The sequence below is a fragment of the Scylla paramamosain genome, chromosome 34 (assembly GCF_035594125.1).
Source record: "Scylla paramamosain isolate STU-SP2022 chromosome 34, ASM3559412v1, whole genome shotgun sequence".
Classification (NCBI taxonomy): Eukaryota; Metazoa; Arthropoda; class Malacostraca; order Decapoda; family Portunidae; genus Scylla; species Scylla paramamosain.
This window is the reverse complement of record NC_087184.1, coordinates 1385261-1452500: the sequence shown is the minus strand read 5'-3', so window position 1 is coordinate 1452500 and position 67240 is coordinate 1385261. Positions and strand designations below refer to the sequence as shown.

At 43.8% G+C, this 67240-nt stretch overlaps 5 protein-coding genes and 1 long non-coding RNA gene across 11 annotated transcripts in view; 3 read left to right on the top strand and 3 right to left on the bottom strand.

The window, feature by feature from the left end:
• The window catches only part of LOC135090014 (uncharacterized), a 16824-nt gene extending 11281 nt beyond the window's left edge, over positions 1-5543 (bottom strand). The window contains exons 1-4 of one of the 4 annotated variants that reach the window (XM_063986227.1): positions 5260-5543; positions 4957-5121; positions 4186-4322; positions 1350-1569 (exon numbers count right to left, since the gene is read on the bottom strand). In XM_063986227.1, coding sequence (XP_063842297.1) covers positions 1350-1569; positions 4186-4267 — 302 coding nt within the window. In that variant the 5' untranslated portion in view covers positions 4268-4322; positions 4957-5121; positions 5260-5543. Of the gene's footprint in view, positions 1-1349; positions 1570-4185; positions 4323-4956 lie in introns of those variants that run through there. The other 3 variants (XM_063986226.1, XM_063986229.1, XM_063986228.1) reach the window with 3 other exon arrangements.
• Positions 5544-7436: 1893 nt separating this feature from the next.
• LOC135090012 (LDLR chaperone boca-like) lies at positions 7437-13256 on the top strand. The gene is made up of 4 exons (XM_063986225.1): positions 7437-7656; positions 9401-9636; positions 10885-11029; positions 12749-13256. The coding sequence occupies exons 1-4, from the start codon at positions 7489-7491 to the stop codon at positions 12830-12832; spliced, it is 633 nt and encodes a 210-aa protein (XP_063842295.1). The 5' UTR covers positions 7437-7488; the 3' UTR covers positions 12833-13256.
• Positions 9348-21556, bottom strand: LOC135090011 (myogenesis-regulating glycosidase-like). 3 transcript variants are annotated; one of them, XM_063986222.1, is made up of 14 exons: positions 21264-21556; positions 20209-20361; positions 19769-19970; positions 19371-19530; positions 19072-19236; positions 18778-18951; positions 18562-18657; positions 18038-18133; positions 17671-17900; positions 17366-17523; positions 17067-17221; positions 14534-14690; positions 13549-13766; positions 9348-9729 (listed from the first exon to the last, which is right to left on the bottom strand). In XM_063986222.1, the coding sequence occupies exons 1-13, from the start codon at positions 21295-21297 to the stop codon at positions 13573-13575; spliced, it is 1974 nt and encodes a 657-aa protein (XP_063842292.1). In that variant the 5' UTR covers positions 21298-21556; the 3' UTR covers positions 9348-9729; positions 13549-13572. The 3 variants fall into 3 exon arrangements, with proteins under 3 accessions (XP_063842292.1, XP_063842291.1, XP_063842293.1); XM_063986221.1 differs by lacking the exon at positions 9348-9729 and having other exon boundaries at positions 13282-13766; XM_063986223.1 differs by lacking the exons at positions 9348-9729; positions 21264-21556 and adding an exon at positions 20449-20766 and having other exon boundaries at positions 13282-13766.
• Positions 21557-25148: 3592 nt separating this feature from the next.
• Positions 25149-42228, bottom strand: LOC135090010 (striatin-interacting protein 1 homolog). Its single transcript, XM_063986220.1, is given in 19 exon segments — positions 25149-26038; positions 26856-26990; positions 27483-27599; positions 28024-28339; positions 28849-29076; positions 30327-30458; positions 31238-31302; positions 31305-31352; positions 32946-32987; positions 32989-33101; positions 34140-34311; positions 35490-35635; positions 35957-36150; positions 36761-36916; positions 37338-37459; positions 37940-38101; positions 38772-38891; positions 39716-39859; positions 42130-42228. Coding segments are annotated over 18 exon segments (2505 nt in total). The 5' UTR covers positions 39794-39859; positions 42130-42228; the 3' UTR covers positions 25149-25879.
• Positions 42229-43353: 1125 nt separating this feature from the next.
• On the top strand, positions 43354-48770 carry LOC135090013 (uncharacterized). The gene is made up of 5 exons (XR_010261730.1): positions 43354-43507; positions 44308-44421; positions 44862-46136; positions 47390-47610; positions 48282-48770. It is a non-coding gene; the product is annotated as an uncharacterized LOC135090013 (long non-coding RNA).
• A 6280-nt stretch (positions 48771-55050) lies between these two features.
• On the top strand, positions 55051-66400 carry LOC135090009 (uncharacterized). Its single transcript, XM_063986219.1, has 12 exons — positions 55051-55207; positions 55548-55762; positions 56044-56251; positions 56333-56556; positions 60040-60223; positions 60969-61050; positions 61626-61725; positions 62283-62463; positions 62926-63044; positions 63662-63831; positions 64732-64871; positions 65616-66400. The coding sequence occupies exons 1-12, from the start codon at positions 55114-55116 to the stop codon at positions 65753-65755; spliced, it is 1857 nt and encodes a 618-aa protein (XP_063842289.1). The 5' UTR covers positions 55051-55113; the 3' UTR covers positions 65756-66400.
• Positions 66401-67240: the final 840 nt, after the last annotated feature.

The following is a 67240-nucleotide window of genomic DNA, read 5'->3' as shown; positions in this document are numbered from 1 at the left end:
CTCTTCAGGACAATTTTCACAGGCCACAGAAATGACAGGTCGGATTTACAAGGGTGTTTTCCTCAATGGTGATGTACAGCCCTTGTCAAACGATATATCTGTAGAATTATGAAAACACCCTCGAAAAAGACCATTAACTTTGATTTAAGTCTGTTAAACCATCACGGGAATCAAGAAAACACCCTTAAAAAATCTTAATAATTTTCACTTGATGCTGTTAAACTGCTAGAATCATGAAAACACGTCAAAACCACATTAACTTCCACTTGAGCCTGTTAAACTATCACAGGAATCAAGAAAACACCCTTGAAAATTTTAATAACTTCCCCTTGAATTTGTTAATCACTAGAATCAAGAAAACTCTACTGAAAAACCCCACTAACTTCCATTTGAACTTGTTAAACTATCATTAGAGTCATGAAAACTCTTAAAAACCTCACTAACTTCCACTTCAGCCTGTTAAACTATTAAGAACAAGAAAACGCCCTTGAAAACCTAATTCAATTTAACTTGACCCTTTCTTTTTTATGTAGGAGGGACACCAGCCAAAGGGAACAAAACTATAATATATATATACTCGTATATATATATATATATATATATATATATATATATATATATATATATATATATATATATATATATATATATATATATATATATATATATATATATATATATAAAGGCCCACTGAGATTCCGGTCCCAGAAGTCAAAAGCGGTGGTCAAAAATGAAAGGATAAGTGTCTTGAAACCTCCCTATTAAAATATCACTGGAAGCACGAAAACACCCATGAAAACCTCATTACCTTCCACATGAACGTTTGAAATTATCACTAGGAACAAGAACACACCCTTGAAAACCCCATTACCTTCCACATGAACCTCTTAAACTGACACTAGGAACAAAAACACACCCTTGAAAATCCCATTACCTTGCACATGAACTTCTTAAACTATCCCTATAGGAACAAAAAAAAACAGCACTGAAAATCCTAACACCTTCTACTGCATCCTGTTAAAAGTACAGATAAGAGGTCACAACATTTGAGAATATGAGCCCTACTGATGTGCACCCAAGGATGCTACCTCTATGAGTCTCTGAACCATATTATGAAACGCTTTTATGCCGCATTCCGACTACTTAAGAGGTCTAGTCGAAGGGACACAGGTTTTTATTTTGTTTTTTTTACTGCTATACTAGGTGATCGTTTAGATTCATAATATTATTAACGGGAAAAACACTCTTGAGAACCCGGTTAATCATCTCTGTGGTCTTTGAAAACAGTCATGATGAGAGAACAAAGCGTTTCTGAATACAAGCCTATAATTATGTTCCCTGACACTAACCTGAGGTGCGCGAAGGCATGGTAGGGAGCGGAGAGTGACGGGCGGAGGAACACACCAGCCAGTGACCGAGCGAGGCGGAGCAGCAGCTTAGGGAAGGAGAAGTAGCCAGTGAGAGCAGGGACGACCACGCTGCTGTAGAAGACGACCGCCAGCACCACGGGCGCGAGTCCCCACTCACGCACCAGCAGCGGCGCCAGGAGGACCAGGGACAGGAGGCAGCCTGCGCAGATAGGACTATATTATTCTGAAACACTTTTTGCTCGCACCGCCACTACTTTTAAAAACACTCATAGTTGAAGTTACACGGGTTTTCAAAATGTCTATTATGGTTCTAGTGAGAGATTAACAAGATTTGTACACATTATAACAGGGGAATCACTCTTGAGAACCTGCCTAGTCATCTTTGTGGCCTTTGAAAATAATTATGATTTGAGAGCAAAACGTTTCTGAATACGGGCCATAGATAGATATATAGATAGATACATAGATAAATAGACAGATAGTAGATCTATAGATGGATAGATAATTTGTTGATCACAAGTATGGTCCAACAAATTGCTCTTACACTAAGACACAACTAAAACATTTAAAACACATACATACACACACACACACACACACACACACACACACACACACACACACACACACACACACCATGAAGAGGACATAGCAAAAATTTAATCAATACAAAAGGAAACAAAGATGTGTAGGAATATTCTCTAAATAGAACAGGATATTAGTGGAATCCATTATCAGAGGAAGTGGTGTGTGTGTGTGTGTGTGTGTGTGTGTGTGTGTGTGTGTGTGTGTGTGTGTGTGTGTGTGTGTGTGTGTGTGAGAGAGAGAGAGAGAGAGAGAGAGAGAGAGAGAGAGAGAGAGAGAGAGAGAGAGAGAGAGAGAGAGAGAGAGAGAGAGAGAGAGAGAGAGAGAGAGAGAGAGTGAGTTATTTGATAAATTTATTGCGCAGAGAGAGAGAGAGAGAGAGAGAGAGAGAGAGAGAGAGAGAGAGAGAGAGAGAGAGAGAGAGAGAGAGAGAGAGAGAGAGAGAGAGAGTTATTTCATAAATTTATTTCGCAGAGAGAGAGAGAGAGAGAGAGAGAGAGAGAGAGAGAGAGAGAGAGAGAGAGAGAGAGAGAGAGAGAGAGAGAGATTACGAGCTTGACTCAATCTTGTAAAAATACAAATAGGTTAAAACACACACACACACACACACACACACACACACACACACGGTTCACGAATTCAAATTGCAAGACTTAAGGGATAAACGATGATAAGTAAACAAACAAACAAACAAACAAATGGATAAATATGTAAACAAAAATAGATAAATAAATAAACAAACAAAGAGCTTCCCAAATAAAGTATACTGACTTGTAAGTCACTAATTCAGGTGTGTGCAAGGAATCTCAATGAACCTCTGTTGAATAAAGGTAAATTATGAAAACCAGCTCGACTCAGTCCTGCAAGGCGCCTTATATTCTTTCTAGCGTCTTATCCCAACTAGCGACTTTGAACAAGGTCTACTGGTGGTTAATGTAGTTTTCAAGGGTGTTTTCATGATCGAAGTAGTCTAACAGGCTCCACTGAAGGCTGTTAGGTTTTTCAAGGGTGTTTTCGTGATTCTTGTGATAGTTTAGTAGGTTCTAGGTATCATTGGGGTTTTCAAGGATGTTTTATGAATCTGGTGATGATTTAACAGACTCTTGTTGATAATAGTAGGGCTTTCATGTGTGTTTTCATGATTCTACTAGTAATTTGACAGACGTCTGTGGATGATACTGGGATTTTCGAGAGTGCTTTCATGATTATAATGATAATTTAACAGGTTATGGTAGAAATCAGTGTTTTCTCTCTCTCTCTCTCTCTCTCTCTCTCTCTCTCTCTCTCTCTCTCTCTCTCTCTCTCTCTCTCTCTCTCTCTCTCAATGATTTTTCAGGTTTCCAATGATACTTTGGCTAGAAATCTGCATAAAAATCGGAAAAACATCCATGAGAATCCGACTAATCACCTCTGTGGCCTTTGAAGTCATGAACAGGGAACGGTGCTTAAGAATACGGATCCTTTAATGCTACAAATAGGTAAGTACACTCACAATCCACAAATTTTTTGCCCTCACAGGACGAGACGGAGGTACAGAAGTGGGGCCTTTCTTCACGGAGGCCCACGCTGGCTACGAGTATCACGAGGCAACACACATATGCTCGAACACACTCCTTATGAACCAATTGTCGGTTTCGCTGTGGAGTAAATCATGTCCTGTAATACTCAAATATAGTTTCAGGTTACAGTTTTCAGGTATGAGTGTAAACGACGCCGATTTGACTCATGTGCGATGTGTGACCTTGTGATATCCAGCAGCACTACGACATGATTCACGCCACAGCGATACCGACACAGGGTTTATTAGGAGTGTTCGAACATGTGTCTTAGCCAGCGTGGGCCTGCGTTTTGCTCTTTCACCACGGCTATTTTCAAAGGCCACAAATATGATAAGCTAAGTTCTCACGAGTATTTCTTTTGTTTATAAAGAGAGAGAAAAAAAAAAACCCCTATTAAAACACCCGTAAATAAACCGTGTAACTTCAACTAGAGCCTTTAGAAGATAGTGAAGGTGCAGAGCAGAGATGTTTCAGGATATGGTATATAGAGCGTCTATGTACTTGTCTGGTTGAACTGAATAGAAACATAGCTGTGTAACTTTATATCCTGTTATATATTTCCGTTATTCCTTTCCTTATATTTCCCCCCTCCTGTTTATCTTGTATCCCCACTTTTGTACTTTTCTCTCAATAAGCTGTCAAACTGCTAAACACGTGTCGTCTATACTCACCAGCAGTGCCGTGGCGCACCTCCTGACGGAACACGACGGCCCGCCAGCGACCAGGGTTACGGTAGGGGGACGGGAGAGGCATTCCCGGTTGACTCCCCACCAGACTCTCCTCCCGCCTCAGCCTCCGACCAAGGAACCTGTGAGTGTAGGGTATAATAGAATTCTTATCGCCAATCCTTCCTAGCTCTTGCCGGGCATTACAAGTGTTTCGTGTAAATTTGCTTGGTTATTTAAGTGACGGATAAATGAAGCACGTTTTAGAAAATACGTCATCAAAAGGAGAGAAAAATACGTCCTGCCTCCAACACTCCCTCCCTCCTGCCGAGGATTATAAGTGTTTGGTTAATGTTAATTTGACCTATTTGTTTGAGTGTTCGATAAATAAATTGTGTTTCTAAATTAATAGGAGAAAAATGTGGGGTTTCTAATTAAAGTGGTTACTTAAGTGCTTGGTTAATAAAGTAAGTTTCTCGATTAAGAGGGATAAATATGTGCCTTGCCTCTAACCCTCCTTCCCTCCCTTCTGCCAGAGCAATGCAAGTGCTTAGTGTTAGTCTACCTGCTGGTTTCAGTGTTGGGTAAATCAAGTGTTTCGAAGTTAAGAGTTAGCATCTAAAATTAAATTGAATATCTAAAGAAAATGGATAAATATAAATGGATACTTGAATAAACTAAAATAAATTAATTGGTATTTTTGACAAACTACACAACACAGGAGCAGCCGGAATTAATAACTACCTTGTCTGAATATACTGCTAATTGAATAAGTACCTTAATACACTGTTAGCTTCTTCCTCGCTCACTTCGTTCCTTCATCAGCAGCCTCCCTAAGATTTTCACTGCACAGTTTGCTCTACATCACTCCAGGATTTGGTTCACATAGGCAGGCCAGGCGCAGGTCAACACACTATCATCACCACCACTACCACTGTTTAACTGCGTGTTCCGCCACACCCAACCATGCAACAATTACTGCTTAACTATCGCACCACAACCACGACCACACTACACTGTCTGATCCACCACGCCACACCACCATAACCATCACTTTACTGCTTACACCACCACACTCACCATTACCACACATCCACCATACTCCCTTCACAACCACCACAACCGCCACACTATTGGCTGCTTCACCACACCACCACCGTGCCACCACCACATAATACTGTCTGCCCCTCCAACACCATCACCACCACCACTTGGCACTGGCTGGCTAACAAACACAGGTGCCAACTCCCAGCTGGTGTTACTAAACCTACGTAGAAGTTACGACCAAAGTAGAAGTAGAGACATGATGCATTTTTCACTGTTCCATCACACCAGATCATATAATAAATGAGTAAAAAATTCAGACCAAACATTAGGAAGAGAGAAGTGGATATTATAATGTTTTCAGTGTTTCATTACACTAGTTCATAATATTTAGTCGAGAAATAAGTGAGGGAAGTAGACACGATGACTTTTTTTTCGCTGTTTCATTATACCTGATCATATTTATTGATAGAAAAAAAAAAATCGAGGCTGAACATAATGAACAGGAAAGTGGATGCATTTTTTTTTTTTTTTACTTTCACATCAGGTCATTTTTACTCATTCCTGTATTGTTTAGTAAGGACGAGTAACAGAATGAGTGATGATACACGTTATTTCAAAGAGCAACAGATCTTTTCTATTAAGCCTAACTGATTTAACTACTCTGATGTACTCTAATTATGGTACTTGAGACGACTATTTTGAACTATATCATATCGAGAATGAGGAAATGTCACGTAAAAGTTCATTCATATCACTGACAGTTTAACATGTGGTGGTGGTGTTAGCTTCAGACAGAGTTTATAAGCAAGCCCTCGAGGGATGATGGGCTAAATGCAAAATACATAACAGTAAATGATGATTAAATTGATTATCTCTCATCGCCCTTTGCCTTTACATTGCCAAGGTCAATAAGTCAGTCGGTTAGTCTCTCATTCGCTGGACATTATCACCGCATTCCTTAAGCAAATACACTTCAAATCCTTATCAAGTATATCTGAATGATTACTAAGAATATTTTAACGGATGCATTGCTTTAGTTGGGCAAGTGCATGGAGTTATTTAGGTATGTGAATACTGTCAGGGGAGGTGGGGAGGGGTACTTGTGGTGGAGCAGCTGGACATTATCACCGCATTCCTTAAGCAAATGCACTTAAAATCCTTATCAAGTATATCTGAATGATTACTAAGAATATTTTAACGGATGCATTGCTTTAGTTGGACAAGTGCATGGAGTTATTTAGGTATGTGTATACTGTCAGGGGAGGTGGGGAGGGGTACTTGTGGTGGAGCAGCTGAGAGGTAAGGTCGGCATAGCATGAGGGATGAAGGACTAAATGCAGAAAACAATGCAAAAATAGTGATTACCTTCCCGCCCTTTGCCTTTACATTGCCAAGGTCATCCACTCAATCTGCGCGTTAGTCAGGCATTATTATCTCTCAGTACACTGCATTCCTTGAACTAATAAACCTAAAACCCTTATCATGCCTGAAGGGTTGACTGGCATATGACATTAGCTAGACGGGTGTATGACGTTATTTGGCCTGGTGAATACTGTCATGGGGAGATGTGGTGATGGAACAGCTGAGAGGGAAGGTTCTGAGATAAACATACATGATGGAACGAGGAATGAAGGGCTAAATGTAAAGTACAATACAAAAATAGTGATTATTTTCCTGCCCTTTGCCTTTATACTGCCAAGGTCACTCATTCGCAGGATATTATTTTCTCAGTGCATCGCAATCCTCAAGCAAATAAACTTTAAACCCTCATCAAGATATCTTAATAGTTAATAAAGATATTCTTATGGGTGCATGAGGTTAATAAAGCAAGTACATGCGGTTATTTAACCATGTGAATATGTAGAGGGAGAATTGTTGTGGTGTAACAGCTGAGAGGGAAGGTTCTGAGGTAAACACACATAATGACACGAGGGATAAATGCCTAAATGCAAAGTATAATGCAAAATAGTGATTATCTCACAGTCTCGCACCGCCTTTACACCACCAAGGTCACTCACTCAGTACACGCGTCAATCACTCATTCGCTGCGCATTATTATCTTTCATTTCATCGCATTTTTGGATAAAAAAAAAACTAAAACCCTCACCAATATATCTGAATGGCTGACTGGGATATTTTTACTAGTATATGGCGTTATTTGGGCTTGTGGATGGGGTTATTCAGCCTGTGAGGGGGAACTGTTGTGGCAGAACAGCTGAGAGGGAGTGATCAGTCTCACCCAGTCTGAGGTAAACAAACGTGATGGCGCGGCCGGCGGTGTTGCGGGCGCTTCCTCTTCTCTTCCTCCTCTTTCTGGTCAGCTTCTCCTCTCCCAAGAAGTTCGAGGAAGAGGACAAGCCAGCATGGGCTAAGAAGGACATAAGGGACTACAGTGATGCTGACTTGGAGAGGCTATTGGAGCAGTGGGATGTAAGTGTGTGCGTGTGTCTGTGATGCAGTGACACGTGTATGGAATTGTTTTTCTGTCTGTTGGTGGTGTCTTCATCGTCAAGGTAATAGTGATTCTCCGTCCTTACACTGTGCTGGGTTCCTGGGGCCTCGATTTCAGTCTTCGGTGTCATAAGGGTGTTTTCAGTCTAGGGTTCACTGGGGATAGGTGCCATTCATACACTGCCAACAGTATCTGTTACTTCTACATCAGGTACACAACTCCATCCTTCCTGCTGCCGATTGACTTCCCAACGGACTGGCGTACCTGCACACTTGAGCTACCCTAGTATTTCACAGGCAATTTCCTTAACTTGCTGGACTGGCTAGAATAACAAGGTACTCAGCTAGGATGCCATTAGGGGTAGGGTAAGGATTTGGGTTCAGCTTATTGGAATGAGGTTCAGTGGGCCTGGGCAGTGTTAGGGTGAGTATTGGGTTCAGTTAATCAGGGATTTAATTAGTATGGTTAAAGTTAGTTTCATACAATTACTTTTGCTTTTGTTAATCTCTTCATTATGTATATAGTCTCCTATCTGTGTCTGAGGAAATGGGTAGGTGAACCAGGTGAAAAAGTGGGGTTTCGGTTGGGAGGAAAGCAAGTGTATGGTAACTAACACTTCATTGAATCCCCCTCGACTTGGACTAGCTGGCATGTGACAGTGAGGGACACTGCAAAACTAAACCAAAGGGACAGGCCTTCTTGATCCCCTTTTGTGGGGTTAAATACCTTCAATCAGTTCTTGGCCATTCACCTCTAGCTAACAGCCTTGCTATAGTCTCACCAACTGACTTTTAAAGTCACTTCAAAACTTAATATTACTTTAGTTGGCTGGGGTGCCTCCTTCAGAATGATGCCAATTAGGCACAAGAGACCATTTCTTGCTTCATCGTTGCTGCTGAGAGTGATGACAGTACAGCATCATATGCAGACCTTTGAAAATAGTAGGTGAAGATGTTGTGGCCACAGGCGACTGGCTGGCTGAAGCAGTGGCATCACAAGGTTGGCTGGACCATGTATGTATGCATGCATGTATGTATGTAACTCCAGCATGACCCACAAATCCCTCTCAGCAATAGAACATCATTTGAAATTACATAAAATAATGTATTGTTTGTTTACATTAGTCAGTGAGAGATCCAGTAAAGTAGATGTGCTTCAGAAATTTGGTTGAATCTTCCAAAATTTGTTACTGACACTACAGTTGATTTCTGACAGGTGATACAGAAGTTCAAAATATTCCAGATGGGGAGGGCTAAGAGTGTCAGCCATACATACTTGGGTGTTTTACCAAACTGTGGTAATGCCACTCAATGTTCCCCTTGGAGTGGACAAGTGTAGAGCAGGTTAGCTTCTCAAGATAGTGAGGGACTTCTCAAAACAAAATTTAACCAAGTGTAATAACCTCGTAATCCTAACATGGGTTAAACTTGACACCAGGCTGTTTGCCACAATTAACAATCCTCTTTTATTCTCTGACAAATTTATTATGACTGATAATTTCTTAGAATTTGTCAGTTAATGTAAAAATAGTATTCTTAATTATATGAAGCATTAGAATTAAGAAGCATTATGGCAATGAAACTTAATAATGCAAGCTGATCAATGGCCGTAATAATAATTGTTGTTTACCAAGAAAAATGATGGTGAAAGGGAATAAGTAGCTATACTACTAGGTGTTTTCTTTATATTGTCTGTTATTAACATTACAAAAATGTCCTGCAGGAAGATGAGGAGCCACTGCCGGAGGATGAGCTGCCAGAACACCTGCGGCCGCAGCCTCAGGTACACTTTGACCCCTCCAACATTGGCGACCCAGAGAACCTCCTCAAGATGAGCAAGAAAGGCCGCACACTGATGATGTTTGTGCAGGTGAAGGACGACCTGAGTCCCAGCGAGGCGGAGGAGGTGACCAAACTGTGGCAGAGCTCCCTGTTCAACAGCCACATTCAGGCTGAGAGGTAGAGTAAAGCTTGCACCCTCAGTACTCTTAACTATTTCCCTGCTGTATACAGTGATGTACAACACTGAAATCTTCAGGTCTTTACAGGCATCTACAGGAAGGAAAAAAAGATTGAGAATATTATTTTCCATTATCTAGCCAGCAAAATGCTGAGTGACTGGAACAAGAGAAGTGTGTGCATGGTTTGTGATTAAGGAAAGATGTGCTAAAGAGCAGTGAAAGGGTATCGTTGGGTATTACTACCTAATGCACTTTGGGGCATCACTCGGTGCACTGAGCAGTGTTTGTAGTTATGTTAGTTCTTGCCCACCATTAACTACATGCAGGTCCAGCAAGCAAAGACTAGTGTGTCACATTGCAGTGGGCAGTACCTGCTAGGAGGTGAGGAGAGATTTAAAGCATACTAGTTATTGTTGATTATGTAAATCTTAAACTCGAGTGACCTTTTTCTTGCGGCTTTTGCCTTGGGATAGTTTGTGTAGTATGGCTACACCAGAGTAACTTTTACTCTTGTTATTGCTATTTCCAAGAACTTAATATTAACCATAGAACATCCTGACCCATTGTTATTAATTGGCAGGGATTTAAGTTACATTATTTAGTACCTATTCATTGCATTAGTATAGCATAGGAATTTTACAGGTAGTTGAGTCCTGAATGCTGGGCACAAATTTAATTCCTGATATATAATCTTTAAGCAACCCCAATAGAAGACATTGCTGATCTTGTTTCCAGACACTTGAACTGTTCTTTGCACACACGATTGATAAATAATAGTTCAGTAATAGTAAATTGCTTAAGTACGCATCCTGTGACTTATCAGCAACAGTTCGTTATTTGCATTTTATCGGCAACAATTCATTATTTGCAAGAACTAATTGTACCTGAATGTTCTTTGAGTGTGACAGACCATGGTAACTCTCTGTTTGTGTCTGCTGTCTTGCCTCATGTCAGGGACCCCACTGGATATTTTTATGTATGAGGGGCACTAGCCAAAGAAAAAAAAAAAAAAAAGCTGCTAGTCCTATAAGAAAAGTGAAAAGAGTCCCCCAAAATTGAAGGATGTGTGTCTTGAATTCCCCCTCTTGAAAGAGTCCCTAGAAGGAGGAAACAGAAGATATGTCACATAATACTTTTATAGGCAGCCCTTGTGAGAGTGAGCATTATTTATAAGATGTGCATGAAATAAGCTAAACTAGCTTTTATAAAATAAATTCAGCCAGTCAGTTGAGCAAACCATTCACAGGTACATGGTTGATGAAAGGAGAGCAATCTTCATGTTCAAGGATGGCTCTCAGGCGTGGGAAGCCAAGGACTTCCTGTTGGAGCAGAAGGACTTGCGGGAGTGCTCAGTGGAGAACAAGGTGTACCATGGATATTACACTCCTGAGGTGAGGATGAGCAGTTGGTAGATAGTCGAGGTTGAACCAGACTCTTCCTGGATGTGGCAGCTTTCATGGCTGGACTGGTTAAGTCTTGTCCCTTGAGTGTCATGCTGTGGGTTTAATTCCAAGCTGCTCTTCATCCATGGCTTGCTGTTCTTTACTTCTGTCTCTTAGCATCTTGGAAATTAAGTTGTGGGTGTGATGGCTTGATGTAAAGGGGATGTAAAAGGGTATATCAGTTCTTCAGTGTTTTGGAAATTGAATTGTGTGCGTGATGGCTTAATGTTTCAAACCTCCATATAAATTTTTCGTCTCGGAAATTGAGTTTTGGGTGTGGAGTGTTGCGAAGGGGTCTCTTAGGGATAAGTAGACACTAGATTGAATTTGTATTGACACTTTTATCTGATAAATTTTTCATCTCGGAAATTGAGTTCTGGGTGTGGAGTGTTGTGAAGGAAACACTGGGGTCTCTTAGGGATAAGTAGACACTAGATTGAATTTGTACTTTGATTCTTTTCTTAGTGTCTCAGAAATTGAGTTGTGTGTATGAATTGTTGTGAAGGAAATGCTGGGGTGTCTTAGGAGGAGGCAGGCTCTTGATAGAATCTGTACTATTTTGTTTAAGGTGTAATTAGTTTGTACTTTGTTGAGCTTTTTTGTTGGCAAGAAAGAACAAATGGCACTTGCATTACAGCAATACTAATATATGGAATTTCATATGTCTAGCTGCAAACATGATTAAGGATATGTAATGTTCAGCTGCTAACATGATGGGTGTTGTGATACTGGTCTTGAAAATTGGCATTTTCAAGTTTCCTTTCTAACCGTTCTATTGGTGCTGTGATAGACAATCACTGTTCTTCTAAATCTATTAACAGTGGTGTTCCTCAGTGTTCTGTCCTGTCATCCACTCTCTTCCTATTATTCATCAATGATCTAAACCAAACTTCTCGTCCTATCCACTCCTATGCTGATTACAACACCTTGTACTTTTCCATGTCTTTTTGTCGACATCCAACTCTTCATGGGGGGTAAACAGTTCATGTAGGGAAGCCACAGAACACCTGACTTTTGATCTCTAAAATTTCTGATTGGGGCTGAGCAAACTTAGTATTGTTCAATGCCTTCAAAACTCAGTTCCTCCATTTATCAACTTGATGCAATCTTCCAGACAACTATGCACTCTTCTTCAATGACACTCAACTATCCCCCTCTTCTACACTGAACATCTTTGGTCTGCCCTTTACTTATAATCTAAACTGGAAACTTCTCATCTCTAGCTAAAACAGCCTCTATGAAATTAGGCATTCTGAGTCATCACTGCCAGTTTTTCTCATCCCCGCCACCCCCCACCAACTGCTAGCTCTGTACAGGGGCCTTATCCGTCCATGTATGGAGTATGCTTCACATGTATGGGGGGATTCCACTCGTACCGTTCTTTTAGATGGAATGGAATCAAAATCTTTTCGTTTTCTCTCTCTTTCTCAGCCGCATTATTGCATCTCTTACTATCTTCTATCACTATTTTCATGCCAACTGCTCTTCTGATCTTGCTAACTGCATGCCTCCCCTCCTCCCACAAGACTTTCTTCTTTCTTTCACCCCTATTTTGTCCACTTCTCTTTTTGCAGTTTTTGTTGCCCTTGGCCAGTACCCTTCTTTATTAAAAAAAAAAAAAAAAAAAAATCCAATCAATGCTCTAACATTTTATATTTTTTATTTCAGGGCAAGAAGGAGAAGGAGGAAGCCTACGCAAGGAAGCTTGAAGCACAAAAAGTAAACAAGAAGAAGAGGAAAACGGAATTATAATAAGTGTTCGTCCATAATCTTCCAAAATAATTGAGTTTTCCCTTAACTTGCCGCTGGTTCTCTGTGTCACAATGTTCAGTTTGTTCTGCTTAAGTGTTTTTTGAATTACAGATAATTTGTGTATTCCATTACAATAATGAGATTTTGCTTAAATTTTGTTTGTTGCATTACAAATGATTTTGTTATTTCCAGCACAGTTTCCCCTGCTCTTATTATTTGTTGAATTACAGAGATAACTTCTGTAATTTTTCCAGTCTCTCATTATAATCTGGTACACTGTGCCACAGTTGTTAAGTTTGCTTTTTGTTTTGTGAATTACAGATGAGCTGTAATTTTTCCAGCTACTGAGTATTACTTAAAGGTCTTTGTCTCTTGGTGTTTGTGACAGTTTATATGACTTTTCTAATAAAGCTCTTAAAATTGCTACTTCTGTTATGATATTAAAAACCTTTGTGTCTTCAGACTTTACCATGTAGGTGTTCATCTGGGTACCAATGGATGAAGTTAGTAGACTACCTTCTTTATACAAAACAATATGGATAATTTACAAGGTTGGTTCATTGGTTGTTGAGCATGGTGGTGGATAAATCATGGCTAAAATAACATCTGTGGTTAGTGATGAGATGAAGTTAGTAGACTACCTTCCTGCTATATAACTACATGGATAATTTACTTGAATGGTTCATGGGTTGCCAAGTGGTCCTCGAGTCACTCACATTAGTCACAGGCCGAGAGCAGCATCAAACCATCACCCTGGTGAAGTAGACAAGAGTGTTCAGGGTAATGTTGGCCACAGTGACGGTAGTTGGTCCGCTGGTAACCGTCCCTGTGCCTGCCTGCTGCCACTCTCCAGGCGGCAACACCACATCCAGGGTGTGTGCATTGATGTATCTCACCACCGGTGCCACCAGCAGGTCATCCCCAACCAAGAACTCTGCAATGGTTACAGAACAGAGATGAACCAGTAACTCTGCAAGGATTACAGAAGAGAGATGAACCAGGATCTTTGCAAGGTTTAGACAAGAGAGATGAACCAAGAACTCTGCAGTGGTTACACAAAAGAGATGAACCAGGAACTCTGCAAAGTAACAAGGTACAGATGAACCTGGAACTCTACAAGGGTTACAGAAGAGGTGAAACAGGAATTCTGCAAAATAACAAGGTACAAATGAACCTGGAATTCTACAAGGGTTACAGAAGAGATGAACCAGGAACTTTGCAAGAGTTACAGGAGAGAGATGAAGACAAGAAGCCTGGCAACATGTTGGCATTGATGTATTAAGAACAGAAAGAACTGGAAAAGGAAGTTTGTGAAAAGGTTGGTTAAAAGAACTAGAAATATCAAATTCATGGACAAGCAACATGTTGGTATTTGATACATTAAGAACAGAAGGAACTACAGAAGGAAAATTGTGCAAGAATGTGGATTGAGGGGATTGGTAATATAAAAGTCCATGTATAATACAAATACTCGTGCTAGAAGAAAAAAAGTATACTAGAAGCTCAAGGGAAGAAAAATAGGAAAGGGATTGTAAAAGAATAAGCAAAAGTGAGAATATACAGAACTACATGAAAGGCTTCTCCCACACCAACTATCAAGCCGGGCTGGAAGAGAAAGATGCCTGTGAGGTGATGCAGTTCATCTTAACAGTATGAGTAGTAGGCAGGGAGGACAGGGGAGGGAGTGAAGGAAGAACTCACGCTGGTCTGCAGTGAGGCACTCCTCCAGGGTGGGACACAGCCACCAGGTTGGGCGCATCATGGGGGCCACGGAGATGGTGGCCTCCTGTGCCAGGCTGAGCAGCAGTGGGGTGTACTCAGAGTGCAGGCGCGTCACTTCACGGCACAGCTCTGTCACCTGCAAACCAAAAGGGATACAGCTGGAGGAGTGTGGCACTGTAGTGGTACAGTTGTGATGTCTCGGGTTATGAAACACTTGAGTAATTAATCTAAAGCCAGGAGAGGGGCCTGCAGAAGTGTACGGGGGCCGTTTGATTTTGGGGAGGCTGAAAATTGTTCAAATTGCCATCCATGTGGCTATATCATTGGTGAAACATCGAAACTCGTGAGTGGATCGCGGGGAGAGAGGGAGGTCATGCATATGTAGTTGCTTAGTTGACAGGCAATAGATGGGAGGTGAAGAGATCCGTGGAGGAACATGGTGGGGAAAAAAAATGAAAGAACATAATGGATAGAAAAGTGGCAGACTGACAGCCTTACTCTTACTATAGTGGTTTGTTTTGCATTCTTAGATGGTTATGAAACGTTTGCTCTTTTTTTTTTATGTTAGCATTACTAGAACAAATAAACAAAACCTAGAAGTGAATAATAAACCCGGTAACGCAAACAATGTAGGGAACAAACTAGAAGAACAATGAACAATGGAATATTGTGCTCCTCCGCTATTTTTAAGAACCGGAGCGCACTAAACCTGCGCTCTGCTGAACAAGACGTCTCAGGAATGGATGCCAGGATACTGGCAGCCTGTTGAACATTGGCAGAACTCAATGAATATCATTCTTGTGGAGAGTTCCCGCAACACTGGTTGCAGTTGGCAGTGTGTCAGACTGATGTGTGTGCTCTTATCTGATGGAGTTGGTAAAGATGGCTTTTTCTGCTTTAAACATATCTAGATCAACACCACAGAGCGCTGCCATGCGATCACAATGCTCATCTGAGTCTTCTTGAGAATCAGGCATGAGAATGACAAGGTCGAGTGCAGAGAGCATGCACAAGTTGGTTGTTTTCATCAAATCATTATACAGTTTCCATTACAACCTTGTCTAGAGTGGTGTAACATGTTGATATACGATAGAAGTCTTTAGCTGTTTCACCTGGTTTTTCTTCAGCTAATTTTCCAATGAATGCTTGAAGTCGACGAGATACTTTCCTACCTGGTGCTCTCGCTTCCTTGCAGGAAAATGTGTCTTGGATGGTCCCCTCTGCACCATCACACAACTGTTTTGCACTCTCCCAAGCAACCTCCAAAATTTTCTCAGTTCTTGCATCAAACAGATTCTCTTTGGTTGTGACACCCACAGTCTTCCCCTGGAGACGCCTGTCGAGGCTATTTGTGCTGTACAGTATAATTTGAAGCACAATAAATCCAGTGAGGAAATAAAAGTTACATACAGCATTTAGTAATGCGCAACTGTCCGAATAAGTGTTGGGATCCGCATCACCTGTGAAGGTGAGCAGCGCCTTAACAATACGAAGTATCTGCTCAGTCACCGCTGTCACTGCCTCATGCTTGCAGCACCATCGTGTGACGCTCATAGATTTAACTGTCCACAGGACGCGTCCTCCATTGACTGATGACTCACAAACTGGACAAAAACTATACTCTCTTGATGGAGAGAAAAAAAAAAAAAATGGTGTACAGACGCAGTGTAATGTGAAGTGGACGTGGTGGTATGGCAGCGGTGTGGGCCAAACCCATTTCATGAGAATTGAGGTGGGCAGGGAGGGAGGGCGGCGAGTGGCGATGGGAATGTCCCCTCCCTGCCTACCCTTCTGCCACAAGCACCATACAGTTATTTACGTTATTGCTAATTATAGCGATATTGTCCTCATGTAATGTTTACTGGCAAATTATGTGTTTATTGATATAATAAGTTCCGTTGAAAGATACTGTACTGTTCTAAAACTTAAATAATTCAATTATTAAAAATTTCGCGGCTGAATCAAGGCTGGCCCATCAAGGAGAGAAAGTCACCCGTCGGATGTCCCTTCTTTGTATTTCCTACATGGTAAACGCCACTTGGCCGAATTTCCTTAAATTCTGCCCGAATCTAGGGGCATCAGCCCCGACAATCAACCCACCCAGACGCTCGTACGCATATGAAACTAGGCAGCCAGGAACTGAATCCCTGACAGGAGTTCCTGATCACTGTAGTCCAGGGTGGTTTGGGTCTTATAGAAGAATATGGCTTCAGTGAGATGACTGAATGAGTGTGTTACATGCAGTGAGTGCACGAGGATAGCCTTCAGTGAGTTAAGACGACAGAGTGCGACAGAATGTAAGACAAAGGTACAAAGGTGTGACAGGAAAAAGATAACATGTAAGGAGGGAATGCATGATGGAAGTGAATGAAGACTTCTGTCACTGAAATTGCCTTGTGAGATTTGCTGGGAAACAGACACCAGGTATGGATAGATAGGCCTGGGTAGTTCCTCAAACCTGACACTGGTACAAAGTCATGCTGTAAGCTCTCGTCAGTGTTCCGTGCCTCACCTCCTCGTCATACTCCCAAGGCAGGACAGAGAACTGGAGGGCCGGCATGAAGGCGTTGGCCTGGGCCCACCTCACAAACAGCTCCTTGCTGGGCCGCCCACCGTAGGCATTGCCCCCAATCATGTCCGGCAGCACAAACGGGTATCCCAGTAACCCTGATGGGGGAAACAGTGTTGTGAAATGTGTGTGTGTGTGTGTGTGTGTGTGAAAGATGAGCCTGTACATGTGTTGGAAGGAGTGTTCTCTGAGGTGTTGTGGGAATGTTTTAAAACAGTACTACTGTATAAAAATCTCTTTACCGGAGTGTAGGAGGGAAGACACAAGAGTCTTGAGGCCATTGTCGTAGTTCCAAGTGGAGTCTTTATCCAGCATTCTGATGAAGACCGGGAAGTGTTGTGTCTTGTGACCCACCCTCGCCTCGATCATGTTCCCAAACTGTGTCACTGTCTCCATGTATCTGAAAAGGACACACGCTGTGCTTGCTGCGGAGCTCGGCAGGGAACAGCAGAGACAATGGGAAGGATGCAACCTTTGTATAAAGCCTTACTAGAATTACTGTCCGCTGACCAGGAACACATTAATGAAGTGCCTCAACACAACTCACTTGGTGGAGTAAATGTTGGGCCAGAACCGCTCGTCAACCTGCAGCGTGTAATTTTCCGGCAGCCAAGAGCTCTCGCCGGCATCAAACTTGAAGCTATCCATGCCAGTCTGCTGCTGCAAGTCCAGTAGGCGCTGTGCCCACCACGCAGCAGCCTCAGCATTGGTGAAGTCAACAAGGCCAGCCTCCTTCCCATTCCACCAGTGTGTCAGCTGAGTGGTGCCTGAGGCGTCCTGATCGGATCAGATCAGCCGTGTCACTTTCATACTATAATAATAACGCACATAATTCAGTGAACATAATGCAGACAAACGAACCGTGTCACTAAGATTTCTGCAAAGTAAAATATCAGCCTGCACCACGTGCCCACCTTGGCCAAGTAACCCTGCTGGTCTGCAAAGGTAAAGGACGGGCAGTTGTTGTTGATGAACGGATGCACCCATAGCGTCACACGGAACCCTTCGCTCTGCACACCGGGAAGAACAAACAGATAAATGTTCAGGCAAAGTAACTGAGTAGCAACCTAACAGTGAAGGAAGAAGCTGGAACAGAATTATGTCCAATAGAATATTTTTTTTGTCCTTCTGTAGTACAAGTTGTGAGACACGTTAAGAGAACGAGAAGGAAGTTAAGAGGAAGGAGATTGAGTTGAGAGGAGGAAGGAAGGTGTTGAGAGAAAGGGAGGTTTGAGTTGAGTATGAGGAAAGAGATAAAAATAAAATTAAGGAGGTTAGATTTAAGAGGAAGGAGGTGGTGTGAAGGAGACTGTTGATGTGAGGAAGGAGATTGTTGGTGTGAGGAAGGGGGAAGGGGTTAAAAGGAGGAATGGTAGAGCCAAGAGGAGGGAGGCTGCGGGACAAGTTGGGAGTATGGAGGTTGGAGTGGAATGCTCACGTGCAGCTGGTCCACCATGGCGCGCGGGTCTGGAAAGCGATCTGGGCTGAACACAGCCTCGCCGTAACACGTCTCCCAGTTATCGTCAATCTCCACCTGTTGTCAGAGAGACGCGTCAGAAAGACGTGTACAAAATAATTACTTCTCGCCTCCCATCCCTCTCATTCCCTCACACCGACACTGCCTGGCCACCACCGGGCGCCGCCACACACTCACCTGGCTGTTGTTAAAGCCGTGCTCAGAGACGCCGCGTGCGAAATCAAGCACTCTGGAGTCGTTGACTTGTGCGGAGTACTCAGCCCAGGTGGACCATATGGGGTGCTGCATCATGCGAGAATCGGGCGTGCCTTCAGGCAGCGAGAAGAACTTGGGGAAGGTGGTTTCATGCACCTGCCGGGGACAGTGCGCAGGTGTACAGCTGTAGTTTCAGCGACGTTGAGTATCCTTCACTGTGGCTTTTTTTGTAAAAAGTGGAATTTAATTACTGTAGAAATATACAATACAACACACCTTCCTGACGTCGTCAGCGGAACAGAGGAAGTAGGTGAGGGTGAGGGGACTGCCCGGAGCGGCGGCGAAGGGCCGCTCGTGGCGGGCAGACAGGCACAACTCATCCGCCTTGAAGTCGCCGTTGGTGTCGGGAACTCTCAGGAACAGCGGCGTCTGCTCCTCCACCTTGTCCCAGAAACACGATGCATTACAAAGTGAACGCCCCTCCCCGAATCCCTGCCACCCCGCCACCCTGCTCCCCCTACTCATAACAATACCAAACAAGGGTAACGTGAAGAAGCACCACCTAGCCATCTCACCCGCACCGCCACGCCCTGCGAGGACACCCAGTACGCCTCGGACACGCCGCCGTACAGGTGGACGCGGTCCTGTAGCATGTCGGAGGTCACGAAGGCAGTTTCCTTGCGTGGGTGTTTCTCCAACGGCCACGGTTGCCTCGCCTGCTGTCCGCCACCGTACCTGCAATACTTGAGCTCACCAGCGATCGCTTACGGCACCGCTGTACGGTTATGTTCATGCAATTGCCCAGACAGGTATCACAACAGCACCGTTCCGTCGACAGTCAGCATGAGACGGAATGCTGCAGGTGGGCGAGTGCATATAGTGCACCTCACAAAAATTTGTGTTTATATGGATATAAAATCAAGAATGGCTTGAAACTCCCCGCCTCGGCACACCCCCGGCCTGCCTCACCCACCAGTGTCCCTCCAGCAGCACACAGTCCCGCAGCTCAGCTAGACCTCCGTCCACGGGAGAGGTCCAGGCCACCTTCTGGCAGTGGTCCTCCGTCGTCACCACCACCTTAGCCACGCTGAAGTCCAGGCAGGAGTCTCCTTCCCCGCAAGGCGACCCCTCCGCGCCCTCCGGCAGGGTGAGGCCCCACCTCACGTGAGCCTCTCCTGGCAGGGAAGCAGACATGTACGTGAGCCACGCAGTGATGCATCGCCGAGATGTGTGGACGTTTGGTACGCGCACTACACCATCCTAACCAAGGACTCGGAATACTAGTAAGATTCCTTGGCTGGAATCAAACGCATGAGGGCACGAGTGATACTGTTGAGTGTTGACATCCGCGACGGTGGAAAGAATGAAGGCAATACTAGACTACAGCACTGAATACACAAATGAAGGAGGCACCTTTGGGGTGAATGAAGTGCAGGGTATCGGCGTCCATGACCAGGCTGTTGTGGGGGGCGTTGGTCACCCGCACCAGGGGTTCACATCTCCCGCCCGTCACCGCCGCCGCCAACACCGTCACCACCAGCCAGCGTGCCATGGCTCCTGGCCGTGCTGCAGCAGAGAAGTAGGAAGCGTGGGCCCGTGTACGTGTTGCACGCCTTGTTGAACACACACACACACACACACACACACACACACCTGCTGTTGACGAGTCGCGCTGGGAGCCTGGTAGTGCCTGACAGTCCTTGGGTTTGGCATAAACACGGCAAGGTTAGAATGACACTCAGGACCTCCTCCCACACCATTGGCAACACTGTTGCTAACCTGCCAGGCCTTAGCATCGTGTTGCCAGCAATGTCAAGGTTGCATATAGCCACCAGCCAGTTTAATTTGAAGGATGGTCTGCCCTGGCGACAGGCACAGGATGAGGCCATCCTAGTGAGTGACCTTGCAACGAGTTACAGATTCAAAGCTTTAAATGACAACTACTGATGCTTCTGACATATGCTATTCTCCAGGTGTTATACTAATTAATTTCTACAGACGTTTTATGCTGACAAGTGCAACAAAACACTTCATATAAACTACAGACACCGGGCATGACAACATTCATTACATACAATATCTGTTATCCCATCGCACCTTTGCTTTGAGGCACATCACGAGATATGTTTGGCCAGCTTGGAGTCGTCTTGAGTAATTCGCTGGCAAACACTGGTATTAATCCTGTAATTAATGGTGAAATACTAGTACCACATGTTTTCCCGAGTATGCGAGAGCGCGACTTCAGAGCGAGGGAGTGGAAACCTCATCCACTGTACTATTTTGTACTTTCAAGAAACGAGGCGTGCTGAACAAATCTATGACACACACACACACATACACACATTGACAAAGATACATGTATATTCGGAGTCAAAATGTTGTATGGTTTCACGACATATGCTTCATAAAATTCTAAGAACAGGCTCTAGTCTAGATTAACTTTTAACACGGAGTATCTGTCGCCTTACGTTGTATGGAGTGTTCTGCTTTAAGGCCATTCATGTCCCCGCCGCGGCCAGCAGGCAGGCAGGCGTGGGTGTGCGTGTCTGCGTGAAGTGTAGGCGTGGAGCGTGACCGGTTCACAGGGTACAGCAAGGGAGACTCGCTTCCCTTTGGCTGCTGAAATAATGTGGACGTAAAGACCGTAGAAACACTATAGCAAGTGCGGAATTTTCACACAGTTCATTAGGCGTCGGTCCTCCCCATCCCTACACGGCACTGCTAGCTCCCACAGCCTCCTCAGTTAATGGCTGTTATCTCGTTGTTATCTCCAGCCAGGTTCAGTGTTCTCATGGAAAGTGGTGAAAGTAAGTGTGTGTGTGTGTGTGTGTGTGTGTGAGGATGATCGTGTGCGTTGGTAAGCATCATCAGTGGTACTGGCAGCGTGCTGTCCTTGGTGGTCAGCCTCACTTTGAGCAGCATAAAAATTAATGATATTGCATCGTCTTATTCTGGCGGATATATTATAAAATTAATAAATTAAATAAAAAAATAAATAAATAAACAAGTAAATGAAAAAAAAAAGTGAGAGAGAGAGAGAGAGAGAGAGAGAGAGAGAGAGAGAGAGAGAGAGAGATTCACGTTGTGTCATTTTTTCAATTTAATTCGAGTTTATATTAACATCCTCCCACGATACACAGGCCACGCGAGGCCCAGACAAAGGAATGCGATGCAAAGTGCTTACAAAATGAGAGAAGAAAAGACCCACTGAGGAGCCAGTCATCAAATTAAGTCAGACACGGTCGTAAAAAAAATTCAGTCTTGAAACCTCCCTCTTGAAAGAGTTCAAATCATAGGGAGGAGGGAATACAGAAACAGGCAGGATGTTCCCGAGTTTACCAGAGAAAGAGATGAATGATTGAGAAAACTGGTTAACTGTAGCATTCGAAAGGTGGACAGGATAGGGGTGAGAGAGTCTTGCGTAGTGAGGCCGCGGGAGTAGAGAAGCCATGTAGTTACCAAGATCAGAAAAGCAGTTAGCATAAAAATAAATAATGGTATAAAATAGTAAGATGCAACATTGCTGCGATATCATTTCTGCGATATCTGTCTCAAGAGCGGTATGGGTGGAACACATACATATGAAGCATACTCCATACATGGACAGATAAGGCCTCTGTACAGAGAGAGCAGAGCGGGGAGGGGGGGAACATGTGGAGACGATTCAGAATGCCCAACTTTATTGAAACGGTTTTAGCTAGAGATGATAAGTTTAATGAAGCGGTTTTAGCTAGAGATGATAAGTTTCTAATTTAGATTACAAGTAAATGTGTGAAGCTTCTAATTCAGATTTAAGAAAACGGCAGACAGGTGTCAATAAAACAGACACCATCAGTCCCTCCTTTGTGATGAATCTAAGTCCGACAATGCCACGTGATAGAGACGAATGTTTCCCTTGGCTTAACAAATGATTCTCCAAGAAGTGTATCTTTCAAATATCACAAAACTAATAAGGAGTTTCAAGACTTCTCCAACTTTGGATGATCCATTTGGCTGTTCTCTTTGGAGGCTGACACCTCAGAAGGTTCTTCCCCCCTCCCCTTTTTGGTGTCTTAGGCCTGAGGTCCACTTGGGGAAAAAAAAAAAAAAATTATGTTGCGTGCCCTGTGATAGGAGGAAACAGCCTGGCCAGGAAATGTTATGGGTTCCACAGCCCCTCCAGGTTTATAAAAGATGACTATATAGAAAATACTGAAGGGACTGGGGATCCCTCCTCTACTTATTCTGATGATGATAGAAGGCAGTAAGTAGATACCCAATATACTGAGGCAGAGGTATTATAATTAAGAGGAAGTGTTTGGGACTTCCTGGAAACTGCAGGGTCCAAACAGTTACTTGTCACTGAATGGGTTGGGTCAGGCCTGTTTTTTAATCAAGTAGAAAGACAAAATATAAATTATTAAAATGCATCTAATAATTTTTCAAGATAAATTCCACAACTGGTGAGACTAGGAAGGCAGGTGATATCTTTTTAATCATTAATATGAAGACAGCATAACTATATGAAAATAAAATGATCAAATACAAAGACACTATAACTATATGGAGAGAAAATTATTAAAAATGCATCTGATAATTATTCTGCAAGGTAGATTCCAAGACTAATGACCAGCAAGCAACCTGCAAAGTTATGACAAAAAACTTTCCTTCCTCTGGAGTCTTATTTTATTAGAATACCTTCCTTAGTCTTATACTGACAGCCTGCCTATCACTTCAGCAGAGGTGACACACTTCTCTGTCATCCCCTCCACATGACCACACCAGTGTAACCTGCCTGTCCCCATCACTTCACTCATATAATTACCTATTTATAAACTAGTCCAGAAATCCCACACAGGGTGGCACAACACCACATACTCATACACACTGAGCACCATCAGTCCCTGGTGGAACCAACCTAACCTAGGACCTTAGGCATAGCAAAGCTGGCCATGTACTTCCAAATGTAATCATAAAAGAACAAATATATTCACTAATTTTCATTCTTAAATGAATACATAGAAAGGATCAAAATTTCATGATAAAAACCTCAGACATTTGATCACTATAAACCTCTGGGCCTGACGATCAAGTAATAAACATTTTCCATTCCACTCAAAACCTGCAAAGAACAATCACTCCTGCAGGTTCATACACAGACTGCCATGTATCGGTCTGACAGCTTCTTGCAGCTTCCCTTATTTTTGTGTTCTTAAGCCTGAAGTAAGATTAAACATGACACCACCTAGTTTTTATGGGAGTGTTACCATGGTGGTGTGATAATTATTCCTAGCACCACAAGCTTGGCCATGCACAAAATACCTTGCCTTGCCACCACAAAATAGGTCACCCTAAGGTGGTGTGGCCATGTCTATGTGGTCACACTTGAATCACTGCAAGAATGGCAGCATTGTGTGATGGGCCCCAAGTACTACAATTCCACACCACAAGGATTTTTAAGGAGTGGGTTGTCAGTAATAATCCCTCCCAAAATCTTCATAGATTTGTGTTCATCTCCACAGATTAAATGAAGCAAAACACAAGAAGAGAAAATAAACAAATGTAATAAATAATGCCATTTATAATAATTTCACTTGGTTATAAATAAATACAGAAAAAAAATGTACATATTCTTACCTTCCTTCCTTCATCTATTTAGTACATCAAACCACCACTTCATCAGACACACCAACTTTCTGCTGCATCACTATTTAGTTCTCTTAACTTAGACCTGTATTCAGAAATGCTCTGCTCTCTCACCACCACTACTTTCCAAGGCCACAGAAATGATTAGGTGGGTTCCCAAGTGTTTCTCCAGTTAATACTGTAAAAATCTTGTTAATATGTCACTAGAACTATAAAAACACCCTTAAATTAAAACCACATTTAATTTCAACTAGAGCCTTTTGAAGTAAGTGCAGGCAGAAGTGTTTCAGAATACAGGCCTCCTTCATCCTGCTCTGCATATGAAGGATTAGGATGATGGGCAGGACTCAGGGATCTATACAGGAGAGGTGGGGCTCACAGAAAGGGTGTCGTCCCTCTACTTCCATGCTACTGTAAGCCAGTGACTGCAAGTTTGTTGGCTGACAGGGAGAGATGTAAGATTTGTTACTCTTTAACTTCTTTCCTTATACTTGTCAATGGGGAGCATAAGGAGAGGAGAGGAGAGGAGAGGAGAGGAGAGGAGAGGAGAGAGAGAGAGAGAGAGAGAGAGAGAGAGAGAGAGAGAGAGAGAGAGAGAGAGAGAGAGAGAGAGAGAGAGAGAGAGAGAGAGAGAGAGAGAGAGAGAGAGAGAAACACAAAGGTAGTATCCAATGGAGAAGTTGCTTTCTTTTCAAATTTTCACAAATTAACCTGTAAGACTAAAACAATTTCCACTTCATAAATTGTAATTAAAGCTTCATCAAAGAATAATTCAACAGATGTAACCTTGTCGACGCCAGAACAGTTACCTCTAACAAATCATTTCACCAGACAACATAAGATAACACACAAAAGGAATCAAGTAAGTCTGTCACTGAGATTCTCCTAACGGACTCTCTAATCAATACGTGCATAACCTGTGTTTGGTAGCCACTCTTCTCTTCTTTACCACACAATGATTGAGAAACTGTACAGAGGAACACCACAGCAGGAGAAGCTAAGTGGGAGTGTGAGGTCAGATCTGCCTCCTGATGGCACAATTGTCAGGCATTCACGCCACTAGTACATCTCAGGTCTGTGGAGGCTTCAATCTATCCCACTGACTGTCACGTCTCACTCTCTGCAAGATACTGACTGAATCTTACATTTCAACAGTATCAGGATTCTGGGTGTTGGTAAAATGCAAGGTTTTCACGTACACACACACAGCCACTCTTTCACTCACACATATAGATATAGCACAAGATCTCTACACTGTATTGAAGGTTTTCACACACAATCACGCACACTCATACACTCTCACTCACACACATACAGCACAAGCTCTCTATACTGTCATAAAGATTTTCACACACACACACACACACACACACTTTCTCATTCACACACATATATAGCACAAAGTCTACACTGTGTAATAATAAAGTTTGTATCACATGTGTTTGTCTGCTGCCATCACTCATATGTTTGGGACAAGGAGCTGGTCCCAGTCTATAGAGGCTGAGAAAACCTCCTGCTGCAGCCACACCTCGTAGTGCTTTTTGAACTCCTCTGTCAGCTCCACTGGCCGGCCTAGGACACTCGTCACACAGTTGTCCAGTGGCTCAAACTCCGGGTCCTGGGAGGGGAGACATGGAGGGATTAGGAATATGTTATGGTTGTCTAGAAGGAAATTAAAGTAATGTTGTGGCCTGATGGGGGTAAAGGAAGAATTAAGGTTGACTTTAGAGTCTCTCGAAAATTAAAAACAGATTGTGACATGAAAAATCAGCAACATGGTGAACTGAGAGGGAAATACAACAGAATTAGGGTTGATTTTGGGATCCTTGGAAGTTGGAAAGTAACCAATGTTGTGAAATGAGAGGAAGAAGATAAAGCTAAACTAGGTTAAGCTTAATCCAGATAAGGAGTTAGGGTATCTTCTCTGGAAGCAGAAAAAAATTATGAAAATTGAGAGAGGTAAGAAGAAATAAACTGAGAGATATAAGATGAAATTGGTTTAAGCTCAAGATGGGGAAGAATTAAAGGCAGCTTAAAGTTCTCATGAAAAAAAAAAGAAAAAAAAAGAAAAAAAAAAAAAAAAAAAAGGATCTGAGACAAAGAAAGGAGACATTATGGTAAACATAAGATTCTCAGGAAGCTAAAAACTAACCAGTTAGAACCTGAGAGAAGGGGAAGAGATGAAATTAGAGCACACTTAAGATTCTCAGGGTACAGCAAAACATAGTGTTACATAAGAAGACAGGCCACAACAGACCTTGTGGTCCTCGCGAGGTGACCTGGCCTGACAAAAGAAAAAGGAGAGATGAGGGTGAACATAAAAATCTCAGGAAACCAGGGATGAGTACTGTATCTTTAGAGGCATGATGACAGTGAGATGAGCGATGTGTTCCCTCCCTCTTCTCTCTCTCTCTCTCTCACAAACACACACTCACAATGCTGGAGTTGTATCGGCGGGAGTTGAATCGGTCCACACACGCCCGCAGCGCACACTCTTCTGCCTGGAAGTCCCATGGCCGTGCATCAGGGTCATTGCCGTATGCCCAGTCATCGTTCAGCCGGTGCCGTACCTGGGGGTGAAGGAGGCATGGGTGGTGACAGGTGGTCTGGGTGGCAGGTGATGAGTGGTGGAGATGGGTGGTCATGGTTAAGTAATGTGGTGGATGAAGATTGCCATATATATCTGTACAAATACACACGATCAGAGTATGGCTGAGAAATATTCCTCATGAAAGGAGACTGAAGCTTAAATTTACCTACATTCCTTAAAGAGGTGTAGATTAAGAGGGGAGGTGAGAGGTGATGGCAAGTGGTCTGGGCTGACAGGTAATGAGAGGTGATGGCAGGTAGTCTGGGCTGAGTATTGTCATGGTTTATGACTGCCATGCATGTATGTACAGCAACACAACACCAAAGTACTTTAAGTGTGTTGTGAGACATGTGACAGATGGAGGGACAGATAGAAGGAAAGAACAGTTAGGGTGATACTGTTCTCAGGAGAGTGTGTGAGTGTTTAGTGTTGTGTTGGAGTGTTGGTGTGGTGATGTGGTTGGTGGGCTCACCTTCTGGTAAATGGCACTCATTGTCTTCATGTTGGTCTTGCGCCACTGCCTCCCCAGGTACTTGGTCTGCATCTTGAGCAACTTGAGCACGTACAGCTGCATCATGGCATGCTTCACCTGGATACACACACACACACACACACACACACACACACACACACACACACACACACACACACACACACAGAGGATACAAAAGGGTTGTATCAGTGCAACACATTCATTTCTTTTATGCAAGAGGTCCCTGGGGTAACAAAAAGCCCACTGAAGGCAGTTAAGAGTATTACATTAACTCAAGAAGATATTTTCTAAAGTAAAGGCACTGAAAATCATCTCTACCTACTTATGTAATATCAATGTAACCTTATCTTGCTGCATTCTGACTCCTGATAGATCGGATGGAATTTAAAAGCTGTGTGTGAAGCTGAGAGTATTTACCTAAAGTTGGGGGAGTATTTACCTGAAGCTGTGGGAGTGTTTACCTGAAGCTGAGTGAGTGAGTGAGTGAGTGAGTGAGTGAGTGAGTGAGTGTGAATGTTACCTTGAGTGTTCTCTTGAGTATTGGTGCTGACTTGAACACCACCAGCATCATGATGCGCGAGTGTTTCCACTTGCACAGCTTGTTGAGGATGCGCAGCAGGTTGGTGCAGGAGAACATGTTCCGCCAGCAGCAGGTGACGGTGCCCTGGTTGATGATGCCGCCACCATCCCCTGTGATGCCACCTCCAGGACTGCAAGTGCTGCCCCCCGGACTGGTGTTGCCGCTCCCCAGCCCCGCAGTGCCAGCCTCCAGCGCCTCTGCCGTCATCTCTGGCGGGTCGCCGATCACGCATGCCGGGAAGTCCAGCAGAGGTATCCTGTGGCAGTGTGGGGAGTGGAGGCATGTTGGACTGTTACCACCATGGTGTCCTATCTATCCACCTATATACCAAGCTGCCAATCTTATACAGGGTGGCCCAGACAAGGCACTATGCACAAACAAAGACATTAGTCCTGTCAGCCCCTGCTGGAAAGGGATTGTATTGTGGACTGCAAAGCAAAACAGTTGTCCTTCATTGAGTTCTCCCTCTGAGATAAATTACTGATATTTACATATCCGTAAATGCAAATTTGTCACATATAAACCAGGAAAGTACACAAAATCACCTTAGTTTTAATTTAAAAATATCTATCTATATACCAGGTCAGCAATCCTACTTAGGGTGTCATAGACCAAGCACCACACACTTATATACACAGCATTCACACTCTTAGCCCTGAAACACTTAAAAAAAGTGAACCAAAATTTGCCAGCAGTGAAGTGTTGCCACAAGACATGTCACAAAGCATACACTAGTGGGTGACAAGGTGGTGTGGGGTGACTCACCAGTTCTTGGCCTGCACATAAGCCATGATGTTCTGGTTGAAGAATTTGAGGATGAGTGGGATGCAGTTGGCGAAGACCAGATGCTGCGACATGAACTCAAACTGGTAGACATGGTTGAGGCGGAAGTGTTTGAGGAGCAACAGCAGTGTGGCAGAGACGGCCTTCACCAGCACCTCCTTGTGGCGGTTGACGTCCACGCCAAGCTTCATGCTCTGCACCACTGTCATGCTGCGGGGAGGCAGGTATGAGGGTCAAAGGGTCACCTTGCGTGCAGGACTGAGGCAAGGTGGAGAAGGTACAATAAGGTGACAGTGATAGGAAATGATGACAGTGACAGGCAGACAGTGTCATTGAAACACTAAGAAACTGGCCTACTGAAGGTGCCACTCTCTTAAGAGGACAGTTCAAACAAATATCCAAAATTATGAGAAGTGTCTTGAAACCTCCCTCTTGAGAGAGTTTAAGTCACAAATAAGAGGAAATACAGAAGCATGTAGAATACTAATAACATGTATATAAACAAGTAGGTATGCAGTGACAAGACAAAGAAAGCTGACCAAAAATCACTTCTGCCTTAGTAACAATCTTGGCCTGACTGGTAGTGACAATGATATTGGTATAAAAATAATGTGCCACAAGTTGGTTATGTAGCACTGGACTCATGTTTGCTGTGTGTTCCGTCAGGGGTTCAGTTCCTGGTGACGGCCTCTGATGGCAAATATTCCACAGCCTTCAGATCAACTCCCCAGTGTTTCCCTCATGCTCCAAATGGGGGATATGACAAATACATAAACAAACAAGTGAATAATGTCCAAGCATCATAGACAGACTCAACCACACACATATCAAATAAGTGAATGAATAAATGAATACATATTAATATTAGCAAATGAAAACAGCTAAATGCTCATCAGAAATAAAAATAACCAGGAAAAAAAAAGTGAATTAACAAAACAGATAATAAACTAATGAACACACAATTTTCTAACATCATGTATACCTATAAGAAAAGTTGAACCAATAAATAAATGCATAAATAATGAATGTTACACACATACCTAAAAGAAAATAAATAAAAATAAATAAATAAATAGAAAATATAAATAAATTAATTAATAAAAAAATAAAAAAATAAAATAAATAAAACATGTAAATACATATCACTAATTATGTTACACACACACACACACACACACACACACACACACACACACACACACACACACACACTAAAAAAGAAAATATAGAATAAAATAAAGAGGAAATAGATAAATAACAACTGTCACATACACACCTAATAAAAAGTAAAATATATAAACAAATGAATAAATAAACACATACACAACTGATGCCTACTAACTAGAAAATATACAAATACATAACCCATATACAACTAATACCTGATAAATAAATAAATAAATAAATAAATAAATAAATAAATAAATAAATAAATATACAAGCCAGGCCCAGCAACTCACGGCATCTCCTCAGGCAGAACGTCAGCCATTATGTTGATGGAGTCTGTCTTGGCCTTGGAGGTTGGGGCAGCAGCCAGAAGGATCTTGAGCAAGGCGATCATGCATTGGGGAAGTGTGGGCAGCATGGCCTGGGGCGGGAGTGGGGGAGAGATGAGAATGGGAGACAGGGAAGAGAACAAAGATAGGTGGTACAGAGGATATGACAAGGGTGACATAAGCAAAATTCTAAGGGTCTGTAATCAGGATAGAACAAATAATTGGTTCAATCTTGAAAAACTGAGATTAAAAAAAAAAGAGATAGGAAAGAATTGGTTCTCAAACAGAGTGATAGATGAATGGAATTACCTCAGTAATCAGGTTGTTAGTGCTGAGTCATTAGGGAGCTTTACAGGAAGATTAAAAAAATTTATGGAAGGTAATGATAGGTGGAAATAATAGGCGTGTTTCATACAGGGACTGCCACATGTAGGCCTGAAGGCTTCTTGCAGCTTCCCTTGTTTTCTTATGTTCTTAGATACAAGATGGTCATGTTAACCCATTCACTCCTACTTGCCACATCTTTCCTGTATCACTAACCACTCTGACAAATCTTTTGTTCTACAGCCACCTCTAAAGAAAAGAGACTGGCTGAGCTGGAATGAAAGCCAACCAGGGTCCATATTCTTAAAACACCCTGGTGCTTTATCTCCATTACTTTCATCAAGCTCTTAAGGAAGTTTCAAGGGATTTTATTGGTATTAACAGATTTCAGTGATAGATTAAAATGGATTCTATGTAAAAAAAAAAAAAAAAAAAAAAAAAGAAAAAAAAAGGTGGTTATTCATCTCCGTGGCCTTTGAAAATGGACGTGATGAGAAAATAAAGTGGTTAAGAATACAGGCCCAGATAATGTCAGACACAGCCTCAACTGGTACAGAATCTCGGCAGGTGTCTGGGGAACCTCTATCTCTGGGTGAGACAATGGGTTCTTGGTCATCTTTCCTCCTCCTGCCGGATCTGCTTCTCTGACAGGGACACGTACACATGCTGTGTGAGAGAGAGAGAGAGAGAGAGAGAGAGAGAGAGAGAGAGAGAGAGAGAGAGAGAGAGAGAGAGAGAGAGAGAGAGAGAGAGAGAGAGAGAGAGAGAGAGAGAGAGAGAGAGAGAGAGAGAGAGAGAGAGAGAGAGAGAGAGAGAGAGAGAGAGAGAGAGAGAGAGAGAGAGAGAGAGAGAGAGAGAGAGAGAGAGAGAGAGAGAGAGAGAGAGAGAGAGAGAGAGAGAGAGAGAGAGAGAGAGAGAGAGAGAGAGAGAGAGAGAGAGAGAGAGAGAGAGAGAGAGAGAGAGAGAGAGAGAGAGAGAGAGAGAGAGAGAGAGAGAGAGAGAGAGAGAGAGAGAGAGAGAGAGAGAGAGAGAGAGAGAGAGAGAGAGAGAGAGAGAGAGAGAGAGAGAGAGAGAGAGAGAGAGAGAGAGAGAGAGAGAGAGAGAGAGAGAGAGAGAGAGAGAGAGAGAGAGAGAGAGAGAGAGAGAGAGAGAGAGAGAGAGAGAGAGAGAGAGAGAGAGAGAGAGAGAGAGAGAGAGAGAGAGAGAGAGAGAGAGAGAGAGAGAGAGAGAGAGAGAGAGAGAGAGAGAGAGAGAGAGAGAGAGAGAGAGAGAGAGAGAGAGAGAGAGAGAGAGAGAGAGAGAGAGAGAGAGAGACGAGAGAGAGAGAGAGAGAGAGAGAGAGAGAGAGAGAGCAGGGGGGATTTATTTATTTTGTTTGTATTTTCACCAAACCTTTTGTTATTTATAAGATATTTGACTATTTGTACATTTATAGTCAAGTACATTGTAAGTAACTCAAGGCTCTGACAGAAAAAATAAAAGCCAGTTTGCTACATGTCAGAATACAATGACAGAGTTACCATGTTTGTGTGTCATCTAGCGTTGAAATTACTGGGTCAGACTTGACTTACTGTGGTGGAGTCCTGTGCCAAACTCAGCCAAAAATGTTATAAAAATTATGGAACACTTTACACATTCTTAGATCATGAGCCAAGTTGTCATGTTATAATAATATTTTATAACTTTCTTGCTATAAAAACCATTAATTATCATCATTATTAAAGGAAATACTCTACATCTACTCTGGTCTTTGGATTGCAGTAGGTGCAGTCTCATTATGAAGGGGCAGTGGTAAACCAGTGTGTGTTGTTGAGCCTTATGGTGGAAGTGTGTGGCCAGCTGTGCTATGCCTAAATTCCTTGGGTGTAGTGGGGTGGTCCACAAGACTGTCCCTTTCCACCAGGGGCTGAGGGGGCTAAGAGTGTGAATGATGTGTGTGTGTGTCTGTGTGCGTGTGTGGTGCTTTGTCTGGACCACCCCATGTGGGATTGCCAGTCTGGTATAAAGATAAAGATACATTTGTACATATGTAATAAATAAATAAATAAATAAATAAATAAATAAACATCCTGGTTAAAAAACTTAAGTCAGTTTGTAGCATGTGAGCAATACAATGGCAGTGCTGAGTGTTACCTTGTTTGTGTGTCCTCAGTGGCTAAAATTACAGTGCAAGACTTGATGTGGTGGAGGCCCTGTGCATATATCACCACCCACACACACACACACACACACACACACACACACACACTGGGGACCCACCTTGCTGAGCACCTTGACCCCTTCATGGATGGGCTGTGGCAGGGCCGGCCAGGGAGGTGCGGTCGCCCTGCAGCTGGAACCCAACAAACTTGATGCGAGTGTTGTCCAGGAAGGAGTCGATGTCCTTCTGCCTCACCTTGGGCGTCCACGGCAGGCCTGATGGGCAAACAGGTGAATAGTGGATAGTATACTGATTGTTACTATGATTATTTATTACATTTCATTATTTTTTTCCCAAAGTGAGAAGAAAGCAAGGTTGAGTAGGTAAAGAGGTGCACTGCTGTGGTACTGATTATTATTATATTTTGTTAGGTTTTTCATTATGAGAAGACCAACCAAGGCACTAAATGGGGGAAGAGAGAGAGAGAGAGAGAGAGAGAGAGAGAGAGAGAGAGAGAGAGAGAGAGAGAGAGAGAGAGAGAGAGAGAGAGAGAGAGAGAGAGAGAGAGAGAGAGAGAGAGAGAGAGAGAGAGAGAGAGAGAGAGAGAGAGAGAGAGAGAGAGAGAGAGATACAGTGTGGGCTTTCAAACTGTACTGCAGGATGGAAGATCATTCTCATTCCAGCAAAGAAATAGTGATAACATTCTCATCACAGTAAGGAATGAGCAGATGAATGATGAAAAATGTTAATTTAAAACATTCCCATCACAAGCAATGAAAGAACAGTGATAAAGAACTTCAATACAAAACAATCTTATCACAGGTAATAATCAAAGAACAGCCATGAAAATGTGTGAATTTAAGAATACTCATAAACTTTAAATTCACATGTTTGTAATGGTAGGACAGAAACATTTGCTTGCATACCACTGAATTAAGTTAATCTGCAAACACTCTCTCACACTCTGACACCCAGCTGACAGTCCCTTGACAGACCTTACACACCCAGTGGGAAGCAACACAACACACACAGACACAAGACAGCAACACAACACACACAGCCACAGAGGAATCAGTAACACAACAAACACTGACACAAGACACAGCAATACAACACAGACACAAGAGATACAGCAATACAACACAAACACACACACACACACACACACACACACACACACACACACACACACACAATGAGATTCCACAACACAACACCCAGAGACCAACACAGGACAGCAAACCATAGGGCAGCAAAAACACATAAGACTTCACAACACAACACAGGTGAGGACACAGGGAGAGCAGACCCACCCTTGTTTGTGGTGTGATTGGCGACAGGGGTGCCGGGGCGGGGTGAGGGTGGCTGGGGCAGGTCTGGGGGCTCATCAATGTCATTGGTTGGCTGGTCATCGTCATCTGCTGCGGCTGTCAGGTCCAGCTCCCCCACACTGTCATCCAGGCTGCTCTGCTTCATTAGCCCTTGCTGTGTGTGAGGGGGTTGTGAGGGTGAGGCACACACATACATGTGCACACACACAAAATGCAATTAGGTAAGAAGATGCACATGAACACACACACAAACAGTCATTATAATTTCTTATTTTCATACATCAGTCTACTCTCTTTTTCTCTCATTTGTTTCATGGTGTGTGCATGTGTGTTCATTTTCATTAACCTTCCTAGATGATATTCTTATCACCATATAGTCAGTGCTGAAGTATACACACACACACACACACAGTGATCAAATGCTTGAATGTTTGAAGAAAATTAGTTTCTACAATAAATCAAGCAACCAAAACCCAAATGTCACATATACAAGGCAGGGTGGCTGCCTTGAGAGGACGGCTGGGAAATACACTGGAATAATTATAACACAAATGCAGAAGTAGAAATAGAAATGGAGAATGATCACTAAACCATGTAAGTAGACAGTAAATGAACCTGAATGGTAACAAAAGCATACTTAAAAGACAGGTAGTCACTGAAAAATATCCAATAAAATCCTCTCAACATTTCATTGAGGCTGAAGCACACATCAGAACACACTTCAGAGGCAAAGTGTCAAAGTGAGTGAGGTAAACAGCAATCCCAAGTAATAATATATAGGACAGAAGCATGAAGAATAAGGAACACCCACAATTGTAGGATAAAAACACGTGCAAACAAGCCACCATGAGCTGGATCCAAATTCCTGTAGATTACAATGGCTGTCCGTTTAATGGAAGCTGAACCAAGCAAGCCGTATCAACTGAAATGAATTCACAAAACTAAGTGCTAACTGACTGCTGCTATACATAACACACCAACCACAGCACTGCTGTCACAGTATCACTATTGGGTTATACACAGCCTCCTCACAGTCTAGAGGTATTAGTATTGTTTTCCTGCTAAGTGCTATAAAGTTTAGTGTAAAGTACATCATTAAATAAACAGGTAAAATTAAGTAAAATATTAGAACACACACACACACACACACACACACACACACACACACACACACACACACACACACACACACACACACACACCAAAAAGGAAAAGAAAAATAAAGAATACAAAAATTATCATAATCAAAGTAAGAGTATATGCATGATAAATACACAAAAATAAGCAAAATATTACACACACACACACACATACATGCACACCAGGACCCACCCTTCTGAATGGCCGCCTCTTCTGGTTGTTTTGTTGCTCTATGAGGTCAGCGGCAGAGGCAGGGGGAGAGGAGGCCCTCATGGTGCGCGCCACGGCCAGGGTGTCCTCCTCACATGGCTGCAGCCCGTGCTTCTGCCGGTACTCATCTGGGGGAGGGAGGGAGTGTGCCTGTAAGAGTGGCTGCCACCAGGAATATAACAAACAGGGACTGAATAACAAAAACATTTGAACTAGAGTCGTCAGTGACAAGACAATGAGAGTGAGCTGATGGTAATGAAGCCAGTCAGTCTTAAACCAATACTAATAGCTGGTCACTCAGTCTTAACACACACAAACATATACACAAGCCAGTCACTCAGTCCTAACACACACACACACACACACACACACACCAGTCAGTCAGTCACTCAGTCCTAACACAGGTGACATGAACAAGAAGCACCAGTCCAGCCATCCCTGCCACTCACTCTTCATGATGGCCAGCTGCTGTGTGCCACCCAGGGAGGAAAGCAGCACCTTCCAGAGCAGCAGCAGCACTTTCCTGATGGGGAAGTGTGGGGCTGACGAGTTACAGAACTTGGTCACCATCCCTAGCAGGGTCATGGCCACCAGCTCCCCATCCTCTCCCTGTGGCTGCCCAAGCTCCTCACAAAAGCATAACCTGAGGGAAGGAAGGAGAGGGTCAGGGTGTAAGTCGTGTCTGAGAGCTCTTGAGATTGAGTTTTAGTGAAAGGGTAAATTATCACTTGTACTTGTCTAGCTAGCACTATTGTCAATGCTATTACCATTACTACTACTACAATTGTCTTAGAATAATATTAACCATGCAGGGCTGAATGGTGTAAAATGAAATGCAGCCAATTCTGTATTCTGTTAAATTGTAAATGATACAAATGTGTTTCTCTAAATGTCATTCACTTTACATTAGTTTGTTAAAAGCAGAACAAGAGCTTGACTCAAATTTAATGTAAAGCTATTTAAACACACACACACACACACACACACACACAAACATTTAGTCACCTGAGCATTAAACTATTTAAACACACAAACACAAACACACACATTTATTCATCTGAGCATTATATCAACGGTTAGTGGGGAGGGAATTTGAAGAGAAACATAAGAACACTATTTACCTATTTAGATGGAGATGGTAAAAAAATGACAGAACTTGATAAATACTAATAAGCAAATACACACACACACACACACACACACACACACACACACACACACACACACACACACACACACACACCCAAACACACCTGGTCTGCGTCTGTGCCTCATTGTCCTCATCGCATGGCACCCTGAGCGTCTCCACAATGGTGTACATGACGGACAGGATCACCCGCAGGTCAGCCGAATCTGCCAGGCTGGCTGACACCGCCAACTTGCGCTGCCCCTCTGAGTTCCCAACATTGCTGGGTGAACTGAGCAAATTACTCTGCTGAACTATGGACACCAGTGAGGTAGACTGGTCACTCTATTGAATGTATCATAAGGTTGACATGTAACACCAATAAAAGATGACAGCCATGGAAGGAAATTAAGGAAGGAAGGAATTTATTACCTACCGAAATAACAAAAAGGACAGATGAGGATGAGAAATAAACATTTTGATATGGAGAGGAGAGGAGAAAAAAAAAAAAAAAAAAAAAAAAAAAAAAAAAGTGAGAATTGAAAAAAATCTCTAGTTACTAAGGAAATTACATCAATTAATTTTTGTTTTGTTAATATGCATAAACCTTTTGATACAAAAGAAAAAAAAAGGGGGAGGTAATGAATAAAATCTTAAGTCACCAGGAGATTAAAGACTTAAGAAGGCAATGTGGAGTGACTCACTCAATCTCGAGGTGCAGCAGCTGGAGGAAGGATGCCCACACACCACACTGCACCAGCAGGAACACATTGCGTCGCGCCCACATGCCCTGCTCCCGGTCACTCTGCACCTCACCCCAGCAACCCTGAGGTGGAAAGTGGGAGGGAGGAAGGGAGCATCAGGCTCTGCTCCACCACACTGTGCAATTCACCTACAGTTGTCAGCTGGTCACCTAGCCAGCCATTCCCCTATGGAAAGAGTTCAAGCACTCTCTGGAAGTCCCTGCCTGCTTCTGTATTTCCTCCTGCCTTGGACTTGAACTGTTTCAACAAGATTTCAAGGCATTCATCCTCAAATTTTGGATAAGCCTATTAACTACTCTCTCTGATGACTGACATCTTTAGTGGACTTTTTCTTTTCTGTTTTCTTTTTTTTTTTCACCTTTGGCCAGAGTCCCCTCTCTCATAAAAGAAAAACAAGCACTTCTGTCATTTTACCAGATGCACAACCTTGAGAGGTGACCTGCAACACTAAAAGTAATTTTTCCTGAACCTACCCATAATAAACAAACTATCATTTCCTGCACTTTACCAGCCCACCAACACCCCAGACAAGGTCAGCTGACCTGCACAATGTACAGGATGGCCCGGGCTGCTCTCATGCGGTGTGTGCGGGATGACAGCTCAAGGTGGTCTGCTAGGCGGATGATGAGTGCACGGTGGCTCACATCTGATGCTGACTGCCACAGCGGCACCACCCCCAGCTCCCCACACACCTCCTCCCATGCCTGCACAGACAGAGGGACAGATACAATAGATGGGTTTACTGGATACAAAAAGAATACAGTTATAAATTATGATTGCAGATGGCTGTGTGGCATTATGTATATTATTTATACATTATTTAGGTTTAGAGAGTGAAAATGTAAATCTTTTATCAATGAAGGAGTGAATCTTGTTTTCTTCATAATAAAAACATAACTGCAGTGAAGGAAAAGCAAGCAGTCACTCACTCCCCCATACCAACACTACACTCCACAAAATTAAAGGAAAACAAAGAAAAAAGTTACTATTTTCATTATAAAAAAAAAAAAAAAACAAGAGCAGGAAAAGAATGAGAGAGAGAGAGAGAGAGAGAGAGAGAGAGAGAGAGAGAGAGAGAGAGAGAGAGAGAGAGAGAGAGAGAGAGAGAGAGAGAGAGAGAGAGAGAGAGAGAGAGAGAGAGAGAGAGACTAACTTGCTCATTCATACCAACTAAACACTTCATAAAGAATGTCTAATCTTTTAAAACTCCATAAAAAAAGACATCTTACGGAAATACATACTTACTTACCAACTCTGAATACTGATATATAAGTACACAATACATACTTATCAAGCATAATGAATAAACTAGTGAACAATTAAATCAAAGCATACAACAGGGAGGGCAAACAAGGCAGATGAGCCACAAATCACCTTGAGGTTGAGCTGGTACTCTGGGCCCTCAGTGTAGGAGTACAGCTCGGTGACCTCATTCTCTGGTAAGTCAGCGTCGTCATAGTTGAATTCAATGTCAGGGCAGTCGGTCATACTAGCCTGGAAGGAAGGGGAAACAACATTAGGCACAACAATACACTGGCAAGAAGATACAAGAAAAGAAGATGAACTGGTTTGGATAACTTACAAGAGGGAGTGAAGAGTGTTGATGGGAGAATAAAAGTGGAAAGAAGATGCAACAATATATCTAAATGAAAGTACAAAAAGAGAGGATGAACTGGTTTGGAGACATTACAAGAGTGGGTAAAGAGTGTGTTGATTAAAGAATGGTAGATGCAGAATGGATGAAAGGAAAAACAAGGCAGGTTAAAGATGGAAGGACTGCAAAGGAGATGATCTGAGAGAGAGAGAGAGAGAGAGAGAGAGAGAGAGAGAGAGAGAGAGAGAGAGAGAGAGAGAGAGAGAGAGAGAGAGAGAGAGAGAGAGGGGTAGTAGTATTAGTAGTAACAGCAGTAAGATGCTATTTGTAAAGAATTAAAGTGGTCTTAAGAAAAGTTTTAGAACACCATTTGTTACTGATTATACAATAACAGTAATAGAATGCCATTTGTTAATCTAACACACACACACACACACAGCCCTGTCATCCAACACCACAAACACAACACCCACGCCCACACAAGACACCACCCACACACTCCCACCCCCACGTCCACACCACTCCCCCAAAACACCACCTTCACGCCCACAGCAACACCCACACGCCCACTGCACACCCTCACGCCCACACAACAAAACGTAAACAAACAAGAGTCAATCAATAAGACGAAAGCACAACAAGCTAAGCACTTCCTCCATTCATCTCTACTCTTATCCGTGCTGTGGGCGTGAGGGCGGCGCGGCGAGGGCGTGGGCTTACTCACGTCCGAGTCCTGCCGCTGCCTGGTGAATATTTCTCTCAGCTTGGGAGCAGACCGCCGCCCCTCGCCATTAGTCTCCATAGTAATAGTGTACGCTCGTAGCCCGCCATCTTGTTTGCTTATTACGGGGAATATTGTGCTCTTATGCTAGGAAATTAAAATGAGAATGGTGTGATAAACTGTACGTTAGTTTTGGTGGTTGGTATAAGGAAAGTTATTGTTTTTTTTTTTTTAAATGCTAATGTGTTAAGCTCGTATCCCGCCGCCTTATTTGAATATATATATTTTTTTTTCATGCAAGCAAAACAAAGTGAATGAAGAAAATAATTAACGGATGTTCATGTAAATTTTGGTTATTAATATGTGAAAAAAAAAATACTATGGTATTGGAATAGCAGCTCGCCAACTCTTGAGTTCTTATACTAGAAAATACATAAATGATTAAATAATATCCATGTAAATTTTGGTTACCAATATACGAAAAAGAAAAAAATATCTTTCTGTAGCAACAGGGGACGCGTGTGACCCGCCACCTCATGCACTTGTGTATGTTGAATCTCTCCAGGAACTCCTTCACTGCCTCCCTCATCTTTCCATTCGTCTCTACAGTCCTTCATCTAGCACGTCACATTCTCTCCACGAACTCATCCACTGCCTCCCTCATCCTTCCATTCGTCTCTCTTCACAGCCCCAGCAGAAGCACCATCCATTCTCTTCCTGTCTTCTCTACGCTTTCATTACAATAGACATTTCCATACCATTTTGTTGTCCAAAGATCTTTCAGCTGTTGCTCAACAACCACTAAACCATTTGGGTTGTCGACAGTCTGAGAGCTACAGACCCTAAAGTCCACATTTAATGCATATTACAGTATTCTTCATATGAATTGAACTGTGGCATCTGCAATAAGCACCACACATCGATAAGTTACGTAACTCATCTTAATATTTTTTCCCATGATTGATGTTAACTAATAACTTATCACTGTACACTTAATGCAGGGTGTCCTTCAAAAAGTTATATTTTTACTTATTGACTAGTGTTTAACAAAACGTCTCTTTCTTTTCAGGTTATTCAAAAATCGTAGCTTTTTTTTTCTTCCCTGAGAGGTGGACAGAAGAGAGACGGAAGAAGGAATAGAGATAGAAGAATGAAACACAAAAGCAGGCAGGGTTTCAAAATTTACTAAAGATGAGAGTGAAAGCAGTGATTAACTCTTGCATTAATGAGGTGGAGAGTAAGAAAGCTGGTGCAGCGAGGTGACGGGAGTGGAAGAGGAAGCAGTGAGCAAGTTCAGAGGAGCAGTAACTATAGAGTAAGCAAAGATATAACTACGGGAACTAACAGACTGAAACTCCTTGATGGTTTTTCTCCTTGCCAGTGATGTCTTTCAAAATCATATCCTCACCTTGCCCCAGAACGAGTGACTAACAGTGGGAAGGAGCCGCAGCAATTGAGAGGTTGAAAAACAAAGGTGATATTTGTGAATCACACATTACGGCAGGAAATTAAGCGCAGGACACCGGTATACGCCCAGGTTATGAAGGAGGACGAAGAGGAGGAGAATGATGATGATTTTAATGAAGTCCATGACGATGATGATGATAATGACGATAATGACAACGATGTATTAAGCAACACTCTACCATGAACCAAACACAGCACATCGCCCTCCCATCTCCTCTCCTTCCACTTCCTTCAAATCGCAGCAGAGGCGTGCAGTGGCGGTGGGTCAGTGTTGGTGTTGGAGTGAACAGTCATGATTGAGGCTTTCACAATATTAACAGCTAAAGTGGATACGACAACTACGTATACTTTATTCGAAAACCTTAGAGGCATAAGCTCCTACTTCACGGTGGGGCATCTCTGTTCTTGCTTCTCATTGGTCTGTATTCTGAAACGCGCTACTCTCACCACGACTATTTTCAAAGGCCACAGAGATGAATAGCTGGGTTCTCAAGGGTGTTTCTTGTGTTAATAATATAGAGCTCTTGTTAATCTGTCACTAGAAGCAGGAAAAAAAAAAGTGTAGCTTCAACTAGAGCCTTCTGAAAGTATTAGATGTGTGGTGCAGAAGCATTTCACAGTACGAGCCATGGGGTGACGGAATTCAGTGAGAGTGCCCTATACACCGCTTCGTTGTTTCATAATTAACACATCATACATTTCCTCGGACAGCATGAATGTTATCATTTCATCATCTAAAGTAAATGTCTTATGACCTGAGCACAAAAGTGAGTCAAGCACATTTCTTGCAGAAGAGATACGGTAGTGTAAGTCAAGAGGCTTGTAAAATTCTTCGTGAGCATCGCGATGATAAGAAGGAAGGGAACCGACGTGGTAACCTATACACGTCCTTCAAGGAGACAAGTCCAACCAGGCAGCAACAGTCCCCCCCCGTCCAGGATCGTCGATACCTTGAACAGCCTGCCTGGGAGAAAAAGTCTGGGCGCACACACAGCTGCTCCTCTTCCCGCCACGGAGACCTCCACGGGGATCTTGATTCAGATTATGGGACGCCATGTTCTCTCATCAGTATGGAAAAAAAAAAAAAAGAAAAAAAAATTATATATATATATATATATATATATATATATATATATATATATATATATATATATATATATATATATATATATATATATATATATATATATCATAAAAATGAAAATAAAGATAAAAATAAATAAACAAATAAATAAATAAATAAATAAATAAATGTCAGGTTCTCATGGGTAATTTCTAATTGGGGATTGTAAAACTGTAAAACTGACCCGAATCATGAAAACAACATTTAAAATTCACCGAGTTCCACTACACCCTGCTAGTGTAGGCAAGATTAGGCATCAGAACGCTTGAAAATGTGGCTCCTTGCTATCATTAAGGCTCGCTTTTTTGTTTCCTCTGTGGTAAAACAGTAGTTTGGAAATAACTGAATTTTAGATTGTTTAGTTTAATTGTCAGTCAGGAGTGTAGCTTTTGTACCGATATTTTTTTTTTTCCCTCTTTCTTTGTTTCATTTAGTTTTCTCTTGTGACCAAAATTTATGTACTGTTCTAGTGTTCTTTGTATTTCTTCAATACAATTATTTTTAAACAAGTATTCTCCAGTACCGTCATCTTCTTTGTCTGGTTGTTGCAATCTTCACTTCTCTTCCATCTTTATATTCTAGGCACCATAACAAAGAGTGGTTCAGGTCTTCATGTTCTGCCCCACGCATATCACGTGTTGCTGCTTCGTTATAACACCATTTCTGTCATTTAACTATAAAGTATTTGTCCTGCATCTGAATAGTATTTTCGAGGCCATCCCCAGAGTGTCGTGCGCCCGATTCCCGTGCCACAGATTCACCGCTGAGCAGTCGGGCGCCGTGCATCCTGGAACGTCTCTGGAGCACCTCCATTTATATTATCTTGTCTTTTTCAACTGAGTAAATTCACACATTGAACACGCACCAGTCACTCTCCTCTCTTTGCCCCTCATCTGGAGAGCACGCCGCGAACCATGCACGAGTCACCGGTGGCTTCCGTGCGTTCCGTGCGCTGCTGCACTGCTGCGTGGATGTGCCGGGAAAAACCCACTGATGTGAGGACACACTCTCTTGACAACACCCTCCTGATTGTGCCGTGTGAAACCTGGAGTGCTGAGCGCAATGTCTGGCGCTGGTGACAGGCGCGGCTCCGCTTTACTGGCCTGACCTTCACTGGGTATGGTTCTCACGGGTGTTTCCCACAAGGAGGACAGTGGAAGGCAGTGCACGCTTGCTGCTGATGCTAACTGCACCCGGGGAAGCACGTAAGTGTTGGGGTAGGGATGGTGCTCCCTGCTGCTGTCTTCCCCAGTGTCTGTTGCGTCTGTGTTCACTTCCTGTTGTGCCTCGAGACGCTGGGAGCAGTTGCAGGTGCACTCCAAACAAATCTGCCAAACACGCTGCACAATAAACAATCAGACGAAGTTATCAGCACAGCAGGATAAAATGTTGATATTCAGGTCACCTTAGGAAATGTTCCACTATAAGTCGTAATTTAAGTCTTTTTTTTCTTTTTTTCCTTTTTTTTGTCATTTTATTTGAAAAATATTTTGTTTACGTACTTCACAAACTTTTTCGACCGCTGTTCATGATGATGGTGATGATGATGATGATGTTGATGATGATGATGATGATGATGATTATGATGATGATGATGATGATGATGATGATGATGATGATGATGATGATGATGATGATGATGATGATAATAATAATAATAATAATAATAATAATAATAATAATAAATAATAATAATAATAATAATAATAATAATAATAATAATAATAATAATAATAATAAAATAATAATAATAAAATAATAATAGAGCAATAATAATAACAATAAACGTAATAACACTAATGACGGGCTGATCCTATCCGAGTGAGGAAGTGAACGTCCACTACCTCCCATAGTTCATTCTTTCACTTCTCTTTTGCGTTTTTTCTACTTTGTATCTTAGAGGATGAGTCACAGGTAACGACTGCCTAAGCTGGGTGTCCAGTCATACACATTACTTCCATCCTCTTTCCTCTGATGACACCCTCAGCCTTTCTTTACCTGCTAGCATGTCTCCAGTGCCATGCAGTTACATGGGGATCTGAGTCATGAAGCACAGCCATGGTCGTGGGCCCCAGTCCCGTGCAGAACGTGAATGTTCATGGGCAGCACAAATCTCACGGTTAGTTTTATGGCTTTTTAGGTTTAAGTTGTTATTGTTAGATTTACTTGTTATTGTTTTTTTATTTACTTTGTTGCTTTTGTGTGATGTTGAGTAGAATCCTGGTCCTGAGAGAACTTCAAGAAAATGTGGAATTCTTCATCATAGCATAAGGGGCTTTATTATAACTTAAATGATCTACAGATTGCTTCTCCAGACTTTGATATTATTTTATGTTCTGAGACTGTTGTTTTTAGAAGAACACATATTTCTGAGCTGCTTTTACCTGATTTTGATAAACCCACTCTACTACTGTGTGACTCCCCTCCACATGCTCATGGTTTAGCTACCTACGTTAGGTCAGGATTCTCTGCTACTGTAAGGAAAGACTTTATCTTCAACTGTCACGAAGTTCGGCTGATCAAGGTTTCCAGCAGAACTAATAATTTTTATATTTTCAGTCTGTACCGTAACACTGATTTAGATGGTACGATTTACGATTGTCTTCTCACATCTGAGTGACATCTAAGAGCATCATCGTAAGTCTGGCTTTATTTTTGTCGGTGACCTGAATGCTCATCACCAGGAGTGGCTGAACTCTGTTAGTGCAACTGATCGTCATGGTGTTGCAGCACTGGACTTCACTAATGCATCAGGTTGTGTGCAACTTATCAATGAACCAATACATCCACTTAGAAATCGTCTGTGGAAATCGTGTGATTGACTCAGCAGTTAGACCACCTCTAGGTAGCTCTGACCATTCAGTAGTCACTTTTAGCTTGAAACTAAATTTTAATGAACCAAACATCCATATTGCTCGCAAGGTCTACATAAAGTCACGGGTCGACTGGCCTGGTGTCATTCACGACTTTGATACTGTTTGGTGGAGCAACATATTACATTTTTTCGAATGCTACTGACTTATCAGCATTATTGACCGTCGAGTTGCTACTAAAACCAACAGGAGTACACTCAAAGACAAGGCGTGGTTTAATGATGAATGTATGAATGTATACCATGATAAATAAAATGCCTATCAGCTCTGGTCTCGTAACACATCCCAACTATTATGGGAAAACTACGTGAGGCTTAGACAACATGATCATCCAGTTTATGATACTGCACGTTCTCAGTATAATAACCACATCCGTGAAGCCCTGTCAGGGGCATCTCAATCTCACAAATGGTGGTCCTCTCTCAAAACTTTCCTTTTTGGAGTGGATTCTTCGCTGCCTCCTATCCGGATGGACGATGGAACGGTTACTTATGATCCATCCGTTAAGGCTGAAGTTTTCATCGGTATTTCAGAAGAAACAGAGTGACCAGGAACTCAATCTTCCCTCCACATGTTTTTTCCACGTCCAGAGTTTACACATTTTGCTTTTTAATCACTTCACTCCAGATGCTTAAGTTCTCTGTACCCATAGGTAAGTAAGGATAGGTAGGAACAGACTCTATTAAATATCACGGAAGTTGTCCTTTATTCATTTAGTACAGAACACTTCGCTGCTGTTCGTCTGAAGAATATCGCCAACTAACACAACAGCAGGCACCATCCTGATCACGTGGTGCTGATGCAAATGCTGATGTTATGTCTACGTCAGATGTATATTAGCCGGCGAGACCTCTCAAAACAGAGGAGTGGGGGAGAGCGGTGTGCTTCGAGGTGGAGCAAGCTCGCTGCTAGTCCCTGCATCAAGCGAGCCCTAGCGAGCGGTGGAGGGCACATCGAGACCGTTGGTTTATCTCTTGATGAACTCTGTGCTGTGTTAGTGTGTGCACAAAACTCTAAACAAACTCTATATGCTAAGTTCCGTGGTGTCGCTGTTTAACTGACAACAAGACACAGTGACCTATTCCTGTGTCTCTTCAGTAAATAGAGACGCAAAGACACAGTGACGTATTCCTAACGTTTCTCCAGTAATCCGAGACGTAACACCACTGAAATTTTCCACGTTACTACATTATCCCGTAACGAGTGAGCTCTCCTGTTGTTGGTGCGAATAAATTGTATATACTGACTTGATTAAAGCTTTCTTTGCCATCTTCCAGTTACATAAATGGCGGCATGCTGTTGGAATTAAAGGGCATCTTTGCCATTTTAGATTACATAAATGGTGTCGCCTATTCATATCACGCTATGTTAAATCAAATGTTCTCGCCGCTGGCGTGACAAACAGCTGAGAAGAGGAACACCTCTGACATAAATACTACTTACATGATCTCGATTCATTTGGAGGGTCTGATCCAAATGAATTATTTCCACTGTTTCTGAAAAAAAGTTATCCAAGCAGCTTGCTCCTAAACTGGCTACGATATTTAGGAGTCTTTTGGCATCTGGTAGTTTTCCCAGATTCCTGGAGAACTGCGAATGTTACTCCTATTCCTGAGGGTAGTTCACCAACACAATTTCCCTTAGATCATAGACCAATATCTATTACACCGATCCTATCAAAAGTTTACGAAAAGTTAATTGCTCGAAGGCTTTATAAATTTGTCAACTTGAAAAAAATATTTTGCCTGCAACACAGTTTGGATTCAGAAAGTGTTTTGGTACTTCTGATGCCTTACTTGTATTAACTCATGACTTGCAATCATAATTGAGTTGAATGAATCCAGGGTTCTCCCTTGATTTCAGCTCTGCTTGTGATTTAGTTAACCATAAGGCTTTGCTGTACAAATTGAAATCAATGGGTGTTGATGGTCATGTTTTTAATATCTTTAAGGAATTTTTATCCGACCGAAAGCAACATGTTTCAGTTGATGGGAATATTAGCAGGTTTCAAGCAGCTTTATCTGGAGTTCTTGAGGGTAGTGTCCTGGATACTCTGGTAATTATTTTGTTCACAGGTGATATGTGGACTGGTCTTGAAAATAAGATTGTTTCTTATGCTGATGATACCACATTGTATGGTAATGTTAATTCACCTGAAGATCGTGCTGCTGTGGCCAATTAATTAAATAGAGATCTTCTTAAAATCCAATGAAGGTGTGTTAACTAGGGACTGAACCCCAGCAAAACACACTTCATGAGTGTCAGTAGATCCAGAACATTTCATCCTCCTCATCCACCACTGTCATTATGTGGGACTTCTTTGGAGGCACCTAGCTCCCTTGAACTATTGGGAGTAGTCACTGATGATAAGCTCACCTCAGAGAAACATTTGTGATCTGTTGTGGCATCCATTGCACAAACAACTGGACTCATCCGTAAGTGTTTCAGGGCGCTTGGTAGTGATGATGCTGTGCTAAAATCTTTTTATGTATTTATTTTTATGCATTTATTTGTTTTGAGTATTGCATGCCCGTGTGGTCCTCAGCAGCAGAATTTCAGTGGATATGATTAGATCGTGCTCTTAACAATATCCGTTTCTTTCTTCATGATATTTTATTAAATTTAGAGAAAGGTAGGAAAGTTGGTGGTTTATCACTTTCATACTGTTACTCATCCTTTGTCTGCTGGCTTGCCTGCTCCCTATATTCATGTCAGGCGAACTAGGCATGCATGCATTATCAGTTCTTAATACTAAAACTAATCAGTTTGTAAGATATTTTGTACCAGATTTCTGCAAATTGTAGAATGACCTTCCCACTGAGACCATTCACTGCACTCACCTGAATCATTTCAAATCTGCAGTCAATGCATTCTATTCATGATGCTTCCAAACACTTCATGACCTTTTAATAAATGAATTTGGTTTAATTCTAGTAATTTGTTAGCAGTTTTTGTTTCTCTCTGGGCCCATACCGGGTGCATAGTCTTGGACTCTTCCACAGTGAACCTTTTGTCTCTTTTCCTGAATAATAATAATAATAATAATAATAATAATAATAATAATAATAATAATAATAATAATAATGGTAAAACATTTGTGAAGCAGAATTGCTGTTGCCATCGACCATGTGGTCCTCCGTGCCTCCATCGCGGCTGCTTCCCTGCGAGTGCGCTAGAAAGAGCTCATCTTGCCTTCCGACCCGCACTGGACGAGGCTGAGGAAGGAGTGTTGTGAAAGGCGTCCCTCTCACTCAGACACACGGGGCGAGGCAGCGATGCTCCAGGTGTTTGTGACTAACACTGTGGACCATACATATTCTGAAACACTTCCACGTCGCGCCTACACTGCTTTCAAAAGCTTCTAGTTGAAATGACACGGGTTTTCAAGGATGTTTTTACGATCCCGGTGAGAGATTAACAAAATTTCTATATTATGAACAGGAGAAACAGTCATGAAAACCTGGCCAGTCATCTCTGTAGCCTTTGAAAATACTTGTGGTGTGAGAGCAAAGCGTTTCAGAATACGGGTCTTAATGACACTACCTGGCTAGCTACTTTTAACTTTACTGTAATTGGTTTTAGCTTTCTTCGTTAACTTCCAGACTGTTCTAACCAATTCACTATATTGAGGCCTTAAATCCTCTTCCCCTGCTTTTAATCTCTTATATATACTCCTTTTCAGTCTTATGTAGTGTTTTAGCAACTACACTTAAGGTCATTCTTCTGTAATCTTATTGTTCTATTAGGAATATTTACTACCTGGCCTGCATGTAATCCATCAACGAAATATTTATACAACTCATCAACATTTACTTCCCCTAATCTCCCATCTCTTTTCTCTCCATAATCTCCACTCCATCCTACATCGGCCTCGAGCTCACCGTACTCTAGATGGCCTTGGCTCACCTCACCCCCCTCAGCACGACCCGTCCCCCTTTCCCCATTCTCACTCCCATGACTCATCTGGCCATTTATCACCTCCTGCCTTCCATTTTCGCACCTCACTTCACCACCTTCACCCTGCCTTATTTCCCTCACCTCCTTCCTTGATCCCACCGGCTCATTCCCCTCTATTCGTTGCCAGTCAACTCTCTGGAAGTGTACCTTCTTAATCCTTCACAATCTTCTCTTCTAAAGTCTTTTATCTTCCTCATGTTTTTGCTTTAGAAGTTTCCTCCCATTTTAGTATGTATCTAATTTCGCAATGTTCTCGTACTATACATGATAGAGAGGTGGCCCACAAAAGATACTTAAGCCTTCCATCACCAGAATCTCATGCACTTTATATTTCTGCCCGGAACCATGCCAAGTCTGTTCTCCAACTAGCCAAAAACTCCTTCATTAACAGAAAGTGTCAAAACCTTTCAAGATCTAACTCCCCTCGTGATTTCTGGTATCTAGCCAAAAATATCTCCAATAACTTTGCTTCTTCTTTCCCTCCTTTATTTCAACCAGATGGCACCACTGCTATCACATCTATTTCTAAAGCTGAACTCTTCGCTCAAACCTTTAATAAAAACTCTACCTTGGACGATTCTGGGCTTGTTCCTCCTTCTCCTCCATCCTCTACTACTTCATGCTACCTATTAAAATTCTTCGCAATGATGTTTTCCATGCCCATGCTGGCCTAAACCCTCGGAAGGCTTATGGACCTGATGGGGTCCCTCCTATTGTTCTCCGAAACTGTGCCTTCGTGCTTGCACCTTGCCTAGTCAAACTCTTTCAGCTCTGTCTGTCAACATCTACCTTTCCTTCCTGCTTAAAGTTTGCCTACATTCAGCCTGTTCCTAAAAAGGATGACCGTTCTAATTCCTCAAACTACCGTCCTATTGCTTTAATTTCCTGCCTATCTAAAGTTTTTGAATCTATCCTCAACAGGAAGATTCTTAAACATCTATCACTTCACAACCTTCTATCTGATCGCCAGTACGGGTTCCGTCAAGGCCGCTCTACTGGTGATCTTCTGGCTTTCCTTACTGAGTCTTGGTCATCCTCTTTTTAGAGATTTTGGTGAAACTTTTGCCGTTGCCTTGGACATATCAAAAGCCTTTGATAGAGTCTGGCACAAAGCTTTGATTTTCAAACTACCCTCCTACGGCTTCTATCCTTCTCTCTGTAACTTCATCTCAAGTTTCCTTTCTGACCGTTCTATTGCTGCTGTGGTAGACGGTCACTGTTCTTCTCCTAAATCTATTAACAGTGGTGTTCCTCAGGGTTCTGTCCTGTCACCCACTCTCTTCTTATTATTTATTAATGATCTTCTAAACCAAACTTCTTGTCCTATCCACTCCTACGCTGATGATACCATCCTGCACTTTTCCACGTCTTTTCATAGACGCCCAATCCTTCAGGAAGTAAACATTTCACGCAGGGAAGCCACAGAACGCTTGACTTCTGATCTTTCTAAAATTTGTGACTGGGGCAGAGCAAACTTGGTATTGTTCAATGTTTCAAAAACTCAATTCCTCCATCTATCAACTCGACACAACCTTCCAGACAACTATCCCCTCTTCTTCAATGACACTCAACTGTCCCCCTCTTCTACACTGAACATCCTCGGTCTGTCCTTTACTAATAATCTGAACTGGAAACTTCACATCTCATCTCTAGCTAAAACAGCTTCTATGAAATCAAGCGTTCTGAGACGTCTCCGCCGGTTTTTCTCACCCCCCCCAGCTGCTAACTCTGTACAAGGGCCTTATCCGTCCATGTATGGAGTATGCTTCACGTCTGGGGATGTTCCACTCATACTGCTCTTCTAGACAGGGTGGAATCAAAAGCTTTTCGTCTCATCAACTCCTCTCCTCTAACTGACTGTCTTCAGCCTCTTTCTCATCGCCGCAATGTTGCATCTCTAGCTGTCTTCTACCGCTATTTTCATGCTAACTGCATCTTCTGATCTTGCTAACTGCATGCCTCCCCTCCTCCCGCGGCCTCGCTGCACAAGACTTTCTTCTTTCTTTCACCCCTATTCTGTCCACCTCTCTAACGCAAGAATTATCCAGTATTCTCAATCATTTATCCCTTTCTCTGGTAAACTCTGGAACTTCCTGCCTGCTTCTGTATTTCCACCTTCCTGTGACTTGAATTCCTACAAGAGGGAGGTTTCAAGACACTTATCCTTCAATTTTTGACTACCGCTTTGGACCCTTTTAGGGGACTGGCATTTCAGTGGGCATTTTTTTTATTGGATTTTTGTTGCCCTTGGCCAGTGACCCTCCTACAAAAAAAGAAAAAAAAGAAATACCTAGCTGTCCTCCAATCTCCACCTGTGTGATTGCTTCCTCCCGGTTTGTCATAATTAAAAATAAAATATCATTCCCCCGTGTGGATTCCAAGACTGCATGTTTAAAAAAAAAAAATCCTGAATTACATTAAGAAATTCCTCTGTTTCAGTGTTATCCACCATCAGGATCCAGTCAATATTCCCAAAATTAAAGAGGAAGGCGAGGGAGCCCATCGGTCACCGCAAGGCTGGCACGCGTCACGCGGGGCTGTGGACTGACATCAGTACGTCACTTGCTTCCCTGTGATGTATTGACAAAAACACCTTGGCCTCACTTTTCCCTTGGAGACAAACTGTTTACTTCAAGGCAGATGTTTTCAAGTTTATGAAGTAATTTTCTTCACTTTGTGTCTCATAACACAAAAGGGACAGTCACAGCCTGCCCTCTAAAGACAACTCTCTTCCTTTTACACAATTCTATTTGCATTTATACATGCACATCATTCTCTTAAAATGTTAATACAGTAACTCCTACAACAGCTTCGGAGTCTTCGTCTGGGAGGGGGCCACAAATGTTCCCAGTTCCTACTGCTCTTCTGGTATCGTCCCTAAGAGTCTTGACAACCCCCTCAAGTTTTTCTTCATCAAGTTCTGCAACATTTGCGGCCTTAGATCTAATTTTCAATCTGTAAAACATCACCTCTCCTCTACTAAAGCTAATCTATTCCTCATCAAAATGCAGATGTCTGAGGAAACTGACAGTAGCCCCTTCTCTGTTCCCTCATACTTTTCTATCCTCATTTTCAATCCAAAGCTGAATGTTGCATCTATGTGTGCAACGACCTAACTTGCTCTCGTGCCCACGTTCTTGAATCTTTTGAATTTTCCACTTTCTGCCTACTACTGTAGAATCACTCTCAAAGTAAATTAATCTCTTCTGTATACATCTCGCCTAACTCCTCTAACTAAAAAATAAAAAAAATAATTCCTTGACTACTTAACTTCCAAAGTGGAGCACATCCCGACTCTCTTCTCATTCGCAGATATCTCTATTCTTGGAGACATCAATGTTCACCACCAGCTTTGGCTTTCCTCTCCTTCATTGACCAACCTGGTGAACTAGCCTTTAACTTTGATTTCCTCCATGACCTAGTGGAACTGGTGCAACACCCTACTCGTATTCCTGACCGTCTTAGAGATATACCCCACGTTTTCTACCTTTTCCTAACCTCTAAACCTTCTATTTATGTTGTCGCCCTATCTTCTCCGTTGGACTCCTTCGATTATAATTTCATATCTGTATCTTGTCCTATCGCTCCAATTCCTCCTCAGGATCCGCCAACGTGGAAGTGCCTCTGGGATTTTGCCTCTTCTGATAGATGAGGTGGTGTTATTCTGATTTTCCTTGGAATGACAACTGCTTCCGTGTCAGAGACCCCTCTCTGGGTGCTGAGCGCATACCAGAGGTGATAGCGTGTGGCATGGAGGCATACATTCCTCACTCCTTCTCTCGACCTAAACCTTCAAACCTTAGTTTAAATCATCTTGTTCTCGTGCTATATATGATAGAGAGGTGGCCCACAAAACTGTGCCTCCGTGCTTGCACCTTGCCTAGTCAAACTCTGCAAACTCCGTCTATCAACATCTACATTTCCTTCTTGCTGGAAGTTTACCTACACTCAACCTGTTCCTAAAAAGGGTGACCGCTCTAGTCTCTCAAACTACCGTCCTATTGCTTTAATTTCCTGTCTTTCTAAAGTTTCCTTTCTGACAGTTCTATTGCTGCTGTGGTAGACGGTCACTGTTCTTCTCCAAAATCTATTAACAGTGGTGTACCTCAGGGTTCTGTCGTGTCACCCACTCTCTTCCTATTATTCATCAATGATCTAAGCCAATTTTCTTTTCCTATCCGCTCCTAGGTTGATGATACCACCCCGCACTTTTCCACGTCTTTTCGTAGACGTCCAGCCTTCAGGAAGTAAACAACCCACGCAGAGAAGCCGCAGAACGTCTGACTTTCTGTCCATTTTGGATGTTATTGTTACTCTTATCAGTATCATAATAAAAAAATGAAGGAAGAAATATTAGAATAACAATCATTATCATGACGTTTATTATTCTTTTCATACTTACTCTCAGGCACACACACACACACACACACACACACACACACACACACACTCACCTTTCCTCCCTCCGTCCTTCCCTCCCTCCCTCCCTCCTTTCCTCCTTCCTTCCCTTCCTCCCTCCCTTCCTCCTTCCTTCCTTCCCTCCCTCCCTCCCTCTCTTTCTCTTTCTCTGCACTGTAAGATGTTTACAGATCTCGATGCAGTACATCCAATTTCACACGTGCAATGGACAAGGTGATTCCCATCGAAGCGCTGGTGAGAGAGAGAGAGAGAGAGAGAGAGAGAGAGAGAGAGAGAGAGAGAGAGAGAGAGAGAGAGAGAGAGAGAGAGAGAGAGAGAGAGAGAGAGAGAGAGAGAGAGAGAGAGAGAGAAACAGCATTGTAGCAGTGTGAAATATTCCCACTACACCTGATTTCTCCTCTAAGTATTTATATATATCATTGATAAACTGTAATATTGCAGTTTCTGAAGAGTATTTATTTATTTTTTTCTAAAGCCATATTGATTTAGTTTAGATTGGTTTAGTAAGTTTTTTCAAGATAACTGACTAAGCGTGCAGCGAAAGTTTTTTTTTCATAAATTTTAATGAAAGCTGGCAATATTGAAATTGGCCTAAGTTATTCATGTCGCATTTATCTCCTGATTTATATATTGGGATAACATTTTTTTTTTTAGGTGATCAGGGAAGATACCTTGTTTTAATGAAATACTGATGGTGGGTGTTAAAGGAATCGTCAAATGCATATATGTGTGTTTTAATTTTTTTTTTTTTTTGATAAAATTTCGTCGTATCCTGGAGTTTCTGACTTTAGTAGAGCTTTAAAACAATGTATTACCTCATTAGTATTTGTTGGAGTCGTATACATGGAGAATGAAAGAAACTGATTCAGATATTTCTTGTAATCTAAGTCAGGGGTATCTTCTAATTTACCTAAATTTATAAAAAATGTTCATTAAAGCAAGATGAAATACTTTCACGTGGAGGATTAAAAAAATATTAAATTATTTACATTTTTAACCCTTCCAATGATAGAATGTATTATTTTCCAGTATGATTTTGGATCATCTTGACTATTATTAATTATTTCTTTGTGTGTGTGTGTGTGTGTGTGTGTGTGTGTGTGTCACCCACCCACCCACCCAACCATCCACACACACACACACACACACACACACACACACACACACACACACACACACACACACACACACACACACACACACACACACACACACACGGTGCACTTGTTGCAAGACTGAACGCGAGTGAATGCGTGCCACATTGCGGAACCTATGGGGGATGTAGGGATGGGAGAGGGGGGAGGGGGCAGGCACGGGTTCCGTGACAACACTGGCCGAGTGACGCAGGGGGGAGGTTAGCTCTACTCTTCACCACGTTCACTCGTCCCATTGGCCTGACGCGTCACAAACAATGCTGTCCTGTCACTAATCCCGGGTGACGTGCACGTCACACGTGCTCCTGGCTGCTGGCAACTGTGGCCCTGCACGCAGGGGCATAAAAGGTTCACTTGGCGAGACGACACTTCAGTGACTTGTCTCCTGCACGCTGCACATCTCGCGCAATGGCTCACCTCTGCCCTCCGCCACCGCGGCTTCCGCTGCTGCTGCTGCTGCTGCTGCTGCTGCTACTACTGTTAGTGAGCGCCGCCCTCGCTGGTGAGATATTGGGGAGGCAAGCCTGTTCCTTGGGGAGTTTTACTCCAGGCAGGGTCCCCTTGTGTGGTGATTTACTTCAGTCCTTTAGATATAGTAGTTGTTCAGGCTCCCAGCCAGTGCGGGGCGTCAAGGCGCCCCAGGGAGTGGCCTGCTGCCCTCACCTGCAACACTGCGGTGCTGGTCTGGGCACTGTCACTGTGTGTGTGTGTGTGTGTGTGTGTGTGTGTGTGTGTGTGTGTGTGTGTGTGTGCACACGTCCTTGATGAGGGATGGCCCCTGATGAGGGCCAGGCCTTCGCCGCCACCACGCTCCGCCACCGTCACTGTGTCTCCCGCGGCAGATGGCAGACACGAGTGCCAGCGCCCCTGCGAAGTGGGCGAGACCCGCAACTGCCACTACGACTTCCACGTGCAGGAGTACTATACGATGAGCCGCGCCTGCTACAGCTGCCCCGACAACCTGGACGACTGCTCGCGGGAAGAGTGCATCGTAGCGGACGGCGCGAGCATCCCGCTGCAGGCCGTCAACCGCCAGCTGCCCGGCCCCTCCATCCAGGTGAGTTCCGCCGCCTGGCACAGGTGTGCCCGCCACCGCCTGGTGCAGGTGTGCCCGCCACCGCCTAGTGCAGGAGGTGTGCCCGCCACCGCCTGGTGCAGGTGTGCCCGCCGCCGCCTGGCGCAGGTGTGCCCGCCACCGCCTGGTGCAGGTGTGCCCGCCACCGCCTGGCGCAGGTGTGCCCGCCACCGCCTGGCGCAGGTGTGCTCGCCAACGCCTAATGCAGGTGTACTGCCGCCGCCCCGCACTGGCGGGAGTGACTAAGCCTTGGGTGCCGGCAGGTGTGTGAAGGGGACCGCGTGGTGGTAGACCTGCACAACGACCTGCTCAGCGACACCGAGACGCTGCACTTCCACGGCATGTCCATGAACGGCCACCAGTACTACGACGGCGTGCCCTTCCTCACCCAGTGCCCGGTGCTCACCACATCCTTCAGATACGACTTCATGGCTACGTCCCCCGGCACTCACTTCTGGCACTCCCACGTCGGTAAGTGCTGCCACCCTCCCCCACTAGCCAGACACTGCTCCCCGCCACGCCCCGCCCCGCCCTAAGCTCCCCGCTCCGCAGGTCTGCACCGCAGCAGCGGCATCTTTGGGTCCCTGGTGGTGCGGCAGGCCGAGGACCCCCACCGCGGCCTGTACGACCTGGACCTGCCCGAGCACGTGCTGGTGGCGAGCGACTGGGACCACGCGCCCATCGAGACCACCTTCTGGGCCAGCCACCACGCGGGGATCTTCGCCTTCCCAAAAAACATCCTCATCAACGGCAAGGGTCGCGACCTGACCTCAGAGGTAACCCGTGTGTCGCCACGCCTTGTGCTGACCAACACCACTCCCCTGTACTGACTCTGCCGCCTTGTGCTGACCAACACCACTCCCCTGTACTGACTCTGCCGCCTTGTGCTGACCAACACCACTCCCTTCTACTGGTTCTGCTGCCTTGCACTGACGAACACCACTCCCTTCTACTGGTTCTGGTGCCTTGCACTGACTAATACTTGTACTGACACACTGCCACCTAGTACTGATTCAGTGTTGCCTTGTTGCGACTAACATTTTTACTGACTTGTTTTTATTTATTTATGTGTGTGTGTGTGTGTGTGTGTGTGTGTGTGTGTGTGTGTGTGTGTGTGTGTGTGTGTGTGTGTGTGTGTGTGTGTGTGTGTGTGTGTGTGTGTGTGTGTGTGTGTGTGTGTGTGTGTGTGTGTGTGTGTGTGTGTGTGTGTGTGTGTGTGTGTGTGTGTGTGTGTGTGTGTGTGTGTGTGTGTGTGTGTGTGTGTGTGTGTGTGTGTGTGTGTGTGTGTGTGTGTGTGTGTGTGTGTGTGTGTGTGTGTGTGTGTGTGTGTGTGTGTGTGTGTGTGTGTGTGTGTGTGTGTGTGTGTGTGTGTGTGTGTGTGTGTGTGTGTGTGTGTGTGTGTGTGTGTGTGTGTGTGTGTGTGTGTGTGTGTGTGTGTGTGTGTGTGTGTGTGTGTGTGTGTGTGTGTGTGTGTGTGTGTGTGTGTGTGTGTGTGTGTGTGTGTGTGTGTGTGTGTGTGTGTGTGTGTGTGTGTGTGTGTGTGTGTGTGTGTGTGTGTGTGTGTGTGTGTGTGTGTGTGTGTGTGTGTGTGTGTGTGTGTGTGTGTGTGTGTGTGTGTGTGTGTGTGTGTGTGTGTGTGTGTGTGTGTGTGTGTGTGTGTGTGTGTGTGTGTGTGTGTGTGTGTGTGTGTGTGTGTGTGTGTGTGTGTGTGTGTGTGTGTGTGTGTGTGTGTGTGTGTGTGTGTGTGTGTGTGTGTGTGTGTGTGTGTGTGTGTGTGTGTGTGTGTGTGTGTGTGTGTGTGTGTGTGTGTGTGTGTGTGTGTGTGTGTGTGTGTGTGTGTGTGTGTGTGTGTGTGTGTGTGTGTGTGTGTGTGTGTGTGTGTGTGTGTGTGTGTGTGTGTGTGTGTGTGTGTGTGTGTGTGTGTGTGTGTGTGTGTGTGTGTGTGTGTGTGTGTGTGTGTGTGTGTGTGTGTGTGTGTGTGTGTGTGTGTGTGTGTGTGTGTGTGTGTGTGTGTGTGTGTGTGTGTGTGTGTGTGTGTGTGTGTGTGTGTGTGTGTGTGTGTGTGTGTGTGTGTGTGTGTGTGTGTGTGTGTGTGTGTGTGTGTGTGTGTGTGTGTGTGTGTGTGTGTGTGTGTGTGTGTGTGTGTGTGTGTGTGTGTGTGTGTGTGTGTGTGTGTGTGTGTGTGTGTGTGTGTGTGTGTGTGTGTGTGTGTGTGTGTGTGTGTGTGTGTGTGTGTGTGTGTGTGTGTGTGTGTGTGTGTGTGTGTGTGTGTGTGTGTGTGTGTGTGTGTGTGTGTGTGTGTGTGTGTGTGTGTGTGTGTGTGTGTGTGTGTGTGTGTGTGTGTGTGTGTGTGTGTGTGTGTGTGTGTGTGTGTGTGTGTGTGTGTGTGTGTGTGTGTGTGTGTGTGTGTGTGTGTGTGTGTGTGTGTGTGTGTGTGTGTGTGTGTGTGTGTGTGTGTGTGTGTGTGTGTGTGTGTGTGTGTGTGTGTGTGTGTGTGTGTGTGTGTGTGTGTGTGTGTGTGTGTGTGTGTGTGTGTGTGTGTGTGTGTGTGTGTGTGTGTGTGTGTGTGTGTGTGTGTGTGTGTGTGTGTGTGTGTGTGTGTGTGTGTGTGTGTGTGTGTGTGTGTGTGTGTGTGTGTGTGTGTGTGTGTGTGTGTGTGTGTGTGTGTGTGTGTGTGTGTGTGTGTGTGTGTGTGTGTGTGTGTGTGTGTGTGTGTGTGTGTGTGTGTGTGTGTGTGTGTGTGTGTGTGTGTGTGTGTGTGTGTGTGTGTGTGTGTGTGTGTGTGTGTGTGTGTGTGTGTGTGTGTGTGTGTGTGTGTGTGTGTGTGTGTGTGTGTGTGTGTGTGTGTGTGTGTGTGTGTGTGTGTGTGTGTGTGTGTGTGTGTGTGTGTGTGTGTGTGTGTGTGTGTGTGTGTGTGTGTGTGTGTGTGTGTGTGTGTGTGTGTGTGTGTGCGCCTTAGCCGGCCAGCTTCACACATAAAGGAAAAATTAATTTAAGCAAAATATTGCCTACACATTTAACATTTTCAGTAATTATCTCTGTACCATAATGTAAACGCCTTTGGATAAACAGACAGGCAGCAGAAAGGGAGAGTGATCTGATAACACATGCCATAAGACTGACATGACATAAGATTTCTCCTGTCCAGGTAACCCTGTTGAGGTAACCAGGCAGACGGAGAAGCGGTGTGATGGCATGACAACACACGCAAAACACACACGACAGACCAATCCATTTTCTGACCATCTTACTCGTGTGAAAGACGCAGGAGTAATGATCAGACAGCACACAGCATAAGACAGACAGACCGACGCGTTTTCTCTCCATCTTACAGGTGTGAAAGTGCTTAGGTAACCAGACGGATGCAAAGGAGTGAAGATAACAAAAGACAGACAGACGAACAACTTTCTTTCGATCTGCCTGAGTAAAAGTTTTAAGATAACGAGAGGGACGACGAAGAGGTGATGATAAGACACCACACAACAACAGGCAGACAGACTAACGTATTTTCTCTTCATCTTACTCGTGTGAAAGTGTTTAAGCAGCCAGGCAGACGGAAAGATGACCAGACAACACATAAAACAGACAGACCAACACAAGACGAGCTGGAATGTGGCAGTGAAGAGGAAACATGGAATGGAGCAGAAGTACTTGATTTCTTTAAGGTTTCAACTGTTACGTTCTACTATGAAAAACGGCAACAGGTGAAGCACTCAAGAACAAGGTACACAGCTTCATCCAGTGCTTTCTCTATCAGTTCACACACTTGCCTTACGTAGCAAGAATTAACCCACACTGAGGAAGCCAATAACTGAAGCACTCAAGAACAAATGTAGAGTTTCATTCATTGCTTCCTTCCTCTCACAGTTAGAACATAAGAAAATAAGGGAATTTGCAATAAGCCATCAGGCCTACACGTGGCAGTACCTGTATGAAATATGCCTACCTATTTCTACCTATCATCACCATCCATATATTTGTCTAATCATCTTTTAAAGTTCCTTAGTGACTCAGCACTAACAACCTGATTACTGAGTCCATTCCATTCACCTACCACTCTATCTGACAACCAATTCCTTTCTATTTCTCTTAAATCCGACTTTTTCAAGTTTGAAGCCATTATTTCTTGTTCTATCCTGATTACTTGGCCTACATAGCAAAACAGTGCTTCATCCAGTCCTTCCTCTCTCTCACAGTTCACTTCCTTTCCTCACGTCACAACTACTAACACCCACACTCCCCGACCACGCTGCCCACAGGTACTGCTGCCCCTGGAGGTGGTGCGGGTGAGGCCTGGCTTAAGACATCGCCTCAGGTTCGTGGACGGTGGCGGCGGAGACTGCCCCATGACAGTCTCCGTGGATGGGCACCGCTTGACCATCATCGGCATGGACGGGACTCCCATCGTGCCCTTCACCGCTGACTCGTTCATCATGCTCTCAGGTGGGTGGGTGGCGGGACGGTGGGTGTTGGATGAGTGTTGCATGGGTCACGTGAGTGTTAGGAGGTTAGGAGGGTGTTATAAAGTTAGTATATGGGTGTTATGTGGGTGGGGAGGTGAGTTGGTGGGTGTTCTAAGTGTAGTAGATGAGTTGAAAAGTGTTAGAAGAGAAGTAAGTGGATAGCAGGTGGATTTTGGATGAGTGTTAGGAGGGCAGGTGGGTGTTGGGAGAGTGGGTGGGTGTTAGGAGGGCAGGTGGGTGTTACGTGAGGGACAGGAAGGTATTAGATGGGCGTCGGATGGGCGGGAGGTGTGCTTGAATGGACGCTGCATGACTCAGGAAGGCGTGAGGTGCGTGTGAAGTGTGGGCGTGAGGCGGAAGCACGAGCACTACATAATTATTTCCTTTACTGCTAAAACAATGACCAATGACCGAGAGGCTGACTGAGTGCGAGACTGACTGAGTGAGACTGACTGGCTGAGTGACTGAGTGAATGGCGGACTGGCTAGCTGAGTGAGTGAGTGACTGAATGAGTGAGTGAATGACTGACTGACTGACTGACTGGAGGCGCCAAGACAACACTCATAAGTCACCTTGAAGTTCACTCTAGTTGAATAGGAAAAATAATCATAATCATACAATAGTTTAAATATCATGGTTTGTAAGGCTTATGGTGTACAGGAGGGAAAGAATGATGGAACTATGACCACTGTAACCTTCTCCTCCTCCTCCTCCTCCTCCTGCAGGTGAAAGATATGACGTGGTTCTAGAAGCAGACCAACCCGTGGGTAACTATTGGATAAGAATCAACGGCCTTGTTTTATGTGGGTAAGTCCTGAACACACACACACACACACACACACACACACACACACACACACACACACACACACACACCAGCTTGGAGTAAGTCGAGTAGAGTGGTGGTGTGTGTGTGTGTGTGTGTGTGTGTGTGTGTGTGTGTGTGTGTGTGTGTGTGTGTGTGTGTGTGTGTGTGTGTGTGTGTGTTTGTGTGTGTGTGTGCACTTTCAGATTATGTTGGATAAAAGCGGATATTGACACAGGACAGCACGAACTTGATTCACTCACACACACACACACACACACACACACACACACACACACACATACACACAACATGAAAGGAGATAGAATACCGCTAGTTTGACCCAAATCATATACACTGCAAAGAGTTAAACATACCTAAGGAAACAACCAGACAAACACAAGTAGACAAACACAAGTAGACAAACACAAGGAAAACACAATCAAACACAATCAGAATCAGACAACCCTAGACAAACACTAAGCAAACACAACCAGACACAAACACTAGACAAACAAAACTAGCCGATCTTACACAATGGGCAAACACAGCTGAGCCCCTCCTTCCCCCCACACAGCGTCGTGCAGGCCAGACAGGGCGCCATCCTGCGGTACGAGGGAGCTCCTGAAGAAGATCCTGCAGACGACCTCCTGTACCAGCCCAATCCCTTTGGCGTGGTGAGAGAGAGAGAGAGAGAGAGAGAGAGAGAGAGAGAGAGAGAGAGAGAGAGAGAGAGAGAGAGAGAGAGAGAGAAAGAGTGTGTGTGTGTGCGTGTGTTCCGCGTATTCTCTCTTAAGAAGAATGAGTGTTTCGTCATCGCAGTTTCACGAAGGTAGACAAAGCCATTTAGAATTCTTCACTCCACAGAAAAGACACGCTGAACTTAACACAAAGCGGAAAAAAAGGAAAATTCAAAGAAAAAGAAAATGGAGATGAAAAAAATGGATAAATAAACAAATACATAAATAAATAAAAAGGGAACGTATTACTGAGCGATAACAAGAATAAATTCATCTAAGGAGGAGGAGGAGGAGGAGGAGGAGGAGGAGGAGGAGGAGGAGGAGGAGCACAAAACACAGTAGAAATGGACTGAATTGATTGCGAGACTTGTGCCCGTGACTGTACTTGTGTTAACTGTCTCCTCTCCTCGTGTGTATAAGCTGTACAGGGTGCCAGACTTGTGCCCGTGGCTGTACTTGTGTTAACTATCTCCTCTCCCCGTTTTCTGTGGCAGACTGTGAACCCCCTGCAGCCTGACCCTGACGCCCCGAACCTGGTCAATCTGGCCTCGCTGAACGCCCTGGAGCCCTCCGAGCTGGACGAGCACGTGGACAAGATGTTCTACATCGCCTTCAACTTCCACGCCGTGAACGCCACTCCCTTCTTCAACCCCGAGCTGTACCCATACAACAGGGGTGAGAGCTCGCTGACTCCTCGTGTGCCTCCCTCCTCCCCCGCCCACTAAGCTTGCTATTTTCCTTCTCATCCTCGTCACCTTTCTCGCCAGACGCCAGGCAGATACCATGTGTTGTTGTTCTTCCTTCCAAGTTAATTTCTACTTCCTCTCGCCCCTATGCCGTCCATCTCCCTAATACAAGACTCGACTAATATTCTCAATCTTTTACCCCTTTTTCATTCCTAGTACTGGTAAACTCTGGAATTCCCTGCCTGCTTCTGTATTTTCTCCTGCCTAGGACTTGAACTTTTCAAGAGGGAGGTTTTAAGACATTTTTCCTCATGATATTTGGATATTTCTATAGACTCTTTAGGAAATGACACCTGCAATGAGTGTTGTTGTTGTTGTTGTTGTTGTTGTTGTCGGCACTATAACATAAGGGTGAGGACGTAAGGCCATCCTAACACCTCTCCCCACACAGTCCCGCCCAAGTTCCAAATGCCATCACCTCAAGTGAACGGCATCACCTTCAACTACCCCGAGGCGCCGCCGCTCTCCCAGCCCGATTCCCCGCAGCCCACCGTGTGTCTGTACGGCGAGGTAAGCATGCCGAGGCGCCCTGCTGTGTGATGGCGTGTGGCGGAGTGTCAGTAAGGGGAGAAGACCTTTTCCTGTAGGTTTTCTTATCTCAGTATACCAAACATCAATCTCAGCCAGTATTTTGAAACGTGGTTCGCTTTTACTATCGTGGTTTAGTCAGTGAGGGGCGAAGAGGTTTCTCAGTCTAGTTTCCTTATCGCAGTACACAAAGCTAACCAGAGCCAGTGTTTTGAAAGCTTTTGTGATGTGGTTTGTAATGAAGGACGATGCTCCAATGGCAGTGAAAGGGCTGATCCCTGAGGTGCAGTCTTGGCCAAGGTTACGTGGAGACTTCGGGATCAATGATTTCACGCAGTGAGACCTTGGTCCATATTCTGAAATGCTTTATTCTCTCACCACAGCTGTTTTCAAAGGCCACAGAGATGATTAGTCGGGTTCTCAAGAGTGTTTCTCCTGTTAATAACGTAAAAATCTTGTTAATTTGTCACTAGAATCGTAAAAACACCCCCAAGAACTCGTGTACCTTCAAATAGAGCTTCTTGAAAGTAGTGGAGGTGCGGCGCAAAAGTATTTCAGAATACGTACTCTTTTTATCGTGTGTGTTGGATGTCCCGCAGGAGCCGCCCTGTGACGGGGACTATTGTTCCTGCACCTACGTGTTCGAGGTGGCGCTCGGAGACAAGGTGGAGTTCATACTGATTGATGAGGGTGATTTCATCAACTCCAGCCACCCCTTCCATCTGCACGGCAACAACTTCCACGTGGTGGCCATGGAACACCTCGGAGAGTGAGTCAAGTACTCGTATTCTGAAACACTTTGCTCTCTCACCACGACAGTTTCCAAAGGCCACAGAGATGATTAGCCGGGCTCTCAAGACTGTTTCTAATGCTAATAATGTAAAAATTTTATTAACATATTTCTAGAACTGTAAAAAACACTCTTAAAAACACATGTAACTTCAACCTAAGCATTTTGAAAGTAGTCGAGGTGCAGCACAGAAGCGTTACAAAATATGGTCCGAGGGCGTGGCCTGTGCTGCCCCGTGTGTGCGTCTGAGCAATGATGGGCAGTGCGTGATCTGAATTAGTCTGGGCGAGAGTGACAGTTGTACTCTTGTACCTTGATGCCTCTGTGTACGTACTGTAGCTGACGTGGAGATTCCCTTACTGTTCAGTTAAACATTCTATTCTTTTTGTGCATATATTTGGGATTTCAGTTAGTTATGCCAAGTGTTCAGGAGAGCAAAGTTGTCTTGTGGCGCTGTCTTCAGTGAATGTACTACTGCTGGTACTTTCATGTGAGCATTTTTTTCAGTGGACCTTTTTCAGTAAGTCTTTTTTAGTGAGCCTTTATTTCAGTGGACCTATTTTTAGTTTAGTGGGCCTTTTTTGCAGTCCCCTTTTTAAATGTAACTATATGAAGCTTGAATTGAATTGTTCTCATCTCCCTTTTAAATCTAAGTATATACAGTATAGCTTGAATTGAATTTTTGTATCTCCGTTTTAAATCTAACTATACCAAGCTTGAACCTAATTGTTCCTGTCCGCCTTTTAAATCTAACTATAACAACCCTGAAGCCACTACTTCTTGTCCTATCCTGATTACTAGCGCTAAGTGTCGTGTCCACATCATCCCTGTTGTGCCCCTGCTGCCACCCTGCTCTCACTCTCTGTGTCCCTCCCGCAGTAAGACGTCCGTAAAGGAGGTGCAGGCGCTGGACGAGGCTGGGCACATCAAGAGGCGCCTCACAGACACCATACAGAAGGACACAGTCAACATTCCCCACGGAGGGTACACCATTGTCAGGTTCACCGCTGATAACCCAGGTGAGTTACACCCGTGCCCAACCCTGTCCTGCCTCACTCTACCTTGTCTAGCCTGTCCTATTCTGCCCCGCTCTACCCTGTTCTATCTTTACCATACTCTTTCCTACGCGACTTTCTCCTACCCTGTCCTATCCTCCTCTATCATTCCCTTTTTCATCCAACGCTACATCACCCTGTCTCATCAAACTCTGCCTACCCTGTCCTTACCCTACTCTCTCTGAACCTTCCTACCCTATTCCTCCCTGCCACGTCCACTCTGTACCTCCAAATTCTTCCTGTTGTGCCATAACCCGCCCCAGCCTGCCTCGCCCTGTACTGCTTCCCTCTGTCCTTCTCTGCCTTATTCTGCCCTGCCCTGTCCTGCTCTGTCCTACCCCGCCCTAACCTACCTCACCTCGTTCTGTCCTGCCCCTATTCTGCCTTAACCTGTCTCTTCCCCGCCATGCCCTTCCCTGCCCTGCCCTGTCTTAGGTTACCCATCCCATTTTGACGTTTATCCCTTCACTCTTTTCGCCCTGCCTTGCCCTGCCTCGCTTTGTCCTACTCAGTCCAATCCCGCCTCAGTCTGCACCTCTTCATTGTCCTGCCATACCCTGCCTTGACCTCTCCCGCCCTGTCCTGCCTTCTGTCCTTCCCTTCTCTGCCTTTCCCTACTTCGTCTTAATATACTTTGCATCGCCCTGTCCTGTCCTCCCATACTCTCTTCCTCGGGCACTGCTGACCTGCCCTGACTTTCTCCTGCAGGCTGGTGGGCGATGCACTGCCATCTGGTGGACCACTCTGAGATGGGCATGGTGGGTGTCCTGCACGTGGGCACCCGAGACGACCTACCCCCAGTACCAGAAGACTTCCCAACCTGCGGCCCCTTCATGCCCCACGTGTAGCAAGCTGGCGCGGTCCTCTGCTGCAGGACGACCAGGTTGTGTGGGTGTCCTGACGATGCTGATGACCCCAGACGACTTGTGGTGGTGTGATGCTGTGGTGGCGACGGTGACTGGTGTGGTGGTGAGAGTGGTAGGTTGATGGCGTGGTGTGGTGTGGTGATGAGAGCTTTAGTGGTGGTGTAGTGGTGACTGGTATGAGTAAGGTGGTGGTGGTGGTGGTGGTGGTGGTAGTGAGTGTGTTGGTCCAGGCGTCAGCTGAGTGTCATGGACGTGTCTCGAGTAGTATCAGATCAGGGATTAACTGAGTAACTGATTGGGTGACTGACTGACTGACTGATTGTAAGTCTTCGCGCTGCACCATGGGGGTCGAGGCGCGGTGAGGTGACGGGGTTGCCTCGTCTCGTCATCCACTCAGCTCACACAAGGACTGAATGGCTGACCTGATGATACCTGGGAGTTGCTGTGGCCTCCTCCCATCCCGTGCAAAATGGGCAAGGACATTTTGGTGATGTAGGTGTTATTGTAGTTGTTATTCTTGCTTGGGCCAGTCTACGTACTTAGCACGAAACATGATTTATGTAAAAGAGACAGAAAAAAAAAAAAAATGATTTCCTTTATTTATATTAAAGTCTTTTCCTTGAGAAACATGTCTGATCTCCTCAGCAATTCTGCTCATTTGTCTACACAACTGTCACTCGTCACACAAATGCATCGCTTCAGATACAAGACACCATGAAAATAACAATAAAACACTGGTGGTTACTTCCACTCAGCTCATACGTGGGGTTAGAACCTTGACCTGACCTCAATACGAACCAGTAAGTGGAAACCGTAAAGTCGTTGATCGCAGCAGAAAAAAAAAAAAAAAAAAAAAAATAACAAGACGAATAGGGAGAATTAAATGAGCTACTGGTAACTTGATGCTAACTTTCCTAAACTACACACCAATTTCCAGTCACAATTTACAACAACAACAACAACAACAACAACAACTACTACTACTACTACTACTACTACTACTACTATTACTACTACTCATGAACTATGCAGCATGAAGGACAACAAAGACAGCACTGCTTTTTTGCCAATGAAATCAAGATGATGATGATGATGATGATGATGATGATGATGATGATGATGATAGAGAGAGAGAGAGAGAGAGAGAGAGAGAGAGAGAGAGAGAGAGAGAGAGAGAGAGAGAGAGAGAGAGAGAGAGGATGGTTAAAAAAAATTCACAGACGAGAAAAAATGGTTAGAGAGAGAGAGAGAGAGAGAGAGAGAGAGAGAGAGAGAGAGAGAGAGAGAGAGAGAGAGAGAGAGAGCGCGCTCCGTCCCTGATATCCACAAGTTCCCTGGTCACCTGCTCTTAACAGGCCTCGCCCTCCTGACTCAACGCTTTTCTCCAGCTCTCCTTTCCATTGAGACGCTCCTTTTTTACATTCTAATTCCTATTGCTTTACGGATCACGGTCTTAAGAGGCTTGGC

What these genes read in the sequence shown, in the direction of transcription:
- LOC135090012 (XM_063986225.1), top strand. Translation starts at nt 7,489, where the DNA reads ATGGCGCGGCCGGCGGTGTTGCGGGCGCTTCCTCTTCTCTTCCTCCTC. An exon ending in GGCTATTGGAGCAGTGGGAT is followed by an intron (nt 7,657 to 9,400) that starts GTAAGTGTGTGC and finishes AATGTCCTGCAG; the next exon opens with GAAGATGAGGAGCCACTGCC. An exon ending in ATGGATATTACACTCCTGAG is followed by an intron (nt 11,030 to 12,748) that starts GTGAGGATGAGC and finishes TTTTTATTTCAG; the next exon opens with GGCAAGAAGGAGAAGGAGGA.
- LOC135090011 (XM_063986222.1), bottom strand. Translation starts at nt 21,297, where the DNA reads ATGAATGGCCTTAAAGCAGAACACTCCATACAAC. An exon ending in CCATGGTGGACCAGCTGCAC is followed by an intron (nt 18,134 to 18,561) that starts GTGAGCATTCCA and finishes CCCGGTGTGCAG; the next exon opens with AGCGAAGGGTTCCGTGTGAC. An exon ending in GTGCCTCACTGCAGACCAGC is followed by an intron (nt 13,767 to 14,533) that starts GTGAGTTCTTCC and finishes TAACCATTGCAG; the next exon opens with AGTTCTTGGTTGGGGATGAC.
- LOC135090009 (XM_063986219.1), top strand. Translation starts at nt 55,114, where the DNA reads ATGGCTCACCTCTGCCCTCCGCCACCGCGGCTTCCGCTGCTGCTGCTG. An exon ending in CTTCTGGCACTCCCACGTCG is followed by an intron (nt 56,252 to 56,332) that starts GTAAGTGCTGCC and finishes CCCGCTCCGCAG; the next exon opens with GTCTGCACCGCAGCAGCGGC. An exon ending in GCTGTACCCATACAACAGGG is followed by an intron (nt 62,464 to 62,925) that starts GTGAGAGCTCGC and finishes CTCCCCACACAG; the next exon opens with TCCCGCCCAAGTTCCAAATG.